This window comes from Gallinula chloropus (assembly GCF_964237585.1).
Source record: "Gallinula chloropus genome assembly, chromosome: 31".
NCBI lineage: Eukaryota > Metazoa > Chordata > Aves > Gruiformes > Rallidae > Gallinula > Gallinula chloropus.
Genome location: NC_140116.1, coordinates 1,852,022 through 1,920,534, shown reverse-complemented (window position 1 = coordinate 1,920,534; position 68,513 = coordinate 1,852,022). Strand labels below are relative to the sequence as shown.

The window sequence follows — 68,513 nt, the reverse complement described above, 5'->3', positions numbered from 1 at the left end:
TAATATTAATATTAATGTCCCCTCATTGACAGGCTGGATTTTAAAGGCTCTCTCATACATGAGCAGGTGTATTCCCCACTCCTTCCTGGCCTCACCACCATGGGGAGAGACATAAATACCCAGTTCAAGGGTGGGAGCATAAATAAAGCCCAAATTCTTGGAGCATGTTCACCTCCTGAGACATTGAGGGGGCAAAAAAGCCAAGCAGGCAGGCAGGGAAAGGCAGCTGTGAGACTAAGACGATGGGAACCCCTTAGATTGGCTTCGCCTAACGCCTAAACATGCATCTCTGCATCTGTTTCTCAGGCTTTGTGATCCTACTGCAGCTGAGGTTCAACAACAGCAAGTGGAGAGTCCTGCCCCTGGGAAGGAAGAACTGCTGGAATCAGGACAGGCTGGGGGGAGCTGTGGGGGGGAAGCCCTGAGGAGGAGGACCTGGGGGTGCTGGTGGGATGACAGGGTGGCCACGAGCCAGCAGTGTGCCCTGGGGGCTGAGAGAGACAAGGGGATCCTGGGGGCATCAGGAGGAGTGTGGGCAGCAGGTGACAGGAGGGGATCGTCCCCCTCTGCTCTGCCCTGCTCAGGCCCCACTGGAGTGTTGTGTCCAGGTCTGGGCTCCCTGGGATCAAAGGGACAGGGATCTCCTGGAGAGAGTCCAGAGGAGGGACAGGGAGATGCTGAAGGGGCTGGAGCATCTCCCTGTGAGGAAAGGCTGAGTGAGCTGGGGCTGTTCAGCCTGGGGAGGAGAAGACTAAGGGGGGACCTTATTCATGTTTATCAATATCTGAAGTATGGGATGCAGGGGGAATGGGCAGCCCCTTTGCAGTGTCTGTGGGGACAGGACAAGGGGTGATGGGCTCAAGTTGGAGCACAGGGAGTTCCCCCCCAATCCAGGGAAGAACTTTTCCCCAGTGAGGGTGAGGGAGCCCTGGGACAGGCTGCCCAGGGGGTGTGGAGTCTCCATCTCTGGAGAGATTCCAGCCCCATCTGGACACCAACCTGTGCAATATGAGCTGGGGAGCTGCTTTGGCAGGGGGGTTGGACTCTCGAGGTCCCTTCCAACCCCTGTGATCCTGTGATTCTACCTACAGACATTCCCACTCTACCTACAGACAAGGACAAGACATTTGAGCCCTTAAATTGACAAGAGCCCAACTGAACTAACAACCTCTTGTTACGTTTGGTTCCTCCCTTCCCTCACTCCTCATTATCTTAACCAGCTTTGGGTGACCTTAACCAGCACACAAACCTGCTCCTCCCTGCAGCCAACAGCCTGAATAACTTCAGCACAGCCTGGACAGGGTGATTCCTCCCCCTCTGCTTTCTCACCAACCTTGTGAAACACAGAGCTGGGAAGATTCCTCTGCAAACACAAAGGTGTAAAGCCTCAGTTCTTGTTGGCTTGGGCACTTCTGGGCTCTGCCACCCCAACTTTCCTCGTGCCTCTTAGTAAGTGGAGATAAAGGTGTTGGGATTGTCTCATTCCAGCTGGAAGGAAAGCTTTTTGGGGGTAGGGGAAGCAGAGAGATGACCACAACCCTGCACACCACAGCTTCTCTGAGAAACCTGAGGGACTGGGCAGCGCTGGTGTTGCTCACACCCCAGAAACAAGCCAGGCTCTTCACTAACTTCACCTCCTGCTCTCCCTCCAGGCACTTACTCATTAACTCAGCCCCATAACGAGGGCAGGCATCTGAATCTCACTGCTTTCACTGAACACCAAGATGCACCTTCACAGCTTCTGGCCTGTGACAAACAGCACACACTCCAGAGCGTCCAGCACAGACACTTTCAGCAGGTATAAAGGTCAGGAGGCTGGTGCTTTGCTTGGCTTCCCTGGAAACACAGAGCAATGATTGACTCCCCCGGACTAAAAATCTCCTAGGGAAGTCAGCAAAGTTTCCAACTTTAACCCCAAAATGAAATTCTCATCCCAGGAACCACGCTGGCTGGGGTATGGGGCTTCCTGTGACAGCCACGTGCCTCTGCAAGCTGAAAAACTTGTCCAGGTTTGTGCTCTGTGGGTTGCACAACGTCGTTAACTAAAGCTGCTCCACCACAAAACCCTTCCTGGGACCAAGGAGAAGAGGAGGAGGATTGCATCCTCACCACCAAGGCTGTGAAACACACAACCCTCCCTCCTCCTAAGGGATGAGCATCAGCACCCTGCATGTCCCACAGTGTTGGGTTTGGGGGTCCCAGGCTGCATGTGCTGCCGGGTGCTGGGAGCTCCAGCCTCCCAAACAGGTTTCTGTTCAAAGTTGCTCCCTCCAGGGAGCAGCGAGTCCCTCCCTGAGGTCAGGAGGATGACAAAAGCATCCCCAAAAAGGGTTCACAGCCCACCCTGGGTCCCTAAACCACATCCTGCTGTCACCCACCCTACCCACTGTGAGGAGCTTTGTCCCCAGAAGCTTCTGCTGACTTGGCTGCCCCGGTGGAAGAGGTGGGCAGGGTGGAGGTCAGGGTATCACCATGTGGCACTGGCCAGGTGATGTTCCAAGGGAACCATCAGCGGTGCCAACACCACCAGCACCTCCCCTCAGCGCCAGCCCCCTCCCCCAGCACCTGCACCCCCCCTCAGCCTCCAAACTCCCCCAGTGCTCGCCCCCGACTCAGCACCTCCCTGCCTCAGTGGCACCCCTAAGCCCCCACACCCCCCCAGCACTTGCAGCCACCCCTAAGCCCCCACACCCCACCCAGCACCTGCACCCACCCCAGCACCTGCACCCCCCCCAGCACCTGCACCTGCCCCAGCACCTGCACCCCCCCCTCAGCGCCTGCACCCCCCCAGGGCCCACACCCCCCCAGCACCTGCACCACTCCCCCAGGGCCTGCACCCCCCCAGTGCTTGCCCCCACCTCAGCGCCTCCCCGCCTCAGCACCCCCCCTCAGGGCCCGCACCCCTCCCAGCACCTGCACCCCCCTCAAGGCCTGCACCCCCCCCAGCACCTGTACCCCCCCCCCCAGCGCTCGCCCCCCCCTCAGGGCCCGCAGCCCCCTCCCTAAGCCCCCGCACTCCCCCAGCGCTCGCCCCCCCCCTCAGGGCCCGCACCCCTCCTCAGCCCCCGCACCTCCTCAGGGCCCGCACCCCTCCTCAGCCCCCGCACCTCCTCAGGGCCCGCACCCCCCCCCAGCACCTACACCCCCCCTCAGCCCCCACACCCTCTCAGGGCCCGCACTTCCCCAGCACTCGCCACCCCCTTAGCACCTGCACCCCCCCTCAGCCCCCGCACCCCCCGTCAGGGCCCGCACACCCCCCCCCAGCCCCCGCACTCCCCCAGCGCTCGCCCCCCCCTCAGCGCCTCCCCGCCCCCCCTCAGGGCCCGCACCCCCCTCCAGCACCTGCACCCCCCCTCAGGGGCCGCAACCCCCCAGCACCTGCACCCCCCCTCAGGGCCCGCACCCCCCCCAGCACCTGCACCCCCCTCTCAGCCCCCGCACCCCCTCAGGGCCTGCACCCCCCCCGCCCAGCGCTCGCCCCCCCCTCAGCAGGAGTCGCCCCCCCCCCCCGCCCGCCCCATCCCTTCTCCCCCCGCCCCCTCGTACCCGAGAGCCCCCCCGCCGCGGCCGTGGCGGGCTGCCGGAAGGCGGGCGCCAGGCTCCAGGTGAAGAAGGCCGAGAAGCCCATGAGGGCGCCGAGCGCCGCGTAGGCCAGGCGGAGGGCGAGCTGCCGGCCCACCGCCATCGGAGCGCCGCTGCGCCGCCCGCCCGCCCCTCCTTCGCCAGGCCCCGCCCCGGGACCGCCCAGCCACAGCGCGCCCCCTGGCGGCCGGGGGGACCGAGGGGAGGCAACGGGGGGGGCATGGGGGGGTTATGGGGACACTTGGGGGGGGTGGGGACACGAGAATGGGGTGTGGGGATACGGGGATGGGGATGGGGACATGGGGGTGGTCGGGACGTGGGGATGGGGACAAGAGGGGTGGGGACATCGGGGGTGGGGACGTGGGGGGGGGGATACAGGGGAGGGGATACAGGGATGAGGACAAGGGGGCTGGGGGCACGGGGGGTTGTGGGGACACGGGGATGGGGACATCGGGGCTGAGGATATGGGGGGTTGTGGGGACATGGGGATGGGGACATGGGGGCTGGGGACATGGGGGCTGGGGATATGGGGGGTTGTGGGGACACGGGGATGCGGGCTGGGGATATGGGGGGTTGTGGGGACACGGGGGGGTGGGGGTGTGGACACAGGGATGGGGATGCAGGGGGCATGGGGGAGTGGGGACACGGGGATGGGGACACGAGGGGGTGTGGGGGTCATGGGGGAGGATGGGGACGCAGGGGGCATGAGGGACACAGGTCGATGTGCAGGAGCAGGGACAGGAGGGGACATCGGGGACATGGAGGCCAGGGGGGGGACACAGGGGTCACAGGACATGGCAGGGAGGGATGGGAACATGGGGGGGGCAGGGGAGATGCAGACATGGGGGTGGGGACACAGGGAACAGTGGGGTGTGGAGACGTGGGGCGGTGAGGATGAGGGGGGACACGGGGAGTGTGGGGACACAGGAGAGTGGGGGGAGATGGGCTGACACAGAGGCAGGGGGGTTGTGGAGGGGGCACAGAGGCGCAGGGTTGGGTGGGTGAGACAGGATGCCCGGGGACACGGGGACACACGGGGCTGGGGCAGCACCCAGGGCTGGGGACTTTTGCTTCCCCTCTCAGGGAGTTTTCCTCCTTCTGCCAGCACCATCCCTCTGGGCTGTGGGACTGTGGTCTGGGGACACCTCAGAGGAAGTCCTTCAAGACTTTTGGGGCTTTTCTCTTCCCTTTTCCTTTCCTTCTTTAACTTTTTAACCTTCTGCTTTTCCTCTCCCCCCACGTTCAGAGCTGCCAGCTGGGTTTGGCTGCCCTTAAACCCAGGGGGCCAGGAACCTGGGATGCTGCTGGAGACAAGAACGGGCTGTTTCCACCTATTCCGGATCAATTATTCATTGTGCTTATGTAAGCGGCGCATCGTCTGCCGCTCCAGACCCTGCCCACACCCTGGGAATCCATCCCTCGCCCCGTTCCAGCTCCTAATGTGTTTTCCCTGCGTTTTCCGGCTTTAGTCTCCACCAAGATGATCTTTCCAGGCCTGGGAAAAGGGAGTTTGGCTGCAGAGGAGTCGCTGCTCTAGATGGCAGCAGCCTCCTTCCCTTTCAGCCTGAAACATCCCCAAACAACATTTCCCTTTCCCTCCCTCCCTCCTCAGCCAGCCAGGGCTTGAAAACCACCACTTCAGGACCTTCTCCCCATGTCCCCATGACCCACCATGGCTCCATCCTCTCCATATCCACCTGGTAGGTGCTCAAGGCTGCTGTTACGTGTCCCCAAGATGTTTCTTTGGGCTGGACAAGCCTCACTCCCTCCTGGAGAAGCTCCAGCTTCCAGCCAGCCTCCCAACCTCCCACATCTTGGTGGCCTCCTGTTGAATTCCTTTGAGTTACCTGATGTCTCGATCACACCGGTGGCCCCAAACTGGGCACGGAATCCTGATGTGGTGCAACGAGTGTTGAGTGGAGGGGAACAAGAGAAAACCCATCAAAGACCATGGGGAGGATGTGGAGGAGCCTCATTTTTTTTGGAGGGCCATAGAATCATCGAATCATTCAGGCTGGAAGAAACCTCCAAGATCATCAAGTCCAACACCGCCACGTCAACTAGACCACGTCCTGGGGTGCCCTGTCTAGGTGTGTTTTGAACCCCTTCCAGGGATGGTGACTCCACCAACCCCCTGGGCAGCCCAGTCCAAGGCCTGACCACTCTTTCACCAAAGACATTTGTCCAAATCTCCAAGCTAAACCTCCCCTGAGACAACTTGAAGCCATTTCTCATCGCATCCAGGCGGACGCAGCGGTGCGGACGGACACACCGCCTCTGCAGAGGTTGATGATCATCAGGGCTGAGGGGATGTGGCTGAGGATTTGTCTCCACCGGTTCAAGAGCAGGTCATGGGAGGTGAGAGAGGAGAAAATGTTTATGCAGCCTGACCGACCCATGAAGCCTTATCACGTTCTTGGCTGAGGAACTGGAAAATTCACGGGGCACGGAGGAGACACGGCGCTTCGGGGGCTGAGCCGTGGGGCATCATTCCACACGCCCAGGATGCTGAACAGGCATCGGTCACGGTCACTGGTGGGAACACAGATAATCTTGCAGCTCGTTTGGGTTCAGCAACGTCAAGCCTGATGCCTCCTGGGGCTGAGCACAGCCCTCCAAGGCTTGGTGACATCAATACAACATCAGGGATGGATTCATGGATGGATGGATGGATGGATGGGAGGAAGGGAGGGATGGATGGAATAGTGGGATGGATGACTGCAAAAACCTGAGTGCCACTGCTTGGTTGTGGCATAAAAAGCCTGGAGACCTGCAAAAAAACCCCCATCTCCTTCCCTGACTCCTCCTGCAGCGATGGCAGGAGTTACGGTGCTGTGGGCACGTACCTGAGGGCGAGATAAGCAGCAGCATCAGCAAACACCAGGCAGCTCTTCCCTGTCAAAACAGGTATAATCAGCTCCATCCTCCGTTCTCTCTGCCCAGACTCTTCTCACACCTCATTTTCTGCCAATTACCCAGGAGAAATTTGGAGACGGTTGTTTTTTCCGGGGTGTCATCCCAAATCTGCTGAGTCCAGATTTAGCTGGTGCCAAAGACAACAAGATTTTGTGGAATAATTCTTTATGGGTGGAAAAAAAACCCCTCTCCGACCTGATGAGAAATGAGAGAGTCTGGGGGCTTGGGGGGGGCGGGGTTTGTAGATGGTCAAGGTTCCAACTGTTCATTGAGGGAAGATCAGGCCACAGCAGAAAGTCACCCAGAATTATTTTGGGAGATGTAATAAGGGGAGCAGGTTTTGGGGAGCGGATTTATCACTTAGACCAAGCTTGGAGGTGGTCAGTGTGCCTTTTAAAAGGCTGGTGGGGGAGGTCTGGAGCTCGCAAGTGGGTTGATGTGTCTCTGTGATGGGTTTGATGTCTCCCTGTGATGGGTTTGTTGGGTGATGGGCTTGTTCCCATAGAAAACAACAGAGCAACGAGGCAGGTAAATACCAGGAAAGAGTAAGTGCTGTTTTGGGAAGAGGAATAAAGTGGCCTCGTGGACACATTGATTTCTAAAGAAATCCATTCTGCTGTGCTCCTTCACTGATGGGATGGAAATGACTCTGCTGCATTAATACCAGATGAGACTTGAGAGCTGGGGGGAGAGATTGGGGTCCCCCTGAGGCACAGCAGGTCTGGGTTGGTGCATCCCAGCTCTGCAGGAGATCCCAGAGGGATGCTGAGATACGGGGCAGGTTTTGGAGGATGGGTCCATCCAGGACCTTGTCTCAAGGCTGCTGGTACCAGCTCAGATGGGGCACGGAAGTGGAATCAACGCAGAGATATAAGTCAAGCTACAAGCTGACACCAACAGAAACCTGAGGAAGAGGAGCAGCGTGTGTGTGTCTCTGCGTCAGAGGCAGGATGAGCGTGGTGATGCTGGTTGTGATAAGCACCCAGGAAGGGCTGACATCACCCTGGGTTGGCTGCTGCCGGTGCAGTGCATGTCCCAGCGAGAGAAACGGGCACTTCAGGGCATGAGTCACCTCCTCATCCCGAGGGAAAGAGCTCAGCCAGCTCAGGAGAATCGCACCCAAGAAGCGATTGCACCCTAAATCCCTGCCAGCACCGGGACAGCAGCCGGGAGCGGGCACCCCAATGCCCAGATAGTCTGGTTTGGGGCAGCCAGAGGCTTTTTTTGGTCTGTTCTGTGTCACAAAACAAAGCCAGGCTGATCCCCAGGTGGAAGGACAGTGCCACCTGCATCAGCATCCCCCCAACAACCCCCCAATCTGCAGGAGGTAACGAGAAGCTGAGCGCACGTGGAGGTGCCGGGAGGGGGGTGGGATCGGTCTGTACATCCTCCTTCCTCATCCAGGAGATAAATGCCATCACTGGACAAGAGCCCTGCACCACCTCCAGCTTTTTGGGGGTGCTAAACTGGAGGAGATGTGATTTCCACAATCCCCTGAGCCCTCCATCCCCATCACCCTTGCCCAGGACCTGTGTCTTTTCTGGGACGAGATGAGTTTGGAGCATCCTCAGCCAAGCGTTGGGGCAGGAGGTCACTGGACACACTGGAAGCGATCACAACCTCCAGCTGGCCCTGGGATTAAGATGCTGAGAAGCTGCTGGAATTTGCATGGCCTAATTAAGGATTCACTGAGCAGACACAATGAGCAGAGCGGGAGCTGCTGCCCCGCCGCTCGCTGCGTGTCTCCCATCGAATTGCCAATCACACTGCTGGGGAATCCCATCCCTCCGTGGGATGGGGTGGGAGCCGTGTCCTCCAGGCCCTGGGATGTGGGGTTTAACACCCTGTTCTCAGCTGAGTGGCTCCTTGGGCTTTGGGAGCTGTCTGAGGCTGAGTTAATCCCAGCGTCGTGTCCTGGCTGACCGCAGAGCCAGAGCCGCGGGCAGGGGAAGGAGGGATGGCTGCCAGCAGCTCTGCAGCTTCCAGGGACCTTTTCCAAGCTGTTTGGGGCTGCTCTGCATTAGTAGGAGCCCACAGCAGCAGCTGCTGCCCACACTGGGATGGACGCACTTTCCCTGGGACACCCCCACCCTAGGACACCCCCACCCTGGAACACCCCCACCCCAGGACACCCCCACCCTGGGACAACCCCACTCTGGAACACCCCCACCCCAGGACACCCCCACCCTGGGACACCCATACCCCAGGACTCCCCCACCCTGGGACAACCCCCACCCTGGGACACCCCCACCCCAGATTACCCCCATCCCAGGATGGACACTCCCACCCTGAGACACCTCCACCATGGCACATCCTCACCCTGGGATACCCCTACCCTGGGACACCTGCACCCCAGGACACCCCCACCCTAACACATCCCAACCCTGGGACACCTCCACCTCAGGACACCACCACCCTGGGAAACCCCCATCCCAGGACACCCTCACCCCAGGACACCCCTACCCCAGGACACCCCACCCTGAGACACCCCCACCCTAAGACAACTCCACTCTGGGACATCCCCAGCCTGGGATACCTTCACCCCTGGACACCTCCACCATGGGACACCCCCACCCCAGATTACCCCCATCCCAGGATGGACACTCCCACCCAGAGACACCTCCACCATGGCACATCCTCACCCTGGGATACCCCTACCCTGGGACACCTGCACCATGGGACATCTGCATCCTGGGACACCCCCACCCCAGGACATCCCCACCCTGGGACACCCCCACCCTGAGCAACCCATCTCCCAGGGGGTGGAAGACCCCCAGGGCAGACTCGATGGACACAATCAGCCAGGGGGAAGGAGGAGGAACAGCTGCAGATGCCAACACAGAGGCTCCTGCCCAGCAGCTCGGATTTGTCCCGCTGTGTTCCTCCCCCTAAGGACATTCTTCCACTTCTCCACCCAAAACAGGCTTCCTGGCTCCTCAGCACCTCCCACAACAGCAACCCCAGCTGGGATCTTAATTTTGCAGAGATTTGGACCTTGGCCCTTATCCCCTACCACTACCACCAGCACCCTCTTGCCCTTTCTCCTGGTTATCGCTCCTGGCTGCAAAGTCACAGCAACAGCTGGGAAACAGCCGGTAAATCCGGATGAGGCATCGCCTTCCTCCTCCTCCTCCTCCTCCTCCCTCCGCCCTGTGCCGCCGCCGTAGGTGGGAAAGCTGGATGATGGCTGGATCTAGGAACAAAAGGAGGAAGATCATGTTTTTGGAGAGCTGGCTGGTATTTTTACCTCCTCACCTCTTACAGATTCGTTCTTGAAGGTCTTTTGAATCACCTTTTTATTCTTTCTCCCCCCTCCCCGGGAAGGATTCCTGCCCCCCAGCCCCTCTTCATCCCCCTCCTGCAGCTGAAGGCTGTTCCCCTGGGCCTGGTCCTCCCTGCCCTGGGCACCAGCTCCTCTCCAGCTCTCCTAGAGCCCCACAAGGGACACGGAGGGGCTCGGAGCTCTCCCCAGAAGCAGCCTTCTCTTCTCCAGGCTGATCATTATGGTCTGGGGTTCTGTAATTCAATGGAATTAGACCTGCCTGGGACCATCCACAGCACTGGTGCAGAGGTGCTGACACCCACGAGTGATGGACTGGGTTAGACTTCATTTTAGGCTTAAGTTTGGACTTATTACTACTCAAATTATGATCCAATTAGCCATTATAAGTGGCTAATGTGGCTAAAGTCACTACTAAACGACTGTGGCAGTGAAAATAATACCTATATCCGCTTTATTTTCCCCCAAAAAATAAGGCCAATAAAAAAGTGTGTACACTGACTCGTGTTAATTGAAGAATATCCACTAATTCTGTGCCAATCAGGAGATAAAAGGCGGGAGTGGAACCGCTTATTAAATTACAAATCATGAGGCCCAAAGCCCGCGGATTGTTTAAGGCCGAGGCGCTGGCGGAACTGCGTCGGAATAATAATGTCACTGGGGAAGTGGCATTCATCAAAGTAATGAAAATATAAATTAGGAAAGGCTCAGCCAATAAAAAAAAGGGAAATATATAGAGGTGGAGGAAAAGAAACGCATAAAGCAGCTGCCTTAACGAAGGGAACGACACGCTCCGAGCGCGGTAATTTAGAGCCGTTTTCCCTGGAATCATATTTTCAACCCCGATTTGTTATCTCGTCCTGGAAAGCCAAAGGGATGATAAATAGAAGAAGGTTTCTCTCCTGTAACCATCTGGCAGCAAAGAGACCCAGAGTGGCAGCACAAAGAGTTCGGCCATTTCTTCTCCAGGTTGTCCTGCGCCGAGGCGCTGCGGCCTAGTGCTGATTTCCATGAAACGATGGTGAAATAAGTGGGATTATGGGAAAAACAGACTGTTGGAAAACCCCAGCCTAGTTCTGCGTATAAAAGGGACAGGGATCTCCTGGAGAGAGTCCAGTGTAGGGCTATGTAGATGATTAAAGGCCTGGAGCATCTCCCCTGTGAGGAAAGGCTGAGGGACCTGGGGCTGTTCCGCCTGGAGAGGAGAGACTGAGAGGGGATCTGATCAATGGGGATCAATAGCTGAAGGGTGGGACACAGGGGGCCATGGGCAGCCTCTGCTCAGTGTCTGTGGGGACAGGACAAGGGGTGATGGGCTCAAGTTGGAGCACAGGGAGTTCCCCACCAATCTGGGGAAGAACTTCTTCCCAGTGAGGGTGAGGGAGCCCTGGGACAGGCAGCCCAGGGGGTGTGGAGTCTCCTTCTCTGGAGAGATTCCAGACCCATCTGGACACTGACCTGTCCTAGGGACCCTGCTTGGGCAGGGGGTTGGACCCAATGATCTCTGGAGGTCCCTTCCCACCCCTATGAGTCTGTGACTCTGTGAACCCCCTCTACCTTTGGGTAACAGCCACGGGGGGAAGGATGTTCCAGCATTTTGCTGCCTGTACGCCCATGGTTCCTCCCTCACCAACATCCCCTGTGCTCCATGTCACCCCCAGCACTGCTATTCAGCAGATCCAAGCTCCTTCAAGCACTTGGACAACGTGAAGCTCGCGACTTTTTGCCCCATCAGCTGGAGCCCCTTTGTGGTTTGGTGGCAGCTTCTGGTTTATCCATTTATTTATTGTTTGGTGTTTAGTTGGTTGGGTTTTGGTGATGAGGGGACTGGATCATCTCTTGTATGAGGAAAAGCTGTGGGCTGTGTCTCTTTAGCCTGGAGAAGACTAAGAGGATCTCACCAACACTTACAAGTATCTAAAGGGTGCATGTCAAGAGGATGAGGACAGACTTTTCAGTGTGCCCAGTGACAGGACAAGAGACACAAACTAGAACACAGGAAGTTCCACCTGAACATGAGGAAAAACTTCTTCACTCTGAGGGTGACAGAGCATTGGAACAGGCTGCCCAGAGAGCCTGTGGGGTCTCATTAAAGACCTGCCTGGACACGATCCTGTGCAGCCTGCTGTAGATGATCCTGCTTTAGCAGGGGGGGTGGACTAGATGACCTTTAAAGGTCCCTTTCAACCTTACACATTCTATGAGTCTATGATCCAGGCAAAACAAACCCCCATCCTCATGCAGCCAACAAGGTGGTGAAGCCAAAACCCACGGAGCTGCGACAAACCCCCCCCCCCACCACGTGCTGCTTTCTGCTCACACATGCGACCCCCACTGCCCAGCTCCTTGCCAGCACCCAAACCCTGACAGCCACCATCCCCAGCACCCCGTTCTTGGTGGGAAAGGCCAGCCCTGGAGCTATAAAGAGAATTACCCTGGCATCTCCAGAGCTTTATTCAGCGCCGACGCTGTGCCTCTGCTGCTTTTCCCACAGAAAGCTGGGGCCGGCCCGCTGCCTTCCTGGAATGCTATTTGATCCCCAATTTGATTTACTGAAGAGCCCAAGAGGAGCCTGGAGATGATGGGAGTAGGGGGTGGTGGGCTTTAAATTGGACTCGTAGATCTGGGTGGAGATGGAGGGGGTGGGGGGGCTTTAAACTGGACTCGTAGATCCGGGAAAACACTCTGGAAAACTCCCAGTGAAGGTTTTGGGTTGGTATGGGGAGGGTTGAGCTGTCAGCAGTCACCACTGAAGTAGCAACCCCCCAGTGTGGGGAGGCCCCTGCCCTCAGCAGAGCTGTACCCCACCCCCACAGCAGCACCCCCTGATTTTACCTCCCACCCATCTCTTTCACCCCATCCTCCCAATCCCCAGCGTCGCCCCAGGATCGGGCTATTCCCACCACCACCTTTATTTACCCTCAACTATTTAAAGCTTCAAGCTGAAGGACACGTCTGGGCACTCACCCTGGGAACGCTGAGACCCTCGACCAGGGAAATAATCCTCAAAATACAGCTCCTTTCCCCCCCCCCCCCCCGCCCCAGCCCCACTGCCGACTCCACCGTGCCTGGATTTGGGTAGCCAGGGCTGCGGCGAGCCCCAGGGAGCCAACATCAGGCCTGTCTGTCACCCTACAAGTCTGCTCTGATTTACAGCCCCCCAGGAAGGGGCTGGGAAGGGTTTTCCAATCCCACTGATGGGATTTATTGTGGAGATGCCAAGCGGGAACTCTGGACACGGCTCCCAGCCCTTGGGGAGCTTCTCATCTCCCAGGGAACAGGCACGTCTTGCTGGAGATTCGGCTCCGGGGAGCTGCCACCGCCGTCTCTTGGTGATGGGGGCTGGTGGGTACGTGTCAGAGGAGCCCTGAAATTAGTGATTTGTGCTAATGAACCCCGGGGAGGCGACCGGCAGCAGCCAGACCTTGGCTCCAGCGTCGCTGGAGGGGGCTCAGCCTGCCCGTGGGGGCCGGGGTACTGCCGGGAGGGAGATGGGAAGTGACAAAGCAGCAATCCATCATCCCTGAGCTGAACTACCCATCAAGAATAGGAATCTTATTTCATTTTTGGCCAAAACACGGGCAATAAGACCCATTTCTTCTCAATCAGCTGAGCCCTGAATCCCAGAGACCAAATCCTTGAGGATTCAGTGAAGGGATGAGCATCGCTCTCCACCCCACGGCACCCAAAGTTTGGGTGACGAGGTCTGGGGGGTCACCCAGCCATTTGTACCACCACCACTGGTTTCACTGGGAAAGAACTGGGAAGCTGCAGCCCAACTGCTCTTCCCTCTGCCAAGCCACCCAGCTCCAGCAGGTCCCAGGAGCCCCACACACTCCGCAGGGAAGGCGCATTTCCAGGGGGCCAGGCCTGCCCGCTCCAGGAGATTAATTATTATTCAAGTGGAGATAAAGCCAAGCAAGTTAAACACAGCGATAAGGAGCTGAGATAAAGTGGAGCTGCTCTGTTGGCATTTTTATGGCTCTGCTGGGAGCCAACCAGACCCGGGCAGCTGGTGCAGCCTGTTGGAAACGTGTCCCCATGGTTGGAGACGGCGGCTTGGCACGCTTGGCTGCGGCACGGCGGCAGTCCTCCAGCATTCCTGCACCCCAGTTTGCTGCTGGGAACGCTGCAGGGGAAGGTATGGGTGCAGCACGTGGGGTTGTTGGATGCTGGGGGTCTCCTCCGTGGGGATCCCACAGCAGTTCAGAGAGATCTGTTATTGGTGATTAGCCCGGTGGGGTGCAGCGTATGGTGCTGCTGCATGATGCTCTCACACCCCATCCCTAAAGCACCATACTGGTCCAGTAAAGACAGGCCACTGGGCTGGATGGAGTCAGTTCAGGGTTTCCAAGACTGCCATCCCTGGAGCTGCTGGATCAGCCTGTGATGGGAAGCTGGCACCCCATTTCCCAAGGGATTCAGACCTCTGGCAACACCCACAGTGGCTGTGGGGTCCATGGGGAGGATCAGCCCCCCAGCTCCCCACGTGCTGTCCCACTTCCCAGGCGAGCTCCATGCTGTTCCCTGCCAGCACAGCCACACCAGCCACCATCTCAGAGAGCTTCCTCCGCTCTGCCGGGGCTGGGAGCAGTTCCCAGGAATGCAGGGTGGGAGGAAGCAAGGAAAAGGGCAGGGAGGGTGCTTTGGTGAGGGTGGCTGGGCCGAGTCAAGACCTGGGTGGGGTGACATGAGCCAAAACACGGGGAGAGGGAGAGTGAAGTGCCCACAATCCTTGGTGGGGCCAAGGTGGGTGTCACGTCCTGCATCCACAGGGATTGGACTTCCCCAGGGAAATGCAGCTCCAAGAGCCTCTTGCTTTCCTCAAGACCTCTTTCCTCCTCTTAATTGACTCTAATTTGCATGGGGGGGGGGGTGAGGAGGGGTTGGCATGTCTGTGCAAAGCAGGGCTCCCTCTCCCATGTCAGCAGAGATTCGGGGGCCTGGCAGAGGTGAGCTGATCCTTGATGTGCAAAGCGTGCGGCAGCCCCGAGCGCTTTCCATCAAGCCAGGGAACTTTCCAAAGGTTCCTCCCTGCAGCAGCCCAGCCAGCATCCTCCCCCAGCATCCTCCCCCAGCCCGGCAGAGAGGCCGCATCCTGGCCGGCTGCCCCGGGGAAGCGTTTCCATCCCAGCACCGGCTCCTTGGGGTCGCTCCCAGTTGGGCTTTGCCCAGCAAGGAGAATGGATGCTCAGCCCCCAAATCGTGAGATGTGGGGTCACAGCGCCGCTCTGGGCTGTGGGGGGAGTGGGGATGTGCCCAGGGAGGGGTCTGGAAGGGGTGGAAAAGCCCACGCTGGGTGCTCAGCGCTGTTGGGTGTGGAGCTGGTGTGTGCTGCACACACACCCTGCTACCCGGAGCGGGTGGGGAACGGCAGCGCTGGGGTGCTCCTGGGGTCCTGGGTGTGCCACACGGCCAGGGGCACGTGTGTGGGGGGGCTGCACGCTCAGGCAGGGCAGTTGCACGCTCAGGGCAGTTGCACACTCAGGGCTGTTGCACACTCAGGCAGGGCAGCTGCACACTCAGAGCTGTTGCACGCTCAGGCAGGGCAGTTGCACGCTCAGGGAAGTTGCACACTCAGGGCCATTGCACACTCAGGGCCATTGCACACTCAGGCAGGGCAGTTGCACACTCAGGGCCGTTGCACACTCAAGGCTGTTGCACGCTCAGGGCTGTTGCACATGCATGGCTGCTGCACACTCAGGGCAGTTGCACACTCAGGGCTGTTGCACGCTCAGGCAGGGAAGTTGCACGCTCAGGACTGTTGCACACAGGGCAGTTGCACACTCAGGACTGTTGCATGCTCAGGGCAGTTGCACACTCAGGGCTGTTGCACACTGAGGGCAGTTGCACACTCAGGACTGTTGCACACTCAGGCAGGGCAGTTGCACACTCAGAGCTGTTGCACACTCATGGCTGTTGCACACTCAGGCAGGGCAGTTACACACTCAAGGCAGTTGCACACTCATGGCCATTGCACGCTCAGGGCACTTGCACACTCAGGGCTGTTGCACACACACATCCAAGGGATGAGCTGGGACTGGAAGTGCTGAGGTGCTGGCAGCCACGTTTTGGGGCAGCCCCTGTGCCACCATCCCTACATCACCCCCCCTCCAGCCCGTGCCCGCAGCGTGGGGCTTGGCACGGGGATGAGAGGGGCAAAGCATTTGGCATGGGTGGTTTCCTGGGACAGAGGGACCCGTTTAATGTGGGAAACATGGAAAACACCCAGTGAGAAGAGCGAGGGGAGCCTGCACCCCCCCAGCATGGGTGGCACAAGCACCCCACTGTGCCAGGCGTCAAGCCAGTGGTGCAGAAGATGCATCTTTTTGAGGCAGAATCATCAGATTGGAAGTTTTGTGCCCGTTCCTACAGCATCCTGAGTCCCTGGGTCCCACCACCCCCACCCAGCCCACCCAGGTCCGCTCTGCCCATGAGGCCTCAGCTGGGAAACTGGACCAGCAGCGCTGCAGGATGGGGAACAGCCCCAGCACGTGTGGAGAATGCCCCTCATCAGAGTGCTTTTTGGGCAGCACCCAGCCTCATCCAGCCCCTGCAGTGCTCTATCTCTCCCTGCCCAGCTGGGACCCACTCAGACCAGTACACATACTGGTTTTCTGGGTGTCCTGGGAGGGATTTGCATGTGGTGGGGGGACACAGTTATGCAGCAGGTTCCCCCCACTGCTTCCCCTTGGGCTTTGGCTCAGAGATCCTGGACCAAATCACTGCTCAGGAGAGCAGAGAGAGACTCTTGGGCGCTGGAATTGAGCGTGGGAGGTTGCTGATCCCTCTCGCAGCCGCTGCACCAGCCCTGGAGCCTCCAGGAACATTCCTCCTCTGCCTCCAGAGCACCCAGGGGCGAAGCAGGCGGTGGGAGGAAGGAAGGAAGGATGGATGGATCGCTGTCCCTGTCATCCTGCACGGCTGCTCAAGGATTTGCCCAAGGCCACGCAGGGAGGGGTGGCCCTGGAAGGCAGGGTAGGGGGGTTCTGGTGTGGCCCCCAAAGTCCTTGGGGCGCCTGTTCAAAGGAGGAAGGGGGAGCGTGTCAAGGACACGTGTCTGAGCTGCTTGTACCCAGCTGATGTTTCTCATCACTTTGCTGGTTGGGAGTTATTTAAATATATATATATATAAAATTATATATATATATATATATATTTCTAAGTTAAGCACAGCCAGGGTTATTTCAACAGTGAAAGTTCCTTTTGGCAGCAACCCCTTTGCTGTTAGCCAAAAGCCCCCACACCAGTGCTCCCATCACTGCTGGGCCACGCTCCAGGTCTGCTCCCCAGTCTGAGGGAGGCTCAGGGCCACCTCCCCAGTACACATCACCTCCTGCTTCCCAGTACCCCTGTGCGAGGCTGGGCCCTGGGCAGGGCAGAGGGGGTCCCTGTGCTTCCCTGGGGTCTCAGTAGGGATTCCAGAGACACCCCAATCACTGGGGCCTTTGGGGGGGGGTGTGTGTGCAAGGGGATGGGGATTTCCTGGATACCCCAATTCCTGGGGCCTCAGTGGGGTGCGCAAGGGGAAAGGCAGGGGCTCCCCAAAACATGCTGACCCCCAGGGTCTCACTGGGGTGTGCAGGGACTCCCCCAGACACCCTGATCCATTGGGTCTTTGGGGGTGTGCAAGGGGAAGCCCCTCCCCCAGACACCCCAATCCCTGGGGTCTTTGAGGGTGTGCAAGGGGAAGCCCCTCCCCCAGACACCCCAATCCCTGGGGTCTTTGGGGGTGTGCAAGGGGCAGGGGCTCCCCCAGACACCCCAATCCCTGGGGTCTTTGGGGGTGTGCAAGGGGAAGGGGCTCCCCCAGACACCCCAATCCCTGGGGTCTTTGGGGGTGTGCAAGGGGAAGCCCCTCCCCCAGACACCCCAATCCCTGGGGTCTTTGGGGGTGTGTAAGGGGCAGGGGCTCCCCCAGACACCCCAATCCCTGGGGTCTTTGGGGGTGCGCAAGGGGAAGCCCCTCCCCCAGACACCCCAATCCCTGGGGTCTTTGGGGGCGTGCAAGGGACAGGAGCTCCCCCAGACACCCCAATCCCTGGGGTCTTTGGGGGTGTGCAAGGGGCAGGGGCTCCCCCAGACACCCCAATCCCTGGGGTCTTTGGGGGTGTGCAAGGGGAAGCCCCTCCCCCAGACACCCCAATCCCTGGGGTCTTTGGGGGTGCACAAGGGGCAGGGGTTCCCCCAGACACCCCAATCCCTGGGGTCTTTGGGGGCGTGCAAGGGACAGGAGCTCCCCCAGACACCCCAATCCCTGGGGTCTTTGGGGGTGTGCAAGGGGCAGGGGCTCCCCCAGACACCCCAATCCCTGGGGTCTTTGGGGGTGTGCAAGGGGAAGCCCCTCCCCCAGACACCCCAATCCCTGGGGTCTTTGGGGGTGCACAAGGGGCAGGGGTTCCCCCAGACACCCCAATCCCTGGGGTCTTTGGGGGTGTGCAAAGGGAAGGGGATCCCCCAAAACACCCCAATCCCTGGGGTCTTTGGGGGTGCACAAGGGGAAGAGGCTCCCCCAGACACCCCAATCCGTGGGGTCTTTGGGGGTGTGCAAGGGGATGGGGCTCCCCCAAAACACCCCTATCCCTGGGGCACTGAGGGGTCCACAAGGGGAAGGGGCTCCCCCAGACACCCCAATCCCTGGGGTCTTTGGGGGTGTGCAAGGGGAAGGGGATCCCACAGACACCCCAATCCCTGGGGTCTTCGGGGGTGTGCAAGGGGCAGGGGCTCCCCCAGACACCCCACTCCCAGGGCAGGGGGTCCCGGCTGATGCACAGGGGCTCAGGCTGGGTGGGATTGGAGGGAGGAGGGGGGGTCCCACAGGCGGAGATCCGGACAAGACCCCCCCCTCCTCCCCAGAGCGCTCAGCACGGTGGAGATGGGGGTGGGAGGAGGGTGGGTATCCCCAAAAAGTTCAGGCGGTCCGTAACGCGGGGCGGGGCGGGGGTGTCGGAGCGCGGGCCCCGGGGAGGGGCTGCGGGCGGGGTGCGCCGTGTCCCGGCCCCGCTCCCGGTCCCAGCCCGCTCAGGGGCGGGACGCGCCCAGCCCGGCGCGGCGGCGGCGGCGGCGGCGGCGCCGAGCCCGTCCCGTCCCGTCCCGTCCCGTCCCGCCCCGGGCAGCCCGCGGAGCCGCCGCCGGAGCCGCAGCGGGCTGTGGCCACCATGGTTTGGCCCCGCCGCGCCGTGTGAATGAAGGTGCGCGGTGCGGGAGCGGCCGGGGAAGCGGCGCGGCGGGGCCCGGGAGCTCCGCTCACCCCGCTACTCCCGCTGAGGCTTCAAGGGACGCGGAGAGCCGGAGAGGAACCGGGATCCGGTGCTGCTCCAGCCTCCCCGCCGTCGTTTCCCGGGGCTGACGGTAACCGGCTGTGGGTTCTCCTCAAGAAGATGCACTTGTTCCGGAGCTCCAGCTACGAGATCCGGCTGGAGGGAGAAGGGGGCAGCCTGCCCCGCATCCAGGGCATCCGCTGGGTGAGTGCTGCCATCGAGACCCCCCCCCCCCCCCGGCCAAGGAACCCCACTTCACGGCCAGCATCCCCCTTGGAGCATCACTCCTTGTGCTGGGGGTCTGTGCTGGAGACCCCCTCCCCCCAGCCAAGGAACCCCCTTCACAGCTGGCACCCCTGTCAGAGCATCCCTTCCTGCACTGGGGGTCTGTGCTGGAGACCCCCCTCCAGCCAAGGAACCCCCTTCACGGCTGGCTCCCCCCTCAGAACATCCCTCCCTGTTCTGGGGGTCTGTGCTGGAGACCCCCCTCCAGCCAAGGAACCCCCTTCACGGCCAGCATCCCCCTTGGAGCATCCCTTCCTGCACTGGGGGTCTGTGCTGGAGACGCCCCCCCCAGCCAAGGAACCGCCTTCATGGCTGGCACCCCCCTTGGAGCATCCCTCCCTGTGCTGGGGGTTTGTGCTGGAGACCCCCCCCAGCCAAGGAGCCCCCCTTCACGGCTGGCACCCCCCTTGGAGCATCCCTCCCTGGTCTGGGGGTCTGTGCTGGAGACCCCACAAGCCAAGCAACCCCCTTCACAGCTGGCACCCCCCTCGGATCATCCCTTCCTGCACTGGGGGTCTGTGCTGGGGCAGCCACAGAGTTTCAGGAGGGACGGGGGGTTCGGTGAAAACAGCACCAGAGCCAAGCAGGGGGGGACCCTGTCCCTCTCCCACTGGGCTCATCGCCACCTTCACCCCTGCCTCCCACGCGTGGCTTTCCAAAGGGAGGTCTGGCCCTTCCCAGCCTTCCCAGCTGGCCTGGCGAGCGGGCTGTGATCCGTGACCCGCACCCTGCTGCCCCCTTGGTGCTTGCTGGCTCTGGAGGCGAGGTGTGCCCCCCCTTCCCCCTCCCCAACCCCTCCGGCGGGCAGAGCCGGCAGCCAGGCATGACCTGAGCCCGGTGCCATTGTGCTCCGGCGCACGGCGGCCGGGCGCTGCACCCCAGCCCCGAGCCTGCCAGCGGGAACGGACCTTCCCCGCGGCACACGGGGTTCCAAACGTTCCCTCCCCGCCGGCTGGGCACGGTTCTCCAGGAGAAACCTGGCACTTGGCAGAGGGACGATGCTCCATCGTGGCCCTGCTGCCAGGGTTTGCTCCATCGGGATGTCTTGGGGGTCCCTGTGGGGTGTAAAAGGTCCCAGCAGCATGTCCTGGGGGCCCCTGGGGTGTAAAAGGTCCCAGCAGTTTGTCCTAGGGGTCCCTCAGGGTTTGCTCTATCAGGATGTCCTGGGGGTCTCCAGGGTGTAAAAGGTCCCAGCAGCATGTTCTGGGGGTCCCTGGGGTGTAAAAGGTCCCATCAGGGTCTCCTGGGGTCCCTGGGGTATAAAAGGTCCCATCGGGATGTCCTGGCGGTCCCTCAGGGTTTGCTCTATCAGGATGTCCTGGGGGTCCCTGGGGTGTAAAAGGTCCCAGCAGCATGTCTTGGGGGTCCCTGGGATGTAAAAGGTCCCAGCAGGGTGTCCAGGAGGTCCCTCAGGGTTTGCTCTATGAGGATGTCCTGGGGGTCCCTGGGGTGTAAAAGCTCCCAGCAGGATGTCCTGGGGGGGAGGGAGAGGGGGGTTAAACGGTGCCATCGGGATGTCCCGGGGGTGTAAAAGGCATCTGGTCCCCTCTCTCAGCCTCTTTGGGCTGGGAGGTGACCCCAGAGCCTGTTGACCTCCCCTGGCTGAGCTCTGTGACCTTTCCCTTCCTTTTCCCGTGCTGCTTGTCCCAAAACAAAGGTTTTTAAGGAAAAAAGATGCAATCCCTGCCTGGAAACACACACACACCCCCAGCATTTCCCCACCACGTGCGAGCTCCTTGGCAAATCAGAAAACTTTCCTCTCTTTTTTCCCTCTATTTCCCCTTTCTCCCTGATCTTATTTTGCCTCCCCAGAACTTTTTAGGAACTTCAGTTTGGAAGGGGGTTGGTTTTAGGGTGGCAAAAAGCCAGGGAAAGCCTTGGGCTGGAGGAGCATCCCTGTGCCCAACTGCCAGCATCCAGCAGCAGCACGTGTGGGGGTGGCAGCAGTGTCCCCTCCCCAAGTGGCTCTGCCATGCATGGGGACGGTGGCTGGTTGTTTGGGGAGAACTGAGCTGATCTTTGTGGGGAGAATTTGGGGGGGTTTCCCTGCTTTTTGCAGGTTAGGAGGGTGTTCCCAGCACGCAGGTCTGGAGATGGCAGGGAACCATCCGGCTGTGCCTTGGAGCAGCGGTGTTGTCCCTTGGCCCCATCACTACGTGCCTCCAGCTCTCAGAAGCCAGTCCTGGCGTGGTGACACCGTCTCATCCCTCCTGGGGACCCGTTTTGCCAGGTCCTGGGTGCCATCAAATCCCCTCCAGCTCTGCTCCTCCAACCCAGGCTCCTCATTCCCTTGGCACCAGCGGGACACCGGCGTCCTCAAGCCGCTCACCCTTGGAAGAACACAAGTGCCATCATGCCAGCTCTCACCACATCCCTGGAGAGGACAGGGGGGGACAGAGCAAGTCCCCCCAAACTCCCCTTCCCTAAGGAGGCTCCTCAGAGCTGGGGAAGGGGAGACACACACACAGAGCAAACCCCTGGCTGGCTGCCGTGCCCTTTGAAGCGGCGGATGGGCGAGGACTTTCTCTGGAGCCGTAAAGCCTGAAATAACTCCTGTTGTTTTCCTTGGGATCCCAAACAAAAGCAGCTCTCCAGCACGGAACGGCCCCTGCCGGCCTTGGCTGGCCTCCCACTGCTGCCGGATTTCTGGAGACAGGCAGGATCCCAGCAGCAGGAAGGTGGCAAGAGGCGACTCCTTAGGAAGCTGTTTGGAAGCTGCAGCCACCACGATGCTGTGACAATGGGGCAGGGAGTGAGGGGTTGGGGGGGGCATCCTGTGGGGCTGGACCTGGGACCAAGGGTGCCTTGGGAAAAGGGGGGGGGGGGGTATTTTTTTTGGGGGGGGACACAGGTGTGAGGTTTTTCTGGGTGTTTCTGAGCTGGTTTGGCAAAGGGGAAACTCAGAGCAGGAGGAATCGCTCTGGGTGCCCATCACCCCAGGGCAGGGGTTTCACAAGGCTCCTTGGGTGTCCTTGTGAGTGGAGCGGAACCGTGGCAGGTCCTGGCTCCCTGCCCCAAGGACGAGATGAGATAGCAGGGGAAATTCTTTCCAGAGAGAGTTTTGAGGGGCTGGAAGGGGCTGCCCAGAGAGGGGGTGGGTGCCCCATCCATCCCTGGGGGTGTTCAAGGTTGGATGGGGCCCTGGGCAACCTTGTGTAGCTCCAGGGCTGGAGGTTGGTGTCCCTGCCTGTGGCAGGGGGTTGGAGCTCTGGGACCCTTGGGGTCCCTCCCAACCCAGAACCTTCTATAATTCTATGACAGACCTCACACCTCAAGGACAGACCTCATGTCCAGGTGACAGCTGTTTGGGGACCAGAGCAGCTGGTGCTTACACCCCAATGGGGGTGCCACCAACCTTGGGGTCCCCCAGGAGGGAGGGAGGTCGCTCTCCCCACGCTCCAGCCTCAGCCCAGCTCCTATTTGCAAACATTTGCTCTGTGTTTGCCAGCGTGTTTCCTGTTCCACGGGGCAGTCACGAGGCTGGAGGGGAGGAGAGGGAAGTTTGCAGAGTGAGTAAGTCACCGTGTCCCCAGCAGCACAGCCAGGCCAGGAGCATCCCCAGGGACCTGCCCGTCTTCCTGGAGCCGCTTGTTTTCCCGTCTCCCCTCCCCAAATCTCTCTCAAAGCCACTTGTGAACTGCTGGGGATGGGTTGGTGGCTCCAGCCATCCCAGCTGCCTGGAGGAGGAGGATGGAGAAGCCCAGGGTGTGAGGGAGTTTGGGATGGGAAAGCAGGAGTCGCTGGGCAGAGCACCCAGATGAGCACCCATGGGGTGGGGGGTCCACCTCCATCACCCCCCTGCCTGCGCCAGGAGGTGCCAGGGCTGTTTGGTTTCCTCTCAAGCTCCTGGTAGGTGGTTTTGTCCTTGAATTAATTGGCATTAATAGGCTTCTGTGGCTAATTGGCTCCCTGAATCTGGATGTTCTGCTGGCCATCCCTCCTCCTGGGATTGTTTGGACCTTCCTGACCAGCCCAGAGCCAGGAGATCCCTGAGCAGGATCTGGCCCAGAAGACGCCGTGTTTCGAGCACCCACCACCTCCATCACCAACCCCCGGGGTGCTGTGGAGCCCTGGCAGCCCAAAACTAACAGTGTGGGGGGAACACAAAGCCCTCCCCTCAAGGGGAAGGCACCCCAAGGAAGGGTGTCCCTCACCCCGGCTCAGGGTGAATGCTCAAAGTGCATCAACCGCCTGGGCCAGGGCAGCACGTGGAGAACAGGTCTGACGGGTGCTGGGTGCTTTCAGCTTCCCCCAGCCCAGGAAGCTGTTTATTTGGGGCCATGCAGGAGCCTTCATCCCTCAGGGCAGCACCTGGATGGGAGCTGGGGCCGCCTTCACCCTGGAATTAGGGCTGGGACACACCTCGTCCCTTCCTTGCTCTGCTTTTCCCTGGAGCATCCTCTTCCTGGGGGGGGGAAAGAAACCTCCCCCCAGAGAGAAAAACAAACACCAGGATCCACAACCACCTGCTGAGGGGGAGGAATATCCAGAGGGATGGGCAGTCATGGGGAAACTGAGGCCTTGGCAAAGGATGGGTGCTGCTCCCAGGTTGTGCCGTGGAGGATGGATGGAGATGGAGATGATCCCAGCTGTTCCCAACAGCCTGGTGGCTCTGGGGAGGGGACACACACACACTCCCTGAGCCAGGAAGAGGGATGCTGGTTTAGGACTGGTAAACATGAAGACATCAGAGAGGGGAGAGTTCAGGAGAACAGCGTTGGATCAGCTCAGACCTGAGGATTTTGGTTCAATGGAGCAAAACCTTCAGTGGGGGTGGGGGGCACAGGTTTGCTGCCCCCCCCAAGCTGTGTTCATCTCCTTCAGGCTAAGGCAGCACCATGGGCCAGGTCTCCTAGTTTGCTCTCAATCCCACCCATCCCAATTTGCTTTCCAGGCTCGAGATCCCATCTTCAGCCACCCACCTCCAGGAGCTCAGAGCCTCTGACCCCAAGAAATTTGGGCTTGTTCCCCTCTAATCCCCCCCCCCCCCCCATTTTTGGGGAGCTCTTTGCTCCCCATCACCTGCTGTGGGACAGGTTTGCCATGGGTCAGGTCTCTGGCATCCTTGGTGAGGTGATGCTCCTGGTGATGCTCCTGGTGATGCTCCAGCTTTCCAAGGTGTCATTCCCAAAACCTGCTGGAGTTTTGGGCTCTTTTCCATCCTCTTCTCTTTCAATCCACTTCAAAGCTGGAAGGGACCACCCAGGTGTTGGGTACCACCCCCCTCTCCAATCCCCAGGCTGGGCCAGCATCACCCCATCTTTCTGAAGTCCTTCTCCAGCCCAAATTGGTGCCTTTTGTCCCCATTCTAAAGACTTTACTTTAACTTCCTTCTTTTATCACCCTGCTTTGAATGTGAAGCCCAGCTGGGGGTGGGGGGGTGGGTTTTGGGGTCCACCCACCCCCCACTATGCAGCAGGATGGGGCAGGGTGGAGGCTTTGCCTTGGTGGGCACCCAGGTGCCTCCTCACTGGTGCAGAGGGGATGGGGCTGAGCTGTGCCTTGGGAGGGGGTGAGGGGGCAGGAACTGATACTGGGGGGAAGTTCTTTGCAGAGAGAGTGGTGAGGGGCTGGAAGGGGCTGCCCAGAGAGGGGGTGGGTGCCCCATCCATCCCTGGGGGTGTCCAAGGCCAGGTTGGCTGGGGCCCTGGGCAACCTTGTGTAGCTGCAGGCCTGGAGGTTGGTGTCCCTGCCTGTGGCAGGGGGTTGGAGCTCTGTGACCCTTGGGGTCCCTCCCAACCCAGCCCAGGCTGGGGTTCTATGTGCAGGGTGAAGGGGGGCACAGCAGACCCCCTACAGCCACCAACCCCTGTGGTTTTGGTTTTCCAGACCCCACTTTTGGACACCGAATCCAGCCTGGACTATGGACACAGCCTGACCCAGGTGGGTGGGCAGGGGAGGTGCCCAGGGATGTGCCTTGCAATGAGGGGTGCAGGGGAGGGGGGGGGGGGGGGCAGAGCACCCCCACGCTGCGGGGTCCTGGGCTCAGCTCTGGGCTCCTCACTCCCTTGGGCTGGGCTATTCCTGGGAGTGGGTGATGGAGACCCCAGGGTGCTGGGGTTGGCAGGGTGCTGGGTGAGGTGTCAGCACAGTCAGGATGGGTGCCTCACCACCTCTTCCCTCCCCCTCCCCAAAATCCCCTGCCACCCTCAGGCATCCTCAGAGAAGATCTGGCGAGCTGGGAAAGTCCTTTTCATCCACCTCACCAGCACCCACCCCGCTCTCATCCGGGACCACAAGCATCACCTGAGGCACCACAGGTGGGACGGTTGTGCCAGAGAGAGAGAGAGAAGTGGGGAGAACTGGAGGGTGCTGAGGACCCCAGCAGCTCCCCAGGGATGGTGGGGCTTCCCTCCATCCCAGGCTGGGGATCAGCTGGGGTGCCACAGCCCCCATTCCTTGCCCCCTCTCCCCTTGCAGGCGGTGCTGCTCTGGGAAGGAGCTGGTGGACTGGCTGCTGAGCGCTGGGCTCGCTGCCCAGACCCGCAGCCAGGCTGTTGGCATCTGCCAGGTGCTGGTGGATGGAGGGGTCCTGACACACGGTGAGGGGCTGGTGATGGGGGTGGGGGGGGGTCTCCCAAGGCAAGATGACACACTGGAGTCTCCCATGGGTGCCCAGGTGAGCTCATGGGTGCTTTTCCCCCCTCCCCAGTGAAGCAGGAGTGGCATTTCCAGGACAAGGAGACGCAGTTTTATCGCTTTGCTGAGCTGGAGCTGAGCCCTGAGCCCAGCGCTGGGCTGAGGGATGCGGAGGAGCTGCTGGAGGCACTGGCCTTCCTGGCACAGCTCGGCCCCGACGCGCTGCTCACCATGGCCCTGCGCAAGCCGTGAGTGCCAGGGTGCTCCCCAGGGCTGGGGAGGGGGTGTGGGGGGAGATGTGGGGCTCATTCTGACCCTGGAGTACCAAACAGGCTGCTCACCTGACTGTCTCTCTCATGGCTGGGGGAGGAAGCGGCTGCCTGGGGTGGGGAAGGGGTGTCTGTGCCCTGGGATGTGGTGGGGAGAGGGGGCACAGGTTGGGTGGCTGCTCATCCCCCACCCCCCACCCCCCACCCCATGCTGCCCTCCCAGGCCTGCCCAGCGCACAGAGGACGAGCTGGAGCTCATATTTGAGGAGCTCCTGCACATCAAAGCCGTGGCTCATCTCTCCAACTCCGTGAGTGTGGCTGTGCCTGAGCCCCTCCTGCAGCATCTCTGTGTGTCCCATCCCCTCCCCAAACCACTCCTGGTCCCCCAATCCTCCTGCATCCTACAGTACCTGGTCCCCCAAACCCTCCTGCATCCTTCTGCTCCTGGTCCCCAATTCCCCTGCATCCTTCTGCTCCTGGTCCCCCCAATCCTCCTGCATCCTTCTTCTCCTGGTCCCCAAACCCTCCTGCATCCTTCTGCTCCTGGTCCCCCAATCCTCCTGCATCCTATAGTACCTGGTCCCCCAATCCTCCTGCATCCTTCTTCTCCTGGTCCCCAAACCCTCCTGCATCCTTCTGCTCCTGGTCCCCCAATCCTCCTGCATCCTATAGTACCTGGTCCCCCAATCCTCCTGCATCCTTCTGCTCCTGGTCCCCAATCCTCCTGCATCCTTCAGCTCCTGGTCCCCCAAACCCTCCTGCATCCTTCTGCTCCTGGTCCCCCAAGCCCCCTGCATCCTATAGTACCTGGTCCCCCAATCTTCCTGCATCCTTCTGCTCCTGGTCCCCCAATCCTCCTGCATCCTTCTGCTCCTGGTCCCCCAATGCCCCTGCATCCTTCTGCTCCTGGTCCCCAATCCTCCTGCATCCTTCTGCTCCTGGTCCCCCAATGCCCCTGCATCCTTCTGCTCCTGGTCCCCAATCCCTCCTGCATCCTATAGTACCTGGTCCCGCAATCTTCCTGCATCCTTCTGCTCCTGGTCCCCAATCCCCCTGCATCCTTCTTCTCCTGGTCCCCCAATCCTCCTGCATCCTTCTGCTCCTGGTCCCCAATCCCCCTGCATCCTCTCTCTTTCCCCCCGGGCATCTTCTCCTGGCCCTGTCTGAGCATCCCCGAGCCCCCTGCCCGCCCCCCCGCGCCCCCCGGTGCCCCCTCCCCCCTCTCAGCTCCCTGTCCCTCTGCAGGTGAAGCGGGAACTGGCCTCCGTGCTGATGTTCGAGTCGCACCCCAGAGCTGGCACCGTGCGTGAGTGTCGGGTGCCCCCCGAAGGCTGCAGGGCTGCTCCCCCCAGAAAGGCTCCCCAGGGTGGGCTGGCTGACCAGAGCCTTCATCTCCAGGGGGGATGCTCATCTGGCTCGTGGTGGACCAGGGATGGAGAGGACCAGGGCACTGGGTGTTCACCCAGGCTGGGGGCTCTGGATCGGTGGGGGGAGAGGGGAGCTGAAGGGGGGATGCTGGGGGGCTCCCCCTTTTTAACTGCCTCTGATCCCCCAGCAGTGTTCAGCCAGGGGGACAAGGGCACGTCGTGGTACATCATCTGGAAGGGCTCGGTGAACGTGGTCACCCACGGCAAGGTGGGAGCATCCCCATGTCACCCCCCAACCTCCCTGGGGGCCAGGGCTCCCCCCCATCCCTCCCCCAGCTCAGTGCCACCCAGGGATCAGGGGCTCCCACCCCATCCCTCCCTCTGCTCGGTGCCACCCAGGGATCAGGGGCTCCCCCCCCATCCCTCCCCCCAGCTCGGTGCCACCCAGGGATCAGGGGCTCCCACCCCATCCCTCCCCCCAGCTCGGTGCCACCCAGGGATCAGGGGCTCCCCCCCCATCCCTCCCCCCAGCTCAGTGCCACCCAGGGATCAGGAGGTCCCCCCAAATCCTTCCCCCCAGCTCGGTGCCACCCAGGGATCAGGGGCTCCCACCCCATCCCTCCCCCCAGCTCGGTGCCACCCAGGGATCAGGGGCTCCCACCCCATCCCTCCCCCAGCTCGGTGCCACCCAGGGATCAGGGGCTCCCCCCCCCCATCCCTCCCCCCAGCTCGGTGCCACCCAGGGATCAGAGGGTCCCACCCCATCCCTCCCCCCAGCTCGGTGCCACCCAGGGATCAGGGGCTCCCACCCCATCCCTCCCCTCTGCTCGGTGCCACCCAGGGATCAGGGGCTCCCCCCCCCCATCCCTCCCCCCAGCTCGGTGCCACCCAGGGATCAGGGGTTCCCCCCAAATCCCTCCCCCAGCTCGGTGCCACCCAGGGATCAGGGGCTCCCACCCCATCCCTCCCCCAGCTCGGTGCCACCCAGGGATCAGGGGCTCCCACCCCATCCCTCCCCCCAGCTCGGTGCCACCCAGGGATCAGGGGCTCCCCCCCCATCCCTCCCCCCAGCTCAGTGCCACCCAGGGATCAGGGGCTCCCCCCCCATCCCTCCCCCCAGCTCGGTGCCACCCAGGGATCAGGGGCTCCCCCCCCATCCCTCCCCCCAGCTCAGTGCCACCCAGGGATCAGGGGCTCCCCCCCCATCCCTCCCCCCAGCTCAGTGCCACCCAGGGATCAGGAGGTCCCCCCAAATCCTTCCCCCCAGCTCGGTGCCACCCAGGGATCAGGGTCTCCCACCCCATCCCTCCCCTCAGCTCGGTGCCACCCAGGGATCAGGGGCTCCCCCCCCATCCCTCCCTCTGCTCGGTGCCACCCAGGGATCAGGGGCTCCCCCCCAACCCTCCCCCCAGCTCGGTGCCACCCAGGGATCAGGGGCTCCCCCCTATCCCTCCCCCCAGCTCGGTGCCACCCAGGGATCAGGGGCTCCCCCCCCATCCCTCACCCCAGCTCGGTGCCACCCAGGGATCAGAGGGTCCCACCCCATCCCTCCCCTCTGCTCGGTGCCACCCAGGGATCAGAGGGTCCCACCCCATCCCTCCCCTCTGCTCGGTGCCACCCAGGGATCAGGGGCTCCCACCCCATCCCTCCCCCAGCTCGGTGCCACCCAGGGGTCAGGGGCTCCCACCCCATCCCTGCCCCTGTCTGGGTGCTGCACCCCAGGGCTTGGTGGCCACCCTGCACGAGGGGGATGACTTTGGGCAGCTGGCCCTGGTGAACGATGCTCCAAGGGCAGCCACCATCATCCTGAGGGAGGACAACTGCCACTTCCTCCGTGTGGACAAGCAGGACTTCAACCACATCCTCAAGGTGGGCAGGGGGTGGGGGGGCTGCCAGGGCACTGGGGACCAACTGGGACCCACCCCATGGCGTTGGCAGGGGGGAGGAACCTTCCCCATGTGAGGTTTTGGGGTGCAGCCGGGCAGGTGGATGGTTCCTGATGGGTCTGAGCTGGGCTGAGGGCTGGTTCCTCTCCCCAGGACGTGGAAGCCAACACCATGAGGCTGAAGGAGCACGGGAAGGTGGTGCTGGTCCTGCAGAAGAACTCACAGGGAGGGAGCAGCCAGTCGGCTGCGGCACGGAGCAGCAGGTGACAGCAGTGTCCCTCCTTGGGAAGGAGTAACTGGGGGGAGCTGCTGGGGAGGAGCTCAGAGGAGAAGGACCTGGGGGTGCTGGGGGGTGACAGGGTGGCCACGAGCCAGCAGTGTGCCCTGGGGGCTGAGAGAGACAAGGGGATCCTGGGGGCATCAGGAGGAGTGTGGGCAGCAGGTGACAGGAGGGGATCCTCCCCCTCTGCTCTGCCCTGCTCAGGCCCCACTGGAGTGTTGTGGCCAGTGCTGGGCTCCCTGGGATCAAAGGGACAGGGATCTGCTGGAGAGAGTCCAGAGGAGGGACAGGGAGATGCTGAAGGGGCTGGAGCATCCCCCCTGTGAGGAAAGGCTGAGGGAGCTGGGGCTGTTCAGCCTGGGGAGGAGAAGACTAAGGGGGCATCTAATTAATGTTTATAAATATCTGAAGTATGGGATGCAGGGGGAATGGGCAGCCCCTTTGCAGTGTCTGTGGGGACAGGACAAGGGGCAATGGCTGCAAGTTGGAGCACAGGGAGTTCCCCCCCAATCTGGGGAAGAACTTCTTCCCAGTGAGGGTGAGGGAGCCCTGGGACAGGCTGCCCAGGGGGTGTGGAGTCTCCTTCTCTGGAGAGATTCCAGCCCCATCTGGACACCAACCTGTGCAATATGAGCTGGGGAGCTGCTTTGGCAGGGGGGTTGGACTCTTGAGGTCCCTTCCAACCCCTGTGATCCTGTGATTCCTCCTCTGCCCCCATGGCTTCCCTCAGAGGGGTCTGCCAGGAGGGTAGGGGTCCCAGACCACCCTGAGCAGCTCCGTTGAGTGGCCCAGCCTGGTGGCCCTGGGTACAAGTTGGGGTGCTGAATCCTCCCCTGATGGGAGCTGGTGCTCTGCCCCCCCCCCCCAGGTACTTCGTGATGGCTGGGACACCTGAGAAGATCCTGGAGCATCTGCTGGAGTTCATGAGACTTGATGCCACCCTCTACGACCCCATGGGTAGGTGGGACAGTCTTCTTGCTCTGGGGACCACATCCCAGAGCCACCCTGTGATGGGCTGGGGCCAGGATGCTGGCAAGGTGGGGATGGGGGGACCAGCACCATTCCCAGTCCACTTTATTCCCAGTGTTTAACCCCAAAAACTGCTCCTCTCACCCTAAAACCTCCACCGGGGCCAGGAGAGGGAGTCAGCTCCTCCCTTCAGGGCTGGGAGCATCATCTCCTGCATCCCTCCATCTCCCTCTGCCTTGGGAGAGGAGCAAACCCAGGCGAGGTGGGAGCCAGGAGGTGTCCCCAGCGAGTAAAGGATCAGAGCTGGGAGCTGGAGCCCTCAGCTCCTGCCTTGGGCATCCCTCGATGTGTGTGGGGGGGGGTGTGATGAGGCTTTTAGGGCAACTCCTCCCTTCCCTTTGAGCCCCCAAATCTCCCCAGCCCTTTCCTGAAAGGGTCAGCACTGTCAGTGCTGGGGGGTTGGGGGGGGGGGGGGGCACCACTGACCAGCCCCACACAGGGTGCTCAGGTCACCCTCTCCCAAGCAGCTGTGACCACTGGGTCCCCAGAGCACGGTGGGGTGAAGGCTGGTGCTGTGTCTCTTCCAGATACCTTGCTGGGGGACTTCCTGCTCACCTACACCGTGTTCATGCCGACCTCACAGCTCTGCCGAGCTCTGCTGCACCAGTATCCTTCCCAGTTTGGGGTGGGGGGACACACCCCAGTCTCCATCCTACCTTGTGCATCTCCCCAACTAAGGACCAGCACGCCCAGTTCGGTCCCAGTCACCCCACTGGGGGGACCTCAGGGGGTTATCCAAGGGGGATCCCCAAATTCCCCAGGTGCTTGGGTGCATCCCCATCTCCCATCCTGGTCAAGTGTGGATCTGCCTGAGGGGGGGGAGGGACTTCAGAGGGGTCTGGACAGACTGGATCCATGGGATGAGGCCAGTGGGATGAGGCCAAGGGCAGAGTGATGCACATGGGACACAACAACCCCCAGCAGCTACAGGCTGGGGGAGGTTGGCTGAAGAGCTGTCAGGCAGAGAAGGACCTGGGGGTGTTGGGTGACTGACCATGAGCCAGCAGTGGGGCCAGATGCCCAGCAAGGCCAAGGGCATCCTGGCTTGTGTCAGACCCAGCGTGGCCAGGAGGGCTGGGGAGGGGATTTTGCCCCTGGGCTGGGCACTGGGGAGGCTGCACCTCCAGTGCTGGGTCCAGTTCTGGGCTCCTCAGCATCAGAAGGACATTGGGGTCCTGGGGCGAGTGCAGAGAAGGGCAACCAGGCTGGGGAAGGGGCTGGAGGGTGAATCCTCTGAGGAGCAGCTGAGGGAGCTGGGGGTGTTGAGCCTGGAGAAGAGGAGGCTGAGGGGAGCCCTTCTCCCCACCTCCCCTGCCCTGCCAGGAGGGTGCAGAGAGGTGGGCGATGGTCTCTGCAGCCAGGGGACAGGAGATGGGACAAGGGGCAATGGGCTCAAGCTGCCCCAGGGCAGGGGCAGAGCAGATGGGAGGGGAAAGTTCTTCCCTGAAGGAGTTGTCAGGGCTGGATCAGGCTGCCCAGGGAGGGGCTGAGTCCCCTTCCCTGGATGTGTTCAAGAAAAGGGCAGATGAGGTGCTCAGGGATCTGGTTCAGCTCAGGATGGGGTTGGTTGGACTTGATGATCTTCAAAGGTCTCTTCCAGCCTTGTGATCCTGGGGAACCTACATACTGGGAGGGGGTGGGTGGTGGTTCCTGGCTGCTCCCTGACCCCCACATTGTCCGTGCTGGTGTCTTTAACTGGTCCCAGTTTCCGTGCAGAGCCGCTGGAGGGTTCAGAGCAGGAAAAGGCCTCCTACACCCTGCACAAGCGCCGCAAGATCCTGCGGCTGGTGAGCCAGTGGGTGCTGCTCTACGGGCGGCTGCTGCAGGGCGACCGCAGCACCACGGCGCTGCTGCAGGTACCGGGGCTGGGCTGAGGGGCTGAGGATGAGGATGGGCTGGGGGATCATCCCACCCACCCCCCCCTCCTTGTGCTGACCTCCTGCAGAACCTCGCTGACCTGGCCAGCAGGGACCCTCGGCTCGGGGGGGTGGTCCAGGAGCAAGGGCAGGAGCGCCGGCGGCCCCGCACGTGAGTCCCCTGGGTGCCCAGCTCTGTGTCCCCCTCCCCTGTGCCTGTGTCCATGGGTCCTGCACCCCTTAGACATGGGGGGGTGTGGGGTGGGGATTGTCACCAAGACCTGGGGGCTCTGGGCCACCTTGTCCCCAGCTGGGGGGTTCCCTGGCACAGGGGGTGTGTCAAAGCACTGCCCCCCTGGGGCAGGGATGCTTAGGGGGTGGGGGCTTGGGGGTGGCCTGGATCCTGGGGGCTGCAGGACCTGTCTGTGTGCCCTCCCCCCAGATGCTGGGGGGGTTCCCTGGCACAGAGGGGGTGTCAAAGCACTGCCCCCCTGGGGCAGGGATGCTTAGGGGGTGGGAGATTGGGGCTGGCCTGGATCCTGGGGGCTGCAGGACCTGTCTGTGTGCCCCCCCCCAGATGCTGGGGGGGTTCCCTGGCACAGAGGGGGTGTCAAAGCACTGCCCCCTGGGGCAGGGATGCTTAGGGGGTGGGGGATCAGGGGTGGTGATCTGGATCCTGGGGGCTGCAGGACCGGTCTGTGTGCCCCCCCCCAGATGCAGGCTTGTTGGGGGGGTGTCTCTAACACCTCCCTTCCCCTCTCTCTGCAGGCTGGAGAACGGAGATGGCAGCGTTTCCCCACAGCCCAAGGTGGGGGTGGCTCTGGGGGGGGGTGTCAGGGCAGGTGGTGTGGAGAGTTGGGGTCACCCCTGCCCTGTAGGGACCCCTGGCAGGATGGTGGTGGGGGGGTGGGGGATGGGAAGGGCAGTGGGGTGGCATCCTACTCGCTCTGTCCCACCTTGCCCACAGGCTCGGAGCTCAGGGAACTGGTTCCCCAGCCAGGAAGAGGCGACTGGGAACGGCAGCTGCGCCCTGAGAGCGCAGGACAAAGGTACGGCCACGCTGGGGCGGGGGGGGGACGGGGACTGTCCCCTCCCTGGTGACTGGGACGCCACAGCCCCCTCCTCCTCCTCCCCTCCCACCCCTCCCCAGTGCCCTATGAGATCTACAGAGCCGACCACTCGTGCCTGGTGACCGTGCTGCCCGTCAACGCCTCGGTGCGGGATGTGCTGCGCGCCCTGCGGCCCCGGCTGGGGCGGGACCGGGACCACATCCTGGTCAGGGTCAATTCGGCTGGAGGTGAGAGGGGGCTCCCTGGGGGTGTCTCAGCTTGGGGGGCTCTCCTGGGGGTGCCAAATCTTGGGGGGGGCTCTCCCCTGGGGTGCTGCATCTTGGGGGCCTCTCCTGGGGATCCCTCAGCCTGGGGGGATCTCCCATGGGATGCCACATCCCTGGGGTCTCTCCTGGGGGTGCCACAGCTTGGGGGTCTCTCCCATGGGATGCCACATCCCTGGGGTCTCTCCTGGGGATCCCACATCCCCGGGGTCTCTCCTGAGGGTGCCACATCTTGGGAGGCTCTTCTGGGGGTGCCACGTATTGGGCGTCTCTCCTGGGGATCCCTCAGCCTGGGGGTCTCTCCTGGAGATCCCACATCCCTGGGGTCTCTCCTGGGGGTGATACATCCCTGGGGTCTCTCCTGGGGGTGCCACATCTTGGGGGTCTCTCCTGGGGATCCCTCAGCCTGGGGGTCTCTCCCATGGGATGCCACATCCTGGGGGTCTCTCCTGGGGATCCCTCAGCCTGGGGGTCTCTCCCATGGGATGCCACATCCTGGGGGTCTCTCCTGGGGATCCCTCAGCCTGGGGGTCTCTCCCATGGGATGCCACATCCTGGGGGTCTCTCCTGGGGGTGCCACATCCCTGGGATCTCTCCTGGGGGTGCCATATCCTGGGGGTCTCTCCCATGGGATCCCACAAGCTGGGGGTCTCTCCTGGGGATTCCTCAGCCTGGGGGGTCTCTCCTGGGGGTGCCACAGTGTCCCCCTCCCCACCCCCAGCCAGGCTCTGGCACCGACCGCCCCCTGTCCCGCAGATAAGGTGGGGCTGCAGCTGGACGCTGTGGGGGTGTTCACGGCCCTGGGGCTCAACGAGCGGCTCTTCGCCGTCAGCGTGGAGGAGCTGGGCAGCCTGGTGAGCACGGGGTGGGGGTGCTTGGGGTGGGCAGCCCTGGCTCAGCACCCCCCCCAGCAGGGTTTGGGGCTGTGGGGCCTCAATACCAGCTGGGGGTTGGGGTGTCCGTCCCCTCCCCATCCCTGCTCCTCTGCCACGGGGAAGGGGCTGGGGTCACCTGGGCAGTAAACAGCAGGAGGGGTCAGGAGTCCCCTCCTGCACCCAGACCCCCCACCCTGAGCAGCTGGGCCCCCAAGTCGGCTCCTCAGAGACCCTGGACCTCATCAGCTCCAAGGACCTGGCCAGCCACCTCACTGACTATGACTGGAACCTCTTCAAGAGCATCCACCAGGTTGGACCCAGAGTGGGACGGGATGAGATGGGATGGGATGGGATGGGATGGGATGGGGTGGGGTGGGATGGGGATGGGATGGGGTGGGGTGGGGTGGGGTGGGGTGGGATGGGATGGGATGGGATGGGGTGGGATGGGATGGGATGGGGTGGAATGGGATGGGATGGGGATGGGATGGGGATGGGGATGGGGATGGGGATGGGATGGGATGGGGATGGGATGGGATGGGATGGGGATGGGGATGGGATGGGGTGGGATGGGGATGGGATGGGATGGGGATGGGGTGGGATGGGGTGGGATGGGGATGGGATGGGATGGGATGGGATGGGGATGGGATGGGGTGAGGGTGGGGATGACCCTTCAGGGGGGGTGGCTTTTGGCACCTCCCCCCTCACCCAGCAGCTGGGCTGTTGCAGGTAGAAATGATCCACTACATCGTGGGGCCGCAGAAGCTGCAGGAGGTGACCACGGCCAACCTGGAGCGGGTGATGCGGCGCTTCAACGAGCTGCAGTTCTGGGTGGCCACCGAGCTCTGTCTCTGCCCAGACGTGGGGCGCCGGGCCCAGCTCCTCCGCAAGTTCATCAAGCTGGCTGCACAGTGAGTCCTGGCCACGTCTGGCTGTCCGTCTGTCCACCCCTGTCCTCCCTGACCCCCTGTCCTTCCCTCCCCACCCAGCCTCAAGGAGCAGAAGAACCTCAACTCCTTCTTTGCTGTGATGTTTGGTGTGAGCAACACGGCTGTCAGCCGCCTGGCCAAGACCTGGGAGGTAACCCCCCCACTGCCCTGGGGGTGTGGGTGGGGACCCCCCCCCAGTGGGGACCCCCCCCCTCATTCCCCCACCCCCTGAGACCCCTGAGATCCCTGCAGGGATGCAGCAGGGTCCCCCTGTGTTGGGTGGTTTGGGTGTTGGGGTTGAGCCTGTGATGGGGCAGGAGGTGAGTTGGGGTTTGGGGAGGGGGGACACTCTGGGGTGACCCCCCCCCTCCCCATCTCTCCACGCAGAGGCTGCCCCACAAGATCCGGAAGCTTCACGCGGCGCTGGAGCGGATGCTGGTGAGTGAAGCCCCCTCCCCACAGTGTGTCCCCCTTCCCAGCAGGGTTTGGCCCCCTTCCTGAAAGGTGTGAGGTCATGGGGGTGATGCCAACCCCCCCAGCTCCTGCATCCCCTGGCCCCGTGCTGAGCTCCTGCTCCATCCCTGCCCAGGACCCCTCGTGGAACCACAGGGTCTATCGCCTGGCCGTCGCCAAGCTGAGCCCCCCCATCATCCCCTTCGTGCCCCTCCTCCTCAAAGGTGGGTACCCCAGCTCAGGCACTGCAAGGGGGGAGTGGGCTGGGGCTGTGGGGACCGTTTTGGATCCATCCAGGGATCCTCCCCAGGCACCAAGAAGCTGCATCTCATCCCACATCTCCCCCCACCCACCCAGACATGACCTTCATCCACGAGGGCAACCGCACGCTGGCTGAGAACCTCATCAACTTTGAGAAGATGGTGAGTGGGGCAGGTTGACCCCCCCCTGGACCCCTCCCCACCTCAAGGAACCTGCTCTGTCAAGGAACCTGCTCTGTGTGTGTGTGTGTCCCCACCCCCAATCCCCTGGGATGCAGACCCAGATCATCCCCGCAGCGTTAGCACAGCCCCCGGGACCCCCATCCTGTCCCCCCACCAAGGGGTTTGAGGCTGGGGGGGACCCTATTTCACCAGCCTGGGAGCAAAGTGGGGCCAGGTGACAGCAAGTGACCTTTGTGCATCGTCCACAGCACATGATGGCGAAGACCGTGCGTGTCCTGCAGCGCTGCCGGGGCCACGCACACGGTGAGCGCTCCGGGCTGGGGGCAGGGATGGGGTGGGATGGGGTGGGATAGGGATGGGGATGGGATGGGATGGGATGGGATGGGATGGGATGGGATGGGATGGGGATGGGGATGGGGATGGGGATGGGATGGGGATGGGATGGGATGGGGAAGGGGATGGGATGGGGATGGGATGGGAGGGGATGGGGATGGGATGGGATGGGGGTGGGATGGGGATGGGATGGGGGTGGGATGGGATGGGATGGGATGGGGATGGGATGGGATGGGATGGGATGGGATGGGAGGGGATGGGGATGGGATGGGGGTGGGATGGGGATGGGGATGGGGATGGGATGGGATGGGGATGGGGATAGGGATGGGGATGGGGATGGGGATGGGGATGGGGATGGGATGGGGATGGGGATGGGATGGGATGGGATGGGATGGGATGGGATGGGATGGGATGGGATGGGATGGGATGGGATGGGATGGGGTGGGGGGGAAGGGAAGGGGATGAGGATGGGATGGGGATGGGGATGGGGTGGGATGGGGATGGGATGGGGATGGGGATGGGGATGGGGGGAAGAGAAGGGGATGAGGATAGGATGGGGATGGGGATGTGGGCTCCTTTGGGGATGGGGCTCAGCTCCTGCTCTCCTCTCTCCATGCCCAGCTCCTCTCTCCCCGCTGCGAAACCGCTCCCCTCACCGGCCGGAGGACCCCAAAGCCGTCCGGATCTCCACGTGTACGTCTGGGGCTCCCCCATCTGACCCCCACCCCGCAGGGCCAGCCAGGGGGGAGCCTGCACCCACCGTCCTCAGTGGGGGGAAGGTCCCATGGGGACGTCCCAAGGAGATCAGCCTGGATACAGTGGGTGGAAGCTGGTCAGGGTGCTGCTGGTGCCTCTGGGCGAGCCCCTGGCTTGCACACTGATGGCTGGAGGCACCGGGCAGCAGTTCTGGGTGCTGAAGGGTGTCTTGGGGTGCTCCCAGTGTGTCTGGAGGACTCTGGCTGATAGGCAGCAGGCTGGGGCATCGCTTCAACCCATGGAGCAAGTCTGTCCCCACTTGTTCCTGCTCCTTCAGCTCCAGTGGACTCTGGGAGGGGATGGAGGGATCCATGGGCTGGAAGAGGTGATGGAGGGGTCAGTGAGCTGGAAGAAGTGATGGAGGGATGTGTGAGCTGAGGGAGGAGGGATGGAGGGAGAGGGGATGGAGGGAGAGGGGATGGAGGGATCCATGAGCTGGAAGAGGTGATGGAGGGATGTGTGAGCTGAGGGAGAAGGGATGGAGGGAGAGCGGATGGAGGGAGAGGGGATGGAGGGAGAGAGGATGGAGGGATCCATGGGCTGGAAGAGGTGATGGAGGGGTCAGTGAGCTGGAAGAGGTGATGGAGGGATCCCTGAGCTGGAGGAGGTGGTGGAGAGATGTGTGAGCTGAGGGAGGGGAGATGGGGGACGTGTGAGCCAAGGGAGAGCGGATGGAGGGGACGAGCAAGAAGTGCTGGGGATGGGAGAGCCCAGCCCGAGGTGCTGGAGAGGTTTGGATGTGCTGAGCCTCAGGGGATGGGGGATCAGTGAGGCAGGAGCCCCTCCCCAACCTCCTCCCTGCCCCACAGGCTCGGAGCAGTCGCTGAGCGTGCGGAGCCCCGTCTCCACCTGGGCCTACCTGCAGCACCTCCGAGCCATCGACAGCCAGAAGGAGCTGCTGCGGCTCTCCCACGACCTGGAGTCCTGAGGAGGGGGGACCCAAGGGCCATGGGGGGCTGGGGGCAGGACTGTGCAGCCGTGCTGGGGGCTCCTGAGAGCACTGGGGCTGTGCTGGAGCAGGATGGGAGCAGCCCGTGGCCTGTGCTTGGCCGCGCCGCGGGCCCGGCACGGCGAAGGCCGGTGGGGCTGGGGGCAGACACGGGCCTGGGGGAGCAATAGAGGTATTTTTGTACGTCAGGCTGTGCTCCCCTTTCTGCCCCCGGCCTGGATTCACTCCCTGAGCCCGCTAGGGTGGGGGAGGAAGGACCCTGGTTCCCCCCTGATGCTGCCCACGCTGGAGGTGCTGGGCTGGAAGATGCCCCTTCCTCCTGGCAGGACTCGAGCAGGGAACCCCCATGTCTGTGTCCATCGGGGTGCAGAGGCCCAGGCTGAGCTCAGGGTCTGGCTTGTGCTGCCCTGTCCTTCCCTCTGTCCCAGTGGGACGTGCTGGCTGCATCCCCCCACCCCAGGCTCCAGGAGCTGCCCTGGGGAAAGCGTCATGATCCCCTCCAGGAACCAGCCCGTGCTGCCAGACCTCAGGCTAAGCCCAGCCTTCTCCCTGCCTCAGTTTCCCCACGGGGGTGGGAGCAGGAATAGCCATGTCCAGCCGTGCCCCAGGGGCAGGGCAGCAGCCGTGGTGGCAGCAGCCGTGGTGGCCCCGTGATGGAGATGGTGATCTGCTGGCCCAGCCCATGGCCAGTTTCTGCAGGGGCTGGGGGGCTGGCAGCAGAGCTGAAGGACACTGGGGTGGGGGGAGTCACCCCCATCCCTCCCCACGGAGGGTCTCAGCAGGGGTTGTTTCAAATAAAAGCCCCATCACACCCAAATAATGTTTCCAGTGATGCAGGTTCCCCTCCCCCCAGGGGTTGTGTGTCCCTTCCCAGCGCCCAGTGGGGACCCAGTTTAGGACCTGGCATCTTCCCAGTTCCCAACTCCATCCCCACACGTGATCCCAGCGTGAATCAGGGCAAAGCAGAGGGGTGATGGTGTTTCCTTGGCATCTGGATCCAAACCAGGCAGCCCAGAGCTCCAGCATCCTCCTGTCCCGGGATGGTTCCCCTGAAGGGCTGAAGGAACCCGGACTGGAAGGAGCTGCTGCCTGGGGAAGGCAGGGTTAAACCAAACTGGGCTTGTTCCAGAAGTTTCTAGGCCTGCAGATCACCTTCAGCCCACGGGATGGCTGGCTGGATCAATGGATGGGTCCCAGGGCTGCTTTCCCTTCCTCAGTGTGGTCGGCTGGGATGGGGAAGTTGCCCCTCATCTGGTTCTCCCATTGCAGCCTGTGAGGAGCATCCCACCCCCTTGGGGTACCCACCACCCTCTGTACCCCTCCAGCCCCACAAGCCCTTCCCCTCCACCAGCTGCTGGCCCCAGGAGGGGGAGCACCCAGGTCCAGCCCCTCCAGTAACTCCCAGGGAGCTGAGGAGGGTCCGTGGTGGCCAGAGGGTGAGGGGGGAACGTTCTGGAAAGGGGGCAGGAGCCCAGGAGGGTGGCAGGAGGGGATGGGGATGAAGCTGGGCGTGGGGCAGGCCTGCTCCTAGGAAATGAGGGAGGGTCTGGGGGTTGAGACTGTGGGCAAAGCTGAGGTGTGGGTGAGGGTCTGAGGTGTGGGTGAGGGTCTGAGGTGAGGGGTGAGGGTGGTTTTGGGCAGAGGAGCCAGTGTGGCTCCCTGACACCACGTCCAGCTGCGTGGGTGATCCCCATCATCTCAGCTCTCACCCCACCCCAGGATGGAGCACCCCAGGGTGCTTGGCTCAGCATCCTCCTGCATCATCCCTGGTGCTCACCGGGTTCGGTGGCAGCTGGTGACGCTGCTCGTCTGTCACCAGCGGCTCTGGATCGTGGTGTGGCACACGTGTGTGTCCCATGAGCCCGGACAAGGAGAGGCAGGTTGTCCCCAGGAGCTCAGAGGGCTTTGGTGTGAGCAGGTCCAGCGCTGCTGGAATGTGGGAACGAGTTGTGCTGGAGCACAGAGGGGTGGGAGGAGGGAGGGGGAGTGCTGGCGCCCAGACACGAGTTTTTGGGAGGTGTGGCTGAGATACAGGGACAGACAGACAGACCGTTCCCAGGACTGATGGAGAAAACACTCCCAGTTAAGCCCAAAGGCACCATCATCATCATCATCATCATCATCCTCCTCCTGGGAAAGGAAACTTGGGCACGAAGAGATGGGCTCCAGCTCCATCCTCCTCCGTGGTGGGCATCCAGCTCCTTCACCCAGCAGGTCAGAGGCTGCTCCATCTCCAGGTGCCGTGGCTCCTGCTCTTCCTGAGCATCCCAGGACGGACGCTCAGCGGTCGCACCCACCCCAGCACGAGCTCCTCAACCCCCCTGGAAGAGCTCGAGGCACTGGAGGAACTGGGCAGAGCTGGGCTGAGGGACTCGAGGAGCAGCCTCTGCGCAGGGTGACACAAAGGATGGGTCAGCGGGGTCATCAGCCCCGAGCAAAGGGTGGGACGTGACGGGGAGGTGACGGGGAAGCCAAACCTGGTCCTTATGACACCAAACGCCGCTCGCCGGTGCCAGCTGACGCGCCCCGGGGAGGCTGCGGCTGGGGCAAGGCTGCTGTGTGGGCAGGAGGGGAGGAATGCCCTCCCCTGGCTCAGGAGGTGTTTGGGGAGGGGTGGTCAGCTCTCCTCTTCCCAAGGGAGTGATTCCCCCCCCTCCTTGGTGGGGAGACCCCCCCACCCCCCCCCAGCATCCTGGAGGTTGAGCCTGGGAGGAGCCCCGGGGGTGTTTACAGAAGCTCCCGGAGCCTCTGGCTGGGGAGTGTTCCCTGTATCCCATCAGGGAAGCAGGGCCTGGCCAAACCAGAGGGACATGGGACATGTGGGGCCATCCCATGTCGGGATGTGCCCCTGGGTCTGCCACAGGAGCAGGGTTTGGGCTTCAGGCAGGGCTGGAGCTTCGGGTGGGGTCCCTCTCTGGTATTTTCCAGGACAGATGGAGGGAGGAAGGATGCTGCTCCATGCAGACATGGTCCATGGATGGACATGCTGAGGTCAGCCCATGCCTCAAGTGACAGTGGTTGGGACAGGGGGACCTGTGGGGCGCGTTGAGCCTCCCCCAGTGACCAAAAAATTCCCAGAATGGGGAAGACCCCCACCCCCCCACACCCCAGTTTTTCAACCAACCTCCAGAAGGACTCTGAGGATGCTGAGTGAGGTCTGGAGGATCTTCCTGGGGTGGTTTTGAGGGCAGCCCAGTGAGTGGGCAGCAGAGGGGGGTGGATGGACCCTGAAAACAACATGAAGATGCCCTTGGAGGCAGGATGGGCTCCAACCCATTCGGGTCTGTTGACTCCCACACCTTTGGGTGTACTGGTGGGCACGTTATGACACGCTTCAGGACTGGGATCCAGTGGGTGCTGAGCTCCCCCCCCCCCCCAGGCTGTGGTAACATGGGAAGCCACCTCTCCTGCCTGATACACCCAAAGACCTTTGGGTGACACATCTTCTGGTGGGATGCACTGAGCTGAGCCTGGTCTGGCGCTGCCCTGGGCAGGGAAGGGGTTGGTGACCACACCAGGCGTGGGCTGAGCTCCTCTGCAGCGTTACCCAGCCTCCCCTGGAGAAGGCAGCCCTATGGAGCATGGGGATGGGCTTGGAGACCACCCTGGGACAGCCCACCACACCTACTCCCCGAGCAGCCTTCAGCCTGGACCTTGGCTTGTGGTGACACCTCAGGGCTTCTTGGTGCTGCTGGAGGACCTGGAGGCTTCACGTGTGTCATCGAGTGGGCACAGGGGCTGAGGAAGGACAGATCAGCACCCCAAATCAACCAGGGAGCAGAAAGCTCCCCCCCAGTCAACCCCAGCTGCGTGGGAGGACCCAGCACACTGAGGTGGGGGCAAGTTGTCTCATAGACCTGCTGGGCTGGGGGAGGTGGGGGCAAGACCCCCCTGAGAAGCTTCCCCCCCTGTGCTCCTTCCACCCCCCTTGCGGGGTCATGCACGCTGCGAGTGGAGCAATACTGGGATACTGGATTTACCAGCCCTCCTCCCACTCTGGGCAGCCTATAATTAAGCTGTGCACATAATGAGTTTTGGCAAAGTTTGGGTGCAGCCTGCCCGTGAAGCCCTCGGTGGCATCACGCTCCTCCCTCCCTCCCTCCCTCCCCACCACGCTCCCAGGGGACACACATATAGCAGGGAGCGCTGAGGAGCACCAGCATTCCCACCTTGCTCTCTAGGACACTCTTAAGGACCCCCCCAGCTCGTCGTTTAAGGGAGGATGAAGGTCTGGATCCTCCTCATCGGGGCAGGAATAGCCCTGGGCTGCGTGTCCAGCAGTGAGTAATGGAGCTTTGCTTTGGCAGAGGGGATCAACCCGCTGAGGCCTCAGATGGGAAGGGGACAAGGGTGGGATGAAAGCAGATGAAGTGCTGGGGCAGCTGGTTCCTTGCAGGGGACAGGGTATTGGGGAGGGGGCTTCCTCAAGCTTTGGGGTCTCAGTGGGTGAGGAGGGTGGTTTATCCTTCTCTTTGAGGGGTTCCCCTTTGTCCACCAGTTTCTTCCCAGTGCGTCTTGCCGTGCTTCCACTGTGCAAGCCCACCTTCCTCCAGCTCCTTCACCCCCCCACGCTGGGATGGGGGGCAAGGGGTGGCTGGAGGTGAGAGGAGGGACCAGAGATGGGAAATGCCACCTGGATTCGGGTGTTTCACCCCTCACAACTCCATGGTGGTTACAGGAGGAGATGGGCTTGGAAGGGAGATGAAGAGTCGCTCTGGCTTTAAGGTGGATGCTGCAGTGAGGAGTGGCTCCCCAGCACTGGGTTTTAGCTTCTAGCACTGGGTTTTAGCTCCCCAGCACCAGGTTTTGGCTCCCCAGCACCAGGTTTTGGCTCCTGAGCACCAGGTTTTGGCTCCTGAGCACTGGGTTTTAGCTCCTAGCATTGGGTTTTGGCTCCCCAGCACTGGGTTTTGGCTCCCCAGCACCGGGTTTTGGCTCCTGAGCACCAGGTCTTGGCTCTTGAGAACTGGGTTTTACCTCCCCAGCACCAGGTTTTGGCTCCCCAGCACTGGGTTTTGGCTCCCCAGCACTGGGTTTTGACACCTGAGCACCAGGTTTTGGCTCCTGAGCACCAGGTTTTGGCTCCCCAGCACCAGGTCTTGGCTCCCCAGCACCAGGTTTTGGCTCCTGAGCACTGGGTTTTAGCTCCTAGCACCGGGTTTTGGCTCCCCAGCACCGGGTTTTGGCTCCCCAGCACTGGGTTTTGGCTCCCCAGTACTGGGTTTTGGCTCCTGAGCACCAGGTTTTGGCTCTTGAGAACTGGGTTTTAGCTCCTGAGCACTGGGTTTTGACACCTGAGCACCAGGTTTTGGCTCCCCAGTGCCAGGTTTTGACTCACCAGCACCAGGTTTTGGCTCCCGAGAACTGGGTTTTGGCTCTCCAGCACCAGGTTTTGGCTCCCCAGCACCAGGTTTTGGCTCCCCAGCACCGGGTTTTGGCTCCTGAGAACCGGGTTTTGGCTCCCCAGCACCAGGTTTTGGCTCCTGAGCACCAGGTTTTGGTTCCCCAGCACCAGGTTTTGGCTCCCCAGCACAGGGTTTTGGCTCCCCAGCACCAGGTTTTGGCTCCCCAGCACCGGGTTTGGCTCCTGAATGCCCAGCATCTGCCTCTGACTGGCTGCCCTCGCTGCCACCTCCTTGCACAAACCCCATTCTCAAGAAGGGGAGCGTCATCACCTCTGAAGCTGCCAGCCAGCCAGCTCTATCTGAGGTTTCTGGAGCAGAGGACACCCCCAGGCATTGATGGGAAGGAGTTGTGCAAGGCCTGGAGCTGCTGCCAGCCAGGTGCTGGGCTGCCCCCCAAACCCAGCGTGGGGATCTGCCACGCTCTCCTCTCCCAAGGATGCCTGGGGCTCACTGTGCTGGGAAGCTGGGTGGCATCACCAGCTCGTGGCATGGTCCATCCTTGGCACAGGCTATGGACCAGAAGAACAGCACCATCACCCTGATGGACCCATCAGAGCTGTCCCACCTCCCTCATGCCATAACCCCATCACCTCGCGCGCCCGCGGATGGGCAGCACAGAGATCTTTGCCTGGTTACCTCACTTTCCACCCCAGTTTTGGGAGCTGGGAGCTTGTAACTAAATATTTGGGGAGCTCAAGGGGAGCTCAGACCCCATTTGCTGCAAAATTAGCTTGTCCTTTGGCTGTCCCCTTTGTGAGGCAGATCTTGGGTCTGTGTCTGCACGGCGCAGCGAGGTCCTGAGTCAGGCCAGGAACTTGTGGGTGCTGCTCTGACCTGAGACATAACTCATGAAGCCAACTGGGATGGCTCTGCCATGGCTCAGACATTCCTCCATGCTGTGGTGAACGGGGCTGTTCAGGAAATAACCCCAGACTCTTCTGGGCAGAAAGGAAAAGGAGCCTTTTCTCATCCAAAAAAGCTGCTCCCAGGGAAGGATGGACACGGAGGATCCATCTGGATGAAGGGCTGAAAATGGGATGTAAATACTTGCCTGGCTTCACACAGCCAGAAGATCTCTGCAGCCACAAAATATCTCCTGGCTGGACCAGCCAAGTGCTGATGGAGCTGTTGGGATCACAGAATCACAGAGTCACAGGGGTGGGAAGGGACCTCAAGAGCTCATTGGGTCCAACCCCCCTGTCAAAGCAGCTCCCCAGCTCATATTGCACAGGTTGGTGTCCAGATGGGGCTGGAATCTCTCCAGAGAAGGAGACTCCACACCCCCTGGGCAGCCTGTCCCAGGGCTCCCTCACCCTCACTGGGGAAAAGCTCTTCCTGTGCTCCAACTTGCAGCCATTGCCCCTTGTCCTGTCCCCACAGACACTGCAAAGGGGCTGCCCATTCCCCCTGCATCCCATACTTCAGATATTGATAAACATGAATAAGGTCCCCCCTTAGTTTTCTCCTCCCCAGGCTGAACAGCCCCAGCTCCCTCAGCCTTTCCTCACAGGGGAGATGCTCCAGCCCCTTCAGCATCTCCCTGTCCCTCCTCTGGACTCTCTCCAGGAGATCCCTGTCCCTTTGATCCCAGGGAGCCCAGCCCTGGACACAACACTCCAGTGGGGCCTGAGCAGGGCAGAGCAGAGGGGGAGGATCCCCTCCTGTCACCTGCTGCCCACACTCCTCCTGATGCCCCCAGGATCCCCTTGGGTCTCTCAGCTGGCCGTGTCCTTCTCTCCAGCATCCCCGGCGGAGGCTCCTCATGCCCATGCCTTGGGTGAGGTCTGTGTCACCATGCCCTGCTCCCCGTGCTGGGAGAAGCCTGGGCACCCCGTGGGAAATGGGGTGATGCTCAGGACTCCCCAAGGCTCCCGGCACCGGCTGAGTCACGGCGCAGCCCGGTATCGGTGCTCTGCTGAGACACGCTCCAGCGGCACCCGTCCCGGCACCGGGAACCTCTCAGAGGTGACTTATATGTGGGCAGCTCCCTCCTTGCACAATCCCTCTGGTGTTGGTGCTGGAAAAGGAGCCTGGATGTATGATTCAGGCTGACTGATCCCAAACAGCAGCTCCGGGGAGCAGGAGGGACGCCGTCCTGGAGACGGGATCTGCCACCCTCACAGCTCCAGCCCTGGCTGCTCCGCTGAGAACGGGGTGTCTGGACACCCCCAGCATCACTCACCACCCAAACCATGGGTGCCCCATCCCTCTGCAAGCCCTTCCCAGTTCTCCCAGCACCTCGGTGCAAGGAAAACTGGGAGTGAAACAGCACCAAGGGTCACAGCACTGTCACCTGGAGGAACATCCCAAGCAAGGCATCCCTCCCTGCTAGAGCCAGGCTTGCTATTGAGGGGGGTTAGCAGACAAGGAGCTGTTGGGGAGGGGGCAAAGGGGGCCAGCAGCGTGCTGCTGGTGCCAGGTCAGCCATCCTGTGGGATCACAGAGTCATAGGGGTTGGAAGGGACCTCGAGAGTCCAACCCCCCTGCCAAAGCAGCTCCCCAGGACAGGTTGGTGTCCAGATGGGGCTGGAATCTCTCCAGAGAAGGAGACTCCACACGCCCTGGGCAGCCTGTCCCAGGGCTCCCTCACCCTCACTGGGGAAAAGTTCTTCCCCAGATTGGGGGGGAACTCCCTGTGCTCCAACTTGAGCCCATCACCCCTTGTCCTGTCCCCACAGACACTGAGCAGAGGCTGCCCATGGCCCCTGGGTCCCACCCTTCAGCTATTGATCCCCAGTGATCAGATCCCCTCTCAGTCTCTCCTCCCCAGGCTGAACAGCCCCAGCTCACTCAGCCTTTCCTCACAGGGGGGATGCTCCAGGCCCTTCAGCATCTCCCTGTCCCTCCTCTGGACTCTCTCCAGCAGATCCCTGTCCCTTTGATCCCAGGGAGCCCAGACCTGGACACAACACTCCAGTGGGGCCTGAGCAGGGCAGAGCAGAGGGGGAGGATCCCCTCCTGTCACCTGCTGGCCACGCACGATGCCGAGGAAGCACAAAGAACTCGGGTGTAGCAGGAGCCAGGAGAGCTGGCGCGGCCGGTGGGAGGGGAAGGTTGTGAGGTCACTGTCATGGCTGCCTGTGCCAGGATTGGGCCCGAGGGCACGTTTCACCTGCTGGGAGTTGGAGGCTCTGCTCGGGATGTTGTGTGATTGCAGGCTGGCAGGGAGAGGTACAGGTACACCCTGTCCTCTGGCAACTGCTTTGCAAGGTGCTGGCTTGGGACGTGGATCCTCCACACGTCCTTGGAGATGGGGAACTGTCCTGGCAGGAGCAGAGGGATGCTGGGAGTCAGAGGATGAGTCATGGAATGGACTGGGTTGGAAGGGACCCCAAGGAGCACAGAGCTCCAACCCCCTGCCACAGGCAGGGACACCAACCTCCAGGCCTGGAGCTACACAAAGTTGCCCAGGGCCCCAGCCAACCTGGCCTTGGACACCCCCAGGGATGGATGGGGCACCCACCCCCTCTCTGGGCAGCCCCTTCCAGCCCCTCACCACTCTCTCTGCAAAGAACTTCCCCCCAATCTCTCCTCTCCCCCTTCCCTCCTCCAGCTTCACCCCATCCCCTTGTCCTGCCAGTCTCTGCCCTTGAACAAGCCCATTCCCCTCCTGTTCCTCTGCTCCCTTCAGGGACTGGGGGGCTGCAGTGAGGTCCCCCCACAGTCTTCTCTTCTCCAGGCTGACCCAGCCCAGCTCCCTCAGCCTCTCTCCATAGGGGAGCTGCTCCAGCCCTCTGATCATCCTCATGGCTCCTCTGACCCCTCTCCAACAGCCCCACATCTTCCTTGCACTGGGGACCCCAGTTGGACTCCAGCTGGGGCAGAGCAGAGAGGGACAATCCCCTCCCTGTCCCCACTCCCCCCCTCTGCTGATGGGAAAGGTGGGCTGGGCTGCCTGCTCCCCTATCCCCCCTTCCCAAGCAGGGGGGTGTCCAGGTCCTCTCTTCCCACAAAACCCAACACCTCGGTCCCCTGTGGCCCCTCTTCCCACCCATCCTCCCCCTGAGGTGCACGTCAGGGTGTCTGGAATGTGGCAGCCCTCCTGCAGCCCCAGGGAGCTGAACCTGGGGCACCCTGCTCGCTCAGCCTGGCATTAGAGGGGTGAATCAGGGTTAATGGTGGGGAGCCACCAACACGCCTCCTGACGGGAGGTGACCCAGACGTGCTGATGTCCAGGGCCAGAGGGGAGTGACCCCTGGAGATGCACATCCTGAGGAGTCACCGTGCCACCCCTACCCACGGACCAGGGGGACAGGCAGCTCTGGGGAGGAGCTGGGTCCTTCGGGGTCCCCCAGGATGGGACTGTGGGCAGAAGGAAGGGTGCTGGAGGGGGTCAGGCTGGCTGAGGGGAGAGGTGCTTGGTCCATCCTGCTGTTTGTCCCTCCCAAAGACCTGTACACGGCCCCTGACTCCTGCGAGGGACGCTGTGAGGAGCCCTACAGCAGGGAGGACGAGTGCCACTGCGACGCCGAGTGCGAGAGCCACCACAACTGCTGCCAGGATTACCACACCCACTGCCGCCCCGGTGAGCATCCCAGGGCTGCTGGGGGTGCTGGTCTCCCCCTCCTCCCAAAGCTGCCAGAGCCCAGCTGTGGGGCACAGAGGGGTCTGTGTGTCCACTGGTGGTGATGGGCAACCCCCAGCCCACATCTCCATCCCCCTTGACCGGCTTTTCCTCTGCTCTCCACGCAGGAGGAGAATGGGCTGAGGAGGCAGCTCACACCCGTGGTGAGTAATTTGGGTGATAAACCATCACCCCAGCTCCACCCCACACTCCCCTGCCCCCCACAGCTCCAGGGGGGGGTCAATAGTATTGGGGTGTCACAAGGGTTTCTGGGTATCGGTGCCCGCGCTGTCCCATCACCAGCTGCTCCACGGGTGGTTGCTGGGATCAACTGGTGCTTGTGCTCACTGGTCACCACACACCTGAAACGTGGGACACCAGGAAGGGGCTGATCCCAGCATCATGGGATGGGGACCGGTGATCCCAGCTCATCCAGTGCCCCCATAGCTCTTACCTGCAGGGTGTGGGGTTGGTGAGAGCTGGGACCTCCCCGCACCCCCCAACCAACCCCTCCGTGTCCCAGCTCTCCACGTGTCCAGTGAAACCAGTGCAGCACCCACGGGGTAGCCCATCACCCTCACATCCCCAGGAGCTGCTGCCTGGCCCCACCAACCCCTCACCTCTCCTTGCAGAGGGATTCTCCAGGTCCCAGGATGCCATCACGGATGAGGACCTGCTGCAGGTCTCGGAGCAGCTTTACGCCGCGGATCACAACAAAGCCCATCCCAGCGACATCACCATCAACCCCCAGTACCAGGCATCCCCTGAGGAAACAGATGACCAGGAGGATCGCTCCCCACAGCCGTGAGCCTGCACCCAGCATCCTCAGTGGGGGGGGGGGGATGGCCAGAAACTGGGGGGCTGGGGGGGAACCACAGCAGAGACCAGCCAGCCAGGTCTGGATTTGGAGGGGACATCTGGGTCCCCACTGAGAGGAGGATCTGCTCTCTCCTAGGCTCTACAGATATGTCAATGAGGGGCTCTTCTCCAAGCCCACCTACGCCAGCTTCATTAAGCTGCTGGACAACTACCAGCGCTCGACTGGCAGGGAGGAGGAGGTGACAGCAGAGGAGCTGAGGGAGCAGGACAACTTCCTCATGGAGGTGATGAAAACGGAGCTCATGAGGAAACTCTTCACCTTCCTCCACAAGAAAAGTGAGTGTGGGGTAGGGCAGGGCTGCCTAGGGGAGGATTGGGGGTCTCTGGGTGTTGGGAAAGCCCAGGCTGGGTGGGAGATGACCGAGGAGGACGCAGGATAGAGGGGAAGAGGAAAGTGGAGTTGGGTGAAGCTGAGATGCTCCCAAGGGAGGGGAGTGGGGTGGGGCTGGGGGCAGCTCCCACCCTGGGGCTCTGCTCCCAGCCCTCCACACCACCTGCAGACCGCTACAGCTCCCAGCAGGAGTTCCTTGCTGACCTGAAGGAGATGTGGTTCGGCCTCTACTCCAGAGCTGAGGGCGAGCAGGACTCCAGCGGCTTCGAGCACGTCTTCTCAGGTAGAGCCTGTGAGGGGGCACGGGGGGTGCCAGGCAGGTGCCAGGCTGGGGGGGCTCAGCCCAGGGTCTCGCTTGTGTCCAGGGGAGGTGAAGAAGGGGAAAGTGTCTGGATTCCACAACTGGATTCGCTTCTACCTGCTTGAGAAGAGGGGTCTGGTCAACTACTTCAGCCACAACTTCAATGGGCCGGTAAGTGATCCTGTTGGGATCTGCATCCCAAATCAGCTGCATCCCAAACCAGTTGCATCCCAAATCCACTGCATCCCAAACCAGCTGCATCTCAAATCAGACATATCCCAAATCCACTGCATCCCAAACCAGCTGCATCCCAAACTGACTGCATCCCAAACCATCTGCATCCCAAACCAGCTGCATCCCAAACCAGCTGCATCCCAAACCCACTGCATCCCAAATCATCTGCATCCCAAACCATCTGCATCCCAAATTGACTGCATCCCAAACCATCCGCATCCCAAACCAACTGCATCCCAAATCCACTGCATCCCAAACCAGCCACATCCCATGTCAGACACGTCCCAAACCAGCTGCATCCCAAACTGACTGCATCCCAAATCCACTGCATCCCAAAACAGCTGCATCCCAAACCAGCCACATCCCATGTCAGACACATCCCAAACCAGCTGCATCCCAAACATGTGGATCAGTAACACTGGAGATGTTCCCCCTGCCACATCCTCCCCCACCTTCACCTGTGGCCACTGGGATGAGGGACGGGTGGGAAGGTCTGGAGAAGACAATTCAATGGGCAAAGGGGGGGGGGGGGATCCCAAACCAGAACAAAGGGATTTGAAGTTGGGGGGGTCTGTCTGGGAGCCCCTCAGACCAGCTGAAGCTGCCCTGGGCCCGTTCCCCAGGGAGGGTGTGAGGGTGCCCAGCTCCACACACAGATGGGCTTTGCCCAAATTCCCTTCCCTGCTGCCCCCCACGCCAAGGGGAACCATGGGGGGGTTGGGGGGTGGGGGTCTGAGCCCTGCACCCCCTTTCCCTTTCCCTAGTGGGACTCCTACCCCGACGTGCTGGGGCTGCAGTTCAGCTGGGATGGGTTCTACAAGGAGGTGGGTTCTGCCTTCATCGGCTGCAGCCCCGAGTTCGAGCTGGGCTTGTACACCCTCTGCTTCATCGCCCGCCCCGGCAGGGTGTAAGTACCACCTCTGTCTGTCTGTCTGTCCGTCTGTCTGCCCTCCCTCCAGCCACGGAGCCGCCGGTACCATCCTGAGCCCAGCACAGCTGGGGGATGTTGTGGCTGGGGATGGAGGGGGGGGGGGGATGCTGGGAGCACCCTGAGGGTGGGTCAGGGTGGGTTGGGGGGGTGGGTCAGGGCTGTGACCACGGGTGGTGTCCCCACAGGTGTCACCTCAGCCTGGGTGGCCACAGCCTGAGCATCCAGACCTACCCCTGGACCAAGTCCACCTACGGCCACGGCAAGAAGTACATCGCCACCGCCTACGTGGTCTCACCCTGAGGCTGGGAGGGATGGGGAGAGGGGTGTGGGGGGACTGCAGCCCCTCTCCAGCGCCCGTGGCTCCGGGCAGGATGGGTCCCGCTGTGGGATGCAGCCGGCCGCACCGCAGGACCAGTGCAGGATGCTGGAGGGAGCTGGGCAGACTGGTGCTGGCCATGGAGGGAGAGAGAGGGGATGGAGGCAGCGGGCTCGGCACCCCTGGGCCCACCCAGTGTTGTGTTCCCCAGCTGCAGCAGCAGAGGGGGGGTGGGAGGGATGGGCGGTGGGCAGCGGCACCCCTGAGGGCAATAAAGGCTGAGCCTGTGGAGGAGGGTGCTGTTCCTCACAGAGCCTGGATCCCCAGCAGCCCCCTCCCCATCACTTCTCTGCCAGGGACAGGGCGAGTGTTGGGACCCCTGGGTGGGTGTTGGGACCATAGGGTGGGTGTCAGGACCCCTGGGTGGGTGTTGGAACCCCTGGGTGGGGGTCAGGACCTCTGGGCAGGTGTTGGGACCCCTGGGTGGGTGTTGGAACCCCTGGGTGGGGGTCAGGACCTCTGGGCAGGTGTTGGGACCCCTGGGTGGGTGTTGGAACCCCTGGGTGGGGGTCAGGACCCCTGGGTGGGTGTTTGAGCCACTGGACGGCTGGTGGGACCCCAGGGTGGGTGTCAGGACCCCTGGGTGGGTGTTGGAACCCCTGAGTGTGCATCAGAACCCCTGGGCAGGTGTTGGGACCCCTGGGTGGGTGTTGGGACCCCTGGGTGGGTGTTTTGAGCCACTGGATGGCTGGTGGGACCCCAGGGTGGGTGTCGGGACCCCTGGGTGGGTGTCGGGACCCCTGGGTGGGTGTTTGAGCCACTGGATGGCTGGTGGGACCCCAGGGTGGGTGTCGGGACCCCTGGGCAGGTGTTGGGACCCCTGAGTGGGTGTTTTGAGCCGCTGGATGGCTGGTGGGACCCCAGGGTGGGTGTCAGGACCCCTGGGCAGGTGTTGGAACCCCTGGGTGAGTGTTGGGACTCTAGGGTGGGTGTCGGGACCCCTGGGTGGGTGTTGGAACCCCTGGGTGGGTGTTTGAGCCCCTGGATATCTGGTGGGACCCCAGGGTGGGTGTGGGGACCCCTGGGTGGATGTTGGGACCCCAGGGTGGATGTGGGGACCCCTGAGTGGGTGCCATGACCCCTGGGTGCTGTTTTGGGCTTTGGCACCCAAACCCTGTCCCCATCCTCCCTTTGCACCCAGCTGTGGATGCAGCAGGCTCAGCCCCACTCGCTGCCCCCCCTTGGAGCCCCCAGGGAGCTGCTCCCACATCCTGCCCTGAGGAATTACCCCCCACCCAGGGCCCGAGGAGCTGAGCTGTGGGACCCCTGGGTCCATGTCCCAGAGGCAGCCGGTTCCTGGGGACCATCCCAGAGGAACTGGGGCAGCAATAGGTGCATCCTCTGTCCTCACCCAGCTGTGCTCTCTCCAGGGGGGGTGGCCAGGGGGTCTCCAGAGACCCCCAACCCTGCACCCAGGTGCTGTTCTCAGCCCTACACCCTGGGGGACAAACCCAGAGCCCCTTGGGCAGTGGGATGAGCTTGGCAGTGGGACCCCCAGGATGATCCCCACTCACTGCCCCCCAGCCTGCTCCGGGGACCGGACCCCCAGCAGCCCCATCACCGCCAGCCAACACCACCCCTATCCAAGAGGGACCCCAAATCCCCCCTCCTCCCACCAGCTCCTTCTTCCCCCCTGCTGGCTTTGGGTGGGCAGCAGGCAAGACAGCCCCCAGCCCTGCTCTCCTGCCCCCCCCTCCTCACACCCCCTGCCTTGGGAGGGCGGGCAGCATCCCGGGTCCCAAGGTGGGGATGCTGCGCGCTGGGAGCGGGGAGGTTCGAGCTGCCTGACAGATGGCTGGCTGCAACAGTTCCTGGGGAAGGGCTGGGACTCCCAGCACCATCTGCCAGGGGTCACAGGTGACATCCCCCCCCCAAAAAAACCCACCCTGCCTCAGGGGGGGAGGGGGCATGCCAGAGCTTGATTTATAGAAATGTGCTGGGAAAAGGGGGGAAGAGGCGGTTTTTGGGGGGGACACGGGGTGGGTGCAGGAGGTGGGGTGCAGCAGGAGCTGGTTGCAGATGCTGGGGGGGAGGTGGGGGGTGTGTGTGTGGTGGGGGGGGTTAAGCTGCAGGTTGAAATGCTGTGGGGCAGTCAGGGGTCTCGTGGCAGGGGGTCATTGATGGCTGTTGGGGTGTATGCCAGGGGCAGGTGGCACAGGACAGGACACAGCCTGGGTGAGGGACCAGGATGCTCTTGGCACCTCAATCCTCACTGGAGGGGTGACCAGGGGGACCTGGAGGGGGGCTTTGCCAGCACAGGGTTGCACAGGCACAGGACCCCAACCCTCCTCCTGCTTCAGCATCCCCCAGCCCACTCCCACCTCCTGGATGCTGAACCCCTTTGTGGAGAGGGACCCCGATGTCCCCAGGCTTGGCTGGCAGTGCCAGTGCCCTGCCCACGTGTCCCCTGTGCCCCCCAGTCAGTGGGAAGCTGCTTTTCCAGCCCCCCCTCTCCCTTACCCACCCTCACCCACATCGCTGCTGTAGTGGTGGGTGGTGGGGTTGGAGGAGCACTGGGCAGCACTGGAGATGCTCAGGTGATGCTGGGGAGCTGCTCTGCACTGGAGGGGGGTGTTTGAGGGGGGAGCAGGGCCAAGGGGCGGGGGGGACACACGTTTTGGGGTAGGTGGTGGTGGGATGGATGCTCTGCCTGCATCAGCTCCAGGCACAGCCAAGGCCAGGAGGCTCCTGGATGTACCCTGGGCAGGCAGGCAGAGGAAAGGCACCCCACCCCCTACCCCAACCCTACCCCAACCCCCTGCCTGCCCCTGGCAGAGACACCAGAGCATCCTATACAGCATCACCCTCACTCAAAGGACCTCCTGCCCCATCCCCCCCGCCCCCCAAACCCCCAGGGGACAGAGCATCCCTCTGCTCCCTCTGAGGGGAGCGACACAGGGAGACCCTCCAGCTCCCCCCAAATCAAACCAAACGAGAGGAGAAGAAAGGGAAGGGCAGGAGAGGGGTGGAGAGGAGGGGCAGGTGTCAGCAAGCTGCCTCCAGCCATCTGTTGCCAGCTCAGGGACTCCAGGGCCCCCCCCAGCTCTGTGCCTGACGGGGACAGCGCTGGCTCTTGGGGAGGGGACACACACCCCCCCCCCCCACAGTCACATCCCCCACCTGAGCGCAGCCACGTTGGGGAGTTTCAGAGGGGGCTGCTGGGCCCCCCACCCCCTCTCCATGGGGCTGTGAGCTGCCTGGGTGTCACAGCTGAGCTCACAGGGAGGATGGGGCAACTGCTGCCCCCCCCCCCGACAGCTCCCTGTGCAGAGGGAATATTGGGGTGTCCCCTCCACAAAGCAGGGCCAGGGCTCTGGGGCTCCAGGGCCAAAATCCCTCAGGCAGCATCACCTTGGCCCTGCTGTGGAGACCCCGATGCCAGGACAGACAGACTCTGGGCACAGCTCCAGGAGGGTGATTTTGAGCCACTGGCACAAGCAGAGGGGTGGGATCCCCATGTTTTCCCTGGTTTTCCCTGTTCTGAGCACAGGGAACCAGGGGGAGGAGAGGTGAGAGGCTGGGCACTGCAGTGTCCATCCCCTGCCAGCCCAGGGACAGCAGTCTGTCCATCCCCAGAGCCTGGTTTGGGCTCCCTACACCCTCCTGAGACAAGGGGTGGGGTGTTCCCTGTGCCATTCCCAGGGGAGCTTGGAGACCCCCTCAAGCCACCTCGAGCATCTCCCAGGACACCCACATCTCTCCCCTGTCCCTGGTGGGGTGTTCCCTGTGCCATTCCCAGGGGAGCTTGGAGACCTCCTCAAGCCACCCCGAGCATCTCCCAGGACACCCACATCTCTCCCCTGTCCCTGGGCAAAGTGAACTGCAGGAGAGGCACCCCCCTCCCCATTTTAAAGGAGGGATGCTGAGAATTCGGGGTGCTGGGCAGGGACCCCCCATGTCTCAGCCATTGGGTCTCCCCTTGGAATAAGCAGAGCTTTCCAAAAAGACACCCCCCCCCACCCCAGGATCCCTCCCCTGTCAGTGTTACAGCCGAGGGCTCCATCCAGCCACAGCCCCTGGGTACCACTCTGGGCCATTAGAGCTTTCACCAAGTGAGGATGAGGAGGGTTCCAGCTCCATCTGAGCCCCCTTTAGGTAGAGCCTGGCGCATTAGACCCTAATCCAAGCAGCCTTGGGGAGCGTGGCTCTGAGCGGAGGCTCTCTAATCCCCTCCCGTAAGCGATCGGGCACTAACTACCCCGATGGGACTCTGGCCACATCTGGTCCGGGAGCGCCCGGCTCTCCCCTGCGCTAAGAGGATGAGGATGCAGGGGGAGGAAGATGCTAAACCATTTACGCCCTGGGCGCTTTTTCCTTCCCTCTTTATCCTCCCATCAGATGTCTGGGATGGGATCTCCCATCTGGGTGGATGGCCCCTGCATCCCACACCCACCCCACCCCCCCCCCAAACCCACACCCCCTCCCCAGAGCAGCATCTCCTCTCTCTGGAGAGGCATCGCTGGGTGGCTCCTGCACAGAGCCCTGTGTGGAGGTGGACACTGCCTTTTTCCAGGGCTCAGGGCTTTATAAAAAGGGGGGGTGGGTGGTAGAAATGCCTCCCCACCCATCAACCCCACTCTCTGCCCCAGCCCTGGGCAGGATGCTCAGCTGTACGGTGGGGGAGATGCTGTAAGGGAAACTTGGGAGGTGGCTCAGAAATCCTCTGTCCTGGCCCTGGAGAGACGTTAACTGAGGGAAATAACCCAAAAGAGCCCAATCCTCACGTGGCTCTGGGAGCAACCAGCTGGAGAGACCCCCCCTGAGCAGCATCCCAGCCCAGCCGGGGATGCAGGGACACGGGGCGGGTCCTGGCGCGGTGGGGACAGGAGCGTTCGGGTGGGGGTAGATCCTCCTTTCCCAGCCGTTCATCCATCCCGAGGACGAAAGGGTTCCCCCCCCCGGCCCCGGGGCGCGGGGCATGGCTGGCAGCTGGGCTGGGGGTGTCCCCCCACCCCCCCACACCGGAGCAGAGGTTAATGAGGGAGCGGGGCCGGGACCCGCCGCCGCAGCGGCCGTTAACCCATATGGACACCCAGCCACGGGCAGCAGCGGGGGGGTGCGGGGGTGGGGAGAGGGGTATCGGCGCGTGCCAGCGTCCCACCCCCTATTTAGGGTGCCAGACCCGCCCCCCCCCCTCTCCACTCCTCCCCACAAGCATCCCCACCCCCGCCATGGGATGCAGCGTTAGGTCATTGATGCCCCAAACTGGTACCCCCCCCCCCCCCCCCAGCATTTCCCCCCTCCCCCCATCCTCAAATAAACCCCGTCGGGATAACGTGACACCCAGGGTGGGGTGGGGTTAGGGTGGGGTTGGGAAGGGGGGGCAGACCCCCCCTCCCCACTACTCCTCCGGGGGGGCAGACCCCCCCTCCCCACTACTCCTCCCGCTCTGCCCACAAGCATCCCCCCCCCGCCCCCCCCCATGGGATGCAGCGTTAGGTCATTGATGCCCCAAACTGGTACCCACCCCCCGCCTCAGCATCCCCCCCCCCATCCTCAAATAAACCCCGTCGGGATAACGTGACACCCAAGGTGGGGTGGGGTTAGGGTGGGTCTGGGAGGGGGGGGGATGCCCAACACCCCACAGCACCCAGCTTGGACCACGCACCCCCCAGCCCTGCCCAGCTGGGTCCGGCCGTTGGAGCTGCAAGCTGAGGTCGCATCCGTTGCCCTTTTCCCCCCCTCCCCAGCCCCCCACCACCCCCGCCAGCAACTCCCAGCTTCAACCAACGGCCAGGACCCCGCTGAGCCCCCTCCCCACCTTCCTCCCTCTCCCCGTGGGGACGCCGAGCAGCCAACTGTTCCCCGGCGAGGCTGGAGAGGGGGGGAAGAGAGGAGGAGGGGGGGGGGTGGGCTGCATCCCCGGCTAATCCAATCCATCAGGGGGGTAATGAGCTATGAAAGTGCGGATTCAATTAAGGGGGGATTGCGAGGGAAGGCAGAGCCCGGCGGCAGACGGAGAAAGGAGCCGGCTCCCCTCTGAAAGGGTCCATCTGTGCCGCCCCGTCCCCTTCTTTGTGCTCCCTGAAAGCCTCGGCCGAGCACAAAAGCAGCCGGGGTCCCCGCCGGGCTCTGGCAACGCACAAGGGTCCCCAGCATCCCGACAGCCCTCGTGGAGGGGGAAAAGGGGGGGGTCGGGGGGGAAACTGAGGCACGGCGTGGCTAAGGGAGCGGCATAGGGTACCCAGGGAAGGGTTTGGAGGGGTAGAAGTGTGAGCCCAGCTGGTGGTTTAGTGGTTACTTGTGGGTTAGGTGGGGTTTGTGCTGCTTGTATGGGATATCTCCTGCCATATCCCAGCCCCACCCAGAGCATGGGGTGGGGGGGAGAGATGGGGGTGGCTGGATGAGCCCCCCAAGCTTTGGGTTAGTCCTGGTGGGACCTGCCTGTCCCTCATTGCCCCAAGCTCCAGGTACCACAGGATGCTGGTTTGGGCATCCTGGGGGATGCTGGTTTGGGCATCTTGGGGGATGTTGGTTTGGGCATCTTGGGGGATGCTGGTTTGGGCATCTTGGGGGATGTTGGTTTGGGCATCCTGGGGGATGCTGGTTTGGGCATCTTGGGAGATGTGGGTTTGGGCATCTTGGGGGATGCTGGTTTAGGCATCTCGGGGGATGCTGGTTTGAGCATCTTGGGGGATGCTGGTTTGGGCATCTCAGGGGATGCTGGTTTGGGCATCTTGGGGGATGCTGGTTTGGGCATCTTGGGGGATGCTGGTTTGGGCATCTTGGGAGATGTGGGTTTGGGCATCTTGGGGGATGCTGGTTTAGGCATCTCGGGGGATGCTGGTTTGAGCATCTTGGGGGATGCTGGTTTGGGCATCTCAGGGGATGCTGGTTTGGGCATCTTGGGGCATACTGGTTTGGGCATCTTGGGGGATGTGGGTTTGGGCATCTCGGGGGATGCTGGTTTGGGCATCTTGGGGGCACGTGGCCAAATCCATGGAGCTTAATCCCTCACAGGGACTGAGCCACTGTGCAGGGGCAGAGCACGAATTGGAGCTTCAGGGCTTGCTGGGGGTCCGTGCCTCAGTTTCCCCCCTCTGGGTACAGCTGGAGGAGATGGCAGTGGGTACACACAGTGTCTGGCTGCCCTTGGTTTACATCTCCAGGACCCACCCCCCTCCCCACATCTCCTTCTCCATCACTTGGATCTGGAAATACCCCCCCCCCACCCCCCTCCCTGAGGCCTCTTCATCCACGAGGCTGCTGCCTGATTACAGTTTGGGGGGGATTGAGCCAGGGACGAGTTTAAAGACGGGATTATTCCTGTACAAATTCTGATTAAACCCCCCCCAGCCCCTCCTGTGACACGATTAAGCCCAGCTCTAATCTCGCCCCAGCAGCGAGACTCCGTCAACAGCTCCCCAGCTCTCTGCTGTTAGTTTATCTGCTGGGGATTAACCCGGGAGGGTCCTCAACTTGTGTTATAACATCCCCCCCCTGTGTGGGGAGGGGGGTTGGGGGTGCTGGCAGAGCTCTGCAGCTGCCATCTCCCACGCCTCAGCCAGCGACGGGGCTGAGCGAAGCGCACGGTGCCACCCGGGTGCCAGGGATGGGTCTGGGGATTGACCAGGGCTGCTCATCCCTGCCTGGGATGCTGCCTGTCCCCATCCCCATCCCATCCCCATCCCCATCCCATCCCATCCCATCCCATCCCATCCCCATCCCATCCCCATCCCCATCCCATCCCATCCCATCCCATCCCATCCCATCCCATCCCATCCCATCCCATCCCATCCCCATACTATCCCCATCCCCATCCCATCGCATCCCATCCTATCCCATCCCATCCCATCATGTCCCATCCTGTCTCATACCATCCTGTCCCATCCCCATCCCATCCCCATCCCATCCCCATCCCATCCCATCCTGTCCCACTGTGTCCCATCCCATCGCATCCCATTCTGTCCCATCCCCATCCCATCCCCATCCCATCCCCATCCCATCCCCAACCCCATCCCATCCCCATCCCCAATCCCATCCCATCCCATCCCATCCCATCCCATCCCATCCCATCCCATCCCATCCCATCCACAACCCATTCCATCCCCAACCCATCCCCATCCCCATCCCATCCCATCCCATCCCATCCCCATCCCATCCCCATCCCCATCCCATCGCATCCCATCCCATCCCATCCCATCCCATCCCATCCCATCCCATCCCCAACCCATTCCATCCCCATCCCCATCCCATCCCCATCCCCATCCCATCCCATCCCCATCCCCATCCCATTCCATCCCCATCCCAACAGATCTCCTCAGCTCCTGGGGTTGGGACACACACCCCAAGCCCAGATCTGGGTGTCCAGGCCCACGATGCACTCTGCTCTCTAGGGACATGACTTCCCATCCCAAAGCATCCTGGCTGGAGGCCAGAGCTCTCCACAGGGCAGGCTGTGGGGTGGCTGTGGGGTGGCTGTGGCTTGTCACAGTGTGGGGATGAGCCACCACGTCCCCACAAGCTCCTTGCTGTTCTCCAGTGATACACCAGGAACGTCCCTCAAACACGATCCCTGATGCTGCCAGACTGGGGAAGACAGTAGGAGAAGGGGGGGGAACGGCTGATGTGCCTCTCTCAGCTGCACAACAGGCCACCCTGGTCACCCCAAGCTGATTTTGGGGTCAGCCCAGCACCCCAGAACCCACCCAGGACCACAGGGTCCTCCACTCTGAGCAGGACCTTTTGCCAGCAGCAAAATCCCTTTGGGTACCAGAGGGACACAGGGCACCTCTGGAGCCAGGAGGATGCTCAGGACCTTTAGGTACCAGAGGGACACAGCACTTTTGGGTACCAGGAGGATGCTCAGCACCTTTGGGTACCAGAGGGACACAGCACCTCTGGAGCCAGGAGGATGCTCAGCACCTTTGGGTACCAGAGAGACACAGGGCACCTCTGGAGCCAGGGGGATGCTCAGCACCTTTGGGTACCAGAGGGACACAGGGCACCTCTGGAGCCAGGAGGATGCTCAGGACCTTTAGGTACCAGAGGGACACAGCACTTTTGGGTACCAGGAGGATGCTCAGCACCTTTGGGTACCAGAGGGACACAGCACCTCTGGAGCCAGGAGGATGCTCAGCACCTTTGGATGCCAGGAGGATGGTCAGGACCTTTGGAACCAGGGGGACACAGGGCATCTCTGGATCCATCATGCTCCCTGGATCCCTTGGGTGGGACAGGAGAAGCTGGGAGTGCTGGGAGGGTCCCCCCAGCCACGGGCTGCTCCAGCACTGGCCACAGCTGGGCTGAGCAGATGCTGGGGCAGCATTCCCCTAATCCCTGGCAGGTCCCTGCTGCACACACTCCGTCCAGCTCTGCAAGCAGATTGTCCTGTGGCTCATCCAATGCTCAGGGGCTCAGGGAGGGGGGGGGGGGGGTCCCACACCCGGATCTGAGCACATTAACCACCCCAGTGCCAGGGGGGGCTCTGAGGAGCCGCCTGGGAAGGGACCCCTGTCCCATCTCCACCAGTCTGAAAGGAAAATGGGAAGGGGACCTGTCCCTTCCCTTGATCCCCTGGTCCAGGCAGCCCCACAACCCCAGTTGGGTGGGTGAGGTGCAGCCTTTGGGAGCTCCCAGGACATCCCAGGCTGGGACATCCCTGGCTGGAGCAGGCTCAGGCTCTTCTCTGAGGGATCCATCCCAGAGTTGATCTCCTGTGCCACAGCATTCCCTGGTCCCCTGCTCCAAGGACCAGGGTGGCCAGTGGTGCCCCCAGGGCTTGGTGGGATGCTGGGTGGATGGACGAGAGGATGCTGGATGGTGTGAGGATGGGGACATCCCCTACACAGGGGTCACAGCCATGACCAGGGGCAGCACAGGAGGAGAAGACTGGTCCTGAGGATCACAAACATGCAAACAACGGGTGGGTGTCCCAGCTTGAGGGTCCCAGCCTTGGACAAGCCCAGTTTAACCAGCCTGCTTGGTGCAGACAAGCTGCCTCCTGCCACATCCCCCTTGTCCCCATGGTGCCACCACCCTGATGATGCTCTTGGGACCACCCGTGGCTCCTCTCCCACCATCCCACCCTCCTCAGCAAGGAAGTGAGGTGCCCCAAAATACATCTGATGTTCCCAAGGAAGGGGGAAAAGACGATTAACTGAGGAATCAAGAGCCTGATATTCCGGCTTAGTGGGAAAATCCTGGTGGTTTCCCGAGCTGGACACATCAGGAGCTCAGTGGCTCACAGGGTGTTATCAGATTACAAACGATATCAGAATTACAGCCCTTAAACCTGGGCTTTAAAAGGACTTAGAAATTATCCAGGGTGCTCCCACCCTGCTGTGGAAACCAGGGTGATGCGGAGCCAGGACCCTCCAAGAGCTGCTCCCAGCTCTGGTGTCCCTGGGGCATCACCACCCTTCACCAAGCCAAGTGTCCCAACAGGTCCTGGATGTCCCAAGGGGCTGCCATGGGGATGCTTCATGTGGGTTGGGGGGTGAAGGATCCCTCCCTTGGGGGTCTTCCCCACCTACCCAGGGAAGGTGACCCAGAGCCAGGACCCTCCAAGAGCTGCTCCCAACTCTGGTGTCCCTGGGGCATCACCACCCTTCACCAAGCCAAGTGTCCCAACAGGTCCTGGATGACCCAAGGGGCTGCCATGGGGATGCTTCATGTGGGTTGGGGGGTGAAGGATCCCTCCCTTGGGGGTCTTCCCCACCCACCCAGGGAAGGTGACCCAGAGCCAGGACCCTCCAAGAGCTGCTCCCAGCTCTGGTGTCCCTGGGGCATCACCACCCTTCACCAAGCCAAGTGTCCCAACAGGTCCTGGATGACCCAAGGGGCTGCCATGGGGATGCTTCCTGTGGGTTGGGGGGGGTGAAGGATCCCTCCCTTGGGGGTCTTCCCCACCTACCCAGGGAAGGAGGGTGGAGGAGGCTGTTCCCAGTTGGTCTTCTCAGCTCCAATGGGACACGTGTCACCTCGTGGGTTCCCCACTTGGCTTCTTCCTTCCAGGATCCTTAAAATCTATCCAAAAATTCCTGGTTTCCAGCCAGCTCTCCCAAGGATGGGGTCAGCAGTTGAGGTGCTCTGGCTCTGCCACCCATGCTGACCTCCACAAGGACCCAGAGGGGTGGGTGTGTGGGGAGGATGGGTGCTGCTGCTGCTCCCCATCACCAGTGCTCAGATGCTGCAGCACAAGGAGATGATTGACCCCCAGAGGGTCCCCACAGCCCCCCAACTTCACCAACTGGTGTGGGAAGGGGGGAGGTTTTGTCATGGGCTCCTTTGTCCTGGGTGCTAATTAGTCATTAAGGCTGCATTAGAGGAGCTGATGGACCTGACCCACAGGGATCAGCTCCTGGGCACCCACTTGCCCCCCACCCCTCTGTGGGTCCTCACAGGGTCCCATCCCAAGTGTCCCTTCCCAGACCCTGTCTGCCCTGTGTGTCCCCTCCCCAGCACCCACCCACCACCCCAACACTGGGAGGATGCAGGGTGGGGGCTGTGGGGAGCAAGGCACGGGATGGGAGGCACCCAGGATGGGCTGGGACCCCCACCCATGTCACTCAGGGAGGGAGCAAAGGGGACCTGTGCAATCAACCCTGAGGCTGCCCAGCGCTGGGGAGCACACGGTGTGATGAGCGTGCCAGGTCTCAGCCCCCACACACATACGGGGGGGGTCCAGCTGTGCTCTCGCACGCCCGTGCACACGCGTGTGACCCCTGTGGGGGTGGGGGGAGTGGCACAGGAGCAGGGCAGCCCCAGCCTGGCACCCATCCCTGCCCTCCTGGCACAGGCTGGGGCTGCTGGAAGGGCCGATTCCCCTGCTGTCGGGCACACACGCGCCCCGGGGACCTGGCACCGAGCAGGGCTTGGCCACTGGCCAGCGAGTCAGGGGCTGGGGAGGAGGGGAGGGGGGAGCAGGGGGCACAGCTGGACCCTGGGCACCAGTGGGCAGGCGGCCACTGTCCTCATCCCACAGCTCCCAGAGCACCACTGCTGGGTGGGGGGGGGGGTCTGTGGGTGCACACACACGTGTGAGGGGGGGTCTGTGCAGGGCAGGCGTGCCCAGCCATGTGCGTGCCCATGATGCTGCTCCCCACCCTCTCAGGGGGGCATGGGGGGGCACACGAGGTCCCCCCCACCACCCCCTTCCCCATCCCAGCTCAACCCCCCCAGCCCTTCGCAGCGCGGGTGCAGCTGCGGGGTCCCCCCAGAGAGCCCCCCCCCAGCCCCCTCCCCACCCCACGCCCACGTGCCCGGGCACAGCTTGCAGGGGTGGGGGGGTGAGGGGGGGGGGGGACATGGAGCTCAGCAGCTCCCACCGGGCCCCCGGCAGCAGCCGGCGCGCGGGGCTGGGGAGGGGGGGGGGCACTGAGCTGTGTGAGGACACGTGGAGCGGGGGGTCCCCACACGAGGGGCCGCGGGGGCTGCGGGGACCCGAGGTCCCCATGACGGGCAGATGTTGTTTTGGGTCACCCAGGACTCGTGTGGGCGTCGGGACGTCCCCACGTGTGACACCCCGTGAGCACCGGGGACGGGCAGGCAGAGCCCCATCTTCAACGTGCCCAGGGAGGAGCCCCCCCCCCCCACCACCCCCCCCCCCAAGGAGCCCCATGGCCAGTGCTGGCCCCATGGCACATGATGCCCACACCCTCCCCGTGCCCATGGAGGTGACCTCCCCAAAGAACCCCATGGCCAGTGCTGGCCCCATGGCCCATGACGCCCACCCCCTCCCCATGGCACATGACGCCCACCCCCTCCCCATGGAGGTGACATCCCCAAGGAGCCCCATGGCCAGTGCTGGCCCCATGGCCCATGACACCCACCCCCTCCCTATGCCCATGGAGGTGACCTCCCCAAGGAGCCCCATGGCCAGTTCTTGTCCCCAGCCCATGATGCCCACCCCCTCCCCATGCCCATGGAGGTGACATCCCCAAAGAGCCCCATGGCCAGTGCTGGCCCCATGGCCCATGACACCCATCCCCTCCCCATGCCCATGGAGGTGACCTTCCCAGGGAATCCCATGGCCAGTGCTGGTCCCATGGCCAATCCTGGGCCCCACAGCCTGTGATGCCCAGCTCCAAGGTCACAGCTCTGAGTTACACCTCAGCAAAAGGGGTTTCAGAGCCTCTGCTCCCCCTCAAGCAGCCCCTCACCACCACCACGATGAAGAAACAGAAGCAACATCCCTGGGCCACCGCTGCTTGAAACAAGACCACGACTTTATTTGAGCTAAAAACCCAATTCTGCTTTCTTTACAAAAGGATAAACTCTCAGTACAAAAGGGAAGAAGCCCCAGGACCACCCCCCAGGCGCTGGGCAGGGACCTCAGGAGCTCAAGTCATCTCTGAATTCCCAACTCTTTAATACAAAACACCTCTGAGGTTTGGCCAGCTGGGCTCACAGGGCCAGTGGGGACGTCACAAAAATAGTCACCTGGATCTTTTTGGGAACAAAAATAGTTGCATAGCCTCTGGAAGTTATTGCTCAGACAGAAATACCCAGGATGAGCCAGGAGCTGCCAGGTCCTGGAGCCTCCAAGACCCAAGAAACAGCCGCGCTCAACACGTCGTTCGACATCAAACACCTGACCCCTCAGTTAAAGACCAGGAAAACTGGGACCATCGAGGGCAGGAAGAGAATAAATTAAATAAATAATGGCTAATAAATAATCCTGGAGCAACAGCACCCCCAAAAAAAACATCCCCACCCCCCACCCTCCCCAATGTGTCTCCACCAAGTTAACTCCAACTAAGCGCTTGGAGGTCAACTGGAAAACCAGGAGGTTACTCAGCATGTCCCATGGAAAAGGAAATAAATTAGATACACATCCCCCCCCCAAAAAAATTCCCCACCCTCACATAGTAAATAATAAATAAAGAAGGAAATTAAGACAGACTTCTTTTGGCAGGATGTCTTCAGGAGAGTGACAAATAACACTACGAACCGTAGGAAGACTTGGCCCTGGTTGAGGAGGGAGAGTCCAGCTGAGGTGCCCTTCCCAGCCCAGGGTGTTTGTGCTCTGAAAGACCAACAGTCCCTTGGTGAGGTTTCAAGATCCATGTGCTGGTCATCTCATGCTGGTTGGAGGTGAGGTCTGAGGCTTGGAAGAGGATGGGCAGCGGGGTTCAGCGCCAGGGGACCATCGTGGAGAAGCTCTGAACCTGGCTGGACCGTGCTGTCCTTGGGTGACACCTTGGCAGCAAAGATAAGGGTCTCCATTGGGTGGGAAGGGTCTCTGTTGGGTGGGAAGGGTCAAGGAGAAGCAACCATCTTGGTCTTGTGCAGGTGGTGGAGATCAGTCCCACCCGTGCCAGCCCGCCTGGCCACAGCTGAAGTGGGGAAAACCACGACCCCATCGAAGGGTGTGGAAGGGGAACGGGTCATCCCAAGGGGTGGGAGGGATCCATCTCCACCCCATGCAAGACAGATGTGTTCCCCAGGCCCCACCACCCCAAGGAGGAGGAAGAGGAGCCTCAAAGCCTTGGCCATGGACCATCCCAAGTGCAGCAGTGCATTCAGGCAGAAGGTCCTGCGGGGTGAAGCCAGGAGCATCTCTTGGGGGGAGAGGGAGCAGGAGGTGATGGCTTGGCTGTCGGTGGTGGCAGCTCAGAGTTCATCTGTCCAGGGTTCATGGGGACAGCTCAGGGCGAGGTGACACCAGTTGGGAGAGGACAGGAGGGCCAGCTGAGCCTTCCACAGCGACATCCTGCAGAGATGCTGCGAGATGCTCAGGCATCCCTCACCCTACAGCGGTGAAACCCTCCCTCCCCGTCGTGTCCCTTCCAGAACCAGCCCCGTGGTGCCACCGAGCTTCTCCCCCTACTGCCCCCCTATCCTAAAATCCAGGGGTCTGGCTCTGCTACTCGTTGAAGATGGTGTTGAGCTGGGGCCCAGCCACGTGGTGCTGGTAGGACTCGTAGCTCACGTCGATGGGGATCTCGTAGTGCGGCACCGCGCTGGGGAAGTGAGCCCCGTGCCCGTGTGCCCCGGCCAGGCTGACCGAGGGGTAGTGGGGCAGGAAGGCGTAGGGCTTCTCCAGCTCTGGAGACCCGTCTTGCTTCAGGGAGAAGTTCCCACTGATGCTCAGTGGGGGGGTCAGGGGACCCTCGTAAGGGGGGGTGGTGCAGTCGGAGGGGTGGTTTCCATAGGAAGCGTCCACCAAGCTCTTGAAGGTGGGGGGCTTTAGATGGAGCAGATGGGTCTCCATGGTGCCATAGGGTGGGCTTGGGAGCCCGGGGGACTGGTAGCTGAAGGAGTGGCTGGATATGGCCGATTCACACACTGGGGACTTGTCTTCATGCTTCTCCAGGAACAAGGTCTGAGGTCCCAGCTGCAGGCAGCCAGCCACCAGGTTGCTGGTGGGCTGGGACAAGCCCTTGCAGAGCATCTCCACGAAGCTCTTCCCTTCCGGAGTCTGCCCGGTCTCCAGCACCTCAGACAGAGCCCAGATGTAGTTCCTGGCCAGCCTCAGCGTCTCGATCTTGGACAGTTTCTGAGTCTTGGAGTAGCAGGGCATCACCCTCCTCAGGTTGTCCAGAGCATCGTTCAGGCCGTGCATCCTCGTGCGCTCCCGGGCATTGGCCTTCACCCGCCGCGCCCTGAACCTCTCCAACCTCGCCTTGGTCATCTTCTTCTTCTTTGGTCCTCTTCTCTTGGGCTTTTCCCCATCCTCCTCTTCCTCCTCTTCTTCCTCAATGCTGTCATGCTCTTCGCTCAGGCCAGGCATCAACCCGAACGGCCCTTGCCTGCCACCCTCTTCCTTCGGGTCACCTTTGGAGCTCAGCGTTTCGCCCATCCAGGGTTGGGTGCTCACAAGCTCTGCCATCTCTTTGGGCTTGGCATACGTCTTGGTCATCTTCTGGTCTCTGCAACAAAGGGACAAGGAGATGTCAGTGAAATCCAGGAGGAGAGCTGCTCAGGGTGCTGAGGGCACTGGGAAACTGAGGTCCAAATCGGTACAGCGCCTACAGAAGTTACTCATCCATCACCTGGAGGTGGATCTATCTAACATAGCTTCTGGAGAATGTCTTTGGGAGCCACCAAGACCTCTCCCAGTGCTCCCAACAATCCCATTTCCGAGTTATTCCCACTCATGAGCCACTCCCCTCATGGTCCCACTGTGGGCTGCAAGAGGAAGCCCCAAACCCAAAGTCCTCCACTGAGCTGCTTCTGGAGATGGACCTGCCTGAGCTCTTCCAACCCAATTTCCTTGAGCCTTCCTTTCCCTAACGAGCACAAACCCACCCTGGGTTTCATGTTAATCAGCTCCCCCAGCTCCTGTCATGGTGCCTGACTCGTTTAATAAAGCTTTAGCATCTAAGGAGCTTTGCTGGGAGCTCTGGCCACGCTGCCCTGCCCATCCCACCTGGAAAATCCCCCTCTTAATATGCATGATGGGGCTCGTGGGGGTGGATTAGGGTGTTAATTGCTCTGTGTGGCCATTGAATTCCCAGGGGACCATGTGGCCCCAATTACCTCTTCAGTGGGAGGGATGGGAGGGGGGTTGGGGGGTGTCTGATGCTGGGAAACCCGGTGGGTGAAGGTGGTGAAGGACCATCTTTGGGATGAATGGGTGGGTCTTGGATGAGGGAGGATGGAGCAGGTCCAAAGACCTTCTGGCAGCGTTCTGGTGGGACCCTGGGGCTGCCCCAGCTTTGTGTGGTGAGAGCAGCCCAAAACCACCTGCAGGTCTGCTCCAAGACCCCTCCAGGCTCACCCAGCCTATGGGGACCTGTCCCAAACCCAACATCCCCACCTGCAGCTCCCATCCCTCGCTGGCCCCGTGCTCCAGAACCCATCCCAGAGGAAGAATCCCTGGGTTTGGGGCTCTGTCCAAGCCCAGTGAGCCCAGCTTCCCCCCACCCCTCCCCTGCGCCCCACAGCAC

At 62.0% G+C, this 68,513-nt stretch overlaps 4 protein-coding genes across 5 annotated transcripts in view; 2 read left to right on the top strand and 2 right to left on the bottom strand.

The window, feature by feature from the left end:
- SLC48A1 (solute carrier family 48 member 1) overlaps positions 1 to 3,685 on the bottom strand; it is a gene marked incomplete at its 5' end in the record, with an annotated part of 14,362 nt that extends 10,677 nt beyond the window's left edge. Inside the window, one exon of the mRNA XM_084277401.1 lies at positions 3,547 to 3,685. Coding sequence (XP_084133527.1) covers positions 3,547 to 3,685 — 139 coding nt within the window. The remainder of the gene's footprint in view (positions 1 to 3,546) is intronic.
- Positions 3,686 to 18,963: 15,278 nt separating this feature from the next.
- On the top strand, positions 18,964 to 39,465 carry RAPGEF3 (Rap guanine nucleotide exchange factor 3; the record flags this gene model as incomplete). Of its 2 annotated transcripts, none has more annotated exons than XM_084277382.1 (27): positions 18,964 to 19,242; positions 25,153 to 25,206; positions 25,477 to 25,583; positions 25,744 to 25,865; positions 25,976 to 26,150; positions 26,395 to 26,479; positions 27,417 to 27,477; positions 27,730 to 27,806; positions 29,261 to 29,407; positions 29,578 to 29,687; positions 30,573 to 30,661; positions 31,261 to 31,339; positions 32,439 to 32,589; positions 32,679 to 32,761; positions 33,358 to 33,397; positions 33,557 to 33,638; positions 33,740 to 33,886; positions 34,679 to 34,776; positions 34,982 to 35,107; positions 35,524 to 35,705; positions 35,784 to 35,874; positions 36,111 to 36,161; positions 36,313 to 36,400; positions 36,534 to 36,598; positions 36,868 to 36,922; positions 37,574 to 37,645; positions 38,518 to 39,465. In XM_084277382.1, 27 exons carry the CDS (start codon positions 18,964 to 18,966, stop codon positions 38,634 to 38,636), a joined length of 2,835 nt encoding a protein of 944 aa, XP_084133508.1. In that variant the 3' UTR covers positions 38,637 to 39,465. The 2 variants fall into 2 exon arrangements, with proteins under 2 accessions (XP_084133508.1, XP_084133507.1); XM_084277381.1 differs by having other exon boundaries at positions 27,727 to 27,806.
- A 3,414-nt stretch (positions 39,466 to 42,879) lies between these two features.
- ENDOU (endonuclease, poly(U) specific) lies at positions 42,880 to 51,602 on the top strand (the record flags this gene model as incomplete). The annotated part of the gene is made up of 9 exons (XM_084277395.1): positions 42,880 to 42,937; positions 48,453 to 48,587; positions 48,755 to 48,790; positions 49,259 to 49,430; positions 49,582 to 49,781; positions 50,006 to 50,119; positions 50,202 to 50,308; positions 51,136 to 51,278; positions 51,488 to 51,602. 9 exons carry the CDS (start codon positions 42,880 to 42,882, stop codon positions 51,600 to 51,602), a joined length of 1,080 nt encoding a protein of 359 aa, XP_084133521.1.
- A 14,885-nt stretch (positions 51,603 to 66,487) lies between these two features.
- Positions 66,488 to 67,483, bottom strand: NEUROD4 (neuronal differentiation 4; the record flags this gene model as incomplete). Its single annotated transcript, XM_084277394.1, has 1 exon — positions 66,488 to 67,483. The coding sequence occupies one exon, from the start codon at positions 67,481 to 67,483 to the stop codon at positions 66,488 to 66,490; it is 996 nt and encodes a 331-aa protein (XP_084133520.1).
- Between the last annotated feature and the right edge of the window lie 1,030 nt (positions 67,484 to 68,513).